The sequence below is a fragment of the Rhinoderma darwinii genome, chromosome 4, assembly GCF_050947455.1.
Source record: "Rhinoderma darwinii isolate aRhiDar2 chromosome 4, aRhiDar2.hap1, whole genome shotgun sequence".
Classification (NCBI taxonomy): Eukaryota; Metazoa; Chordata; class Amphibia; order Anura; family Rhinodermatidae; genus Rhinoderma; species Rhinoderma darwinii.
This window is the reverse complement of record NC_134690.1, coordinates 160555844-160627932: the sequence shown is the minus strand read 5'-3', so window position 1 is coordinate 160627932 and position 72089 is coordinate 160555844. Positions and strand designations below refer to the sequence as shown.

At 42.1% G+C, this 72089-nt stretch overlaps 1 protein-coding gene across 1 annotated transcript; it reads right to left on the bottom strand.

Moving 5' to 3' along the window:
* Positions 1–35087: 35087 nt before the first annotated feature.
* On the bottom strand, positions 35088–49912 carry CLDN1 (claudin 1). The gene is made up of 4 exons (XM_075864073.1): positions 49567–49912; positions 39310–39474; positions 38756–38834; positions 35088–36925 (listed from the first exon to the last, which is right to left on the bottom strand). Exons 1-4 carry the CDS (start codon positions 49787–49789, stop codon positions 36763–36765), a joined length of 630 nt encoding a protein of 209 aa, XP_075720188.1. The 5' UTR covers positions 49790–49912; the 3' UTR covers positions 35088–36762.
* Positions 49913–72089: the final 22177 nt, after the last annotated feature.

Below are 72089 nucleotides of genomic sequence, written 5' to 3'. Positions count from 1 at the left end.
CGGCGCATGCGCCGCTCCCACACAGTCCAATTTGAAATGCGCGCCGTCCGGCGCCATTTTCCTGTGGACCGGAAGTCGCGGCCGGACAGTAAGATTACTACTTCCGGTCGCGGCTTCCGGACTTGTGCACATGGAGCAGCGGCAGCAGACGGAGCGGACGGACCGGAGGGAGCGGCGGCGACTGGAGCAGGTAAGTGATTTCTATGTATGTTCGTGTTTCAGTGTGTGTTTACTAGTGTATGTAAACCTTCTACACTGTGTGTTAGCTCAAAAAATGGCGACACGCAGTGTAGGAGTTTAGACCGTTCAAACCCCTCGTTTCTCCCGGCACTAGCCAGGATAAAGGAGGGGGGGATTCTGAGAGCTCACTAGAGCGAGGGATTTTTTCCCAATTTTGCAGCATAAAGCAATGTGGTTGCTTTACCACATGCAATGCTGCAATTTTGGGAATTGCTCCAACTAGTGACCAGTGCTGGGAAATATTATAAATTGAATCCAATTTATAATATTTCCTGACTCGTGAAAAAAATAAAAAAAATTAGAACAATGTTTAATCACCTACACACTAATTGTTTAACTAAAAAAAAACAAACATGTTTTGCTGGCAACACATTCCTTTAAGTTGACTATAGTGCAAAACCAAATAAAAGCAATAACCTAGGTTGAAAAAAAGGTAATATGTTTATAACACTAAAAGAAGAGAAGACGTATTGCTAACAATATGCACCAAGAGCTGATACAGGGGGCAAAAAAACAGAAAATGGGAACAACAAAAGAGAAGCAACTCCTCAAAGAAAAACAAAGACGGAGCTGAGGCATAGAGACAAAGAGGAGGTGGAAACAGAAGGTAGGAAAAGGTCCTAAAGAGGTAAGGTAAGCTCCAGTGACCAGTTGTTGTATAAGAAGGAAAGGTATGACTGATTAGGATGTGAAGGCAGAACTTTGGGCCCAATCGTGTTCGACTCCCTGAACGAGTTCTAGGGGAGCCATAGGAAGGAAAACTGATAGGACTTATCCTGTCCAGCTGCAATTAGGTCTTACACACACACACACACACACACACACACACACACACACACACACACACACACACACACACACACACACACACACACACACACACACACACACACACACACACACACACACACACACACACACACACACACACACACACACGTATGATGTAGTAAAGTGTGTCTATATAAGTAAGCCTTTCTTAATGGAGGGTATGGATCCAGGAAAAAGGGCCACTTCGGGGCAGTTAAGGACTAAGGACGTGCATAGGGTGTTGAAGAGAGTGATGACATCTTCCCAAGGGGCATTAACGCCCAGACATTACTATCTAATGTGGTTCATTGTACCAAAGGCATTTGCACAACGTCTGCATGTAGGGGAGAACGATGGATATAAACGATGGAGTAGAACAGAAGTCCTATACCAATCTAGCCATGATTTTAAAGTAAATGCATCAGGAGAGTCATCTTTGTCCCATTCATGGACCGAAAAGTTAATAGTGCACTTGTCAATTGTGTCTCCTAGCAACAATCCACAAGCCAAGGTTATACCATGGGTCATTATGAACACATAGAGATTCAAAGGGGGCAACAGATCTAGTAACAGCAGAGAGCGGAGTGAGAAAGCGGCAGAAGCTCTGCAATTGACCATATGCGTAGCAGGTCAATCCTCCAGTCAGATCAGCACACTCATCTCGGCCAGCCATTACAGACCCTGTTCTCTGATAATATGAGCTATTTGGGGAGTGTGGCCCTTGGTAAGGCCCAAAAAGCACAATAGGTGTGAAAGGGCTAGGTATAGTACAAAGGGAAAGAAATGTAATAGTCACATTCAAAATATCCAACTGAGCCCCAAACAGAGGTGTACAAGGAGGTAGCTGGCAACGCCAACTAGGAGGGATCTAGAGTGCTGAGAGAAGGGTTTTTTACTTTTCTTATTAAGATGTCAATATTGTAGTTACAAGTGCTCTTAAGAGGTTATTTAGGCCCATGCACCAGCAGAGGATACACTTCTACACATGTAGACGTAGAGGCCGTTGGAGACTGCTAAGCAATAAAATCATCTACGTAGTTTGGATATGTTGATAGGGGATTCTAAGAATCTGAACATTATTTATGCGCAAACAAAGCATCAAGATTTACAGAAACCACCAGCCAGCAAGAAGCTTTTCATTTTTCCAGGAAAGAAGTGCTTACATGATACAAGGAGAGTAAGAATTACTTACATTAATGGTATCTGAGTGCATCGGAAAAGCTGCTTCTAGTTATAGAGGAGCTGGTTATAAAATACTACTTCCTTTATTTCACTTTGGAATCAATCTGTTTTAAAATTCTTTGAACTATTAGTTTAAATAATTATTTTTTTATGATGCTAATGTTGCAAAATGCAGCTTCCATGTTTTACTTTTGAAAAAAAGGATAAACTATGTGACAATACCTGTGTCAATACCATTATGCTGCAAAGCATTCACATTGTTTTCCTCTAATGTCTCATTTTATTGAAGTTCCTATTTTCATTTTGTTGTAATGTCAGCGGCTGCTTATACAGTCTGCGTTGAGGTGAGTGAAAAATAGTTCCATTAAAGTGAATTCAAAACGAGGGACTGCATAAGAAGAAATACATACAGCGCTCATTTGCAAACACACACTCATATTACACAAAAAGAAAACTTATAATGAATACTGAAGAGACGTGCAAGGAACATACAAAGTAAATAAGAAAGGCGGGCTGTAAGGCTGGATTCACACACAGTGTTTTTCTGCGTTTTTGTGCATTTTTCATAGCATTTTTAATGGCTTTTTTTGCAGTGTTTTTTCAAGCAGTTTCAAGTGCGGCCAGATGTTACATTAAAGTAGTTTTTCCCATAGACTTCCCTATAGGACTGCAAAACTGCCAGAAAAATAGCATGCACAAAATGACACCAAAAGAAAAACCCCACAAGAAACTTCACTAAAAACACCATAAAAAAATGCAGGTATCATTTGAAAACTGCTAGCGTTTTTTGATGCAGTTTAAAACGCAACGTGTAGATGAGATTTCTTGAAATCTCATTTACTTTGATGTTACTGTATTACGCACGGATTTGCAGCTTGAAAAAACGTGTTGCAAATCCGCACGTAATATGCATTGTGTGCATTTCGCCTAAAGGGGATTATCACATATCGCTATACTATGCCACCAATGTGTGATGGGCAAGGGTCCATCTGTTACACATCCCACTGATTACTAGAACAAAATTTCAGTGGTGCTAGAAAAACACGATACCACTCCATCTTCCATTGGAATTGGAGGGAAAACAAGCATAAATAAGAAAATATCATGTCTCAATCATGGCAACAATGAGCTGATTGTCTAAGACCCTCAATAATCAGCCATGTACGGGGAAGCACAATATTTCAAAAACTGTTTTAATTGAAGTAATCTATGAAGTCTGTGTGGCTTTCATTCTGCACACCCCTCTGTAAAGATTCTGCCCCACAATGTATACTGAGCCTGTTATGGGGCCCGCAGAGATAGGTAACTGTCACAGGGCCAACAGGATGGTGTGGACCGTTCTTGTTGTCAACGGATTTGATGCAGGGCTAAACTGGGGAGTGCAGTTTAACCCCTTAATGACCGGGCCATTTTGTGCATTAATGACCAAGGATTATTTTTTGTTTTTTCACTGTTGCATTCTAAGAGTGGTAAGTTTTTTTTTTTATTCCATCGACATAGCCGTATAAGGGCTCATTTTTTGCGGGACGAGTTGTATTTTTCAATTGCATCATTTTTGGGTGCATATAATATATTGATTAACTTTTATTAACTTTATATTAGGAAAGAATTGAAAGTAAACGGCTATTCCAGCATTATTTTTCACGTTATACATTTATGCCGTACACTATGCAGGATAAATAACACGTTAACTTTATCCTATGGGTCAGCATGATTATGGGGATACCAAATATGTAGAGGTTTTATGTTTTCCTACGTTTGCAAAACAAAAACCCTTTTAAAAAAAAACAATTACTTGTTTTTGCATCGCCACATTTCAAGAGCCGTAACTTTTTTTTTCCGTCGATGTAGCAATATGTTTTTTTCTTTTTTTGCGGGACAAGGTGTAGTTTTCATTGGTAGTATTTTGGGGGACATGCGGCTTATTCATTAACTTTTTTTTTTTTAATGGTGGGAATGGGAGAAATAAAGGAATTTTGCCATTGTTTTTGTGTTTTTTTGGACGCCGTTCACCTGGCGGTTTAATTAATGCATTAACTTTATTGTTTGAGTCGTTACGATCGCGGTGATACCACATATGTGTATGTGTCACATTTTTTAAATACTTTTACTAAATAAAACTACTTTTTGGGGAAAAAATTGGTTTTATTTTATTTTTACTCTAATCCTTTTATTTATATTTGTTCATAAACTTTATTTAACTGTTTTACATTTTATTGTTTTTTGTCCCACTAGGGAACTTCACCATGCGATCTGCTGATCGCTTATATAATGCTTTGATATACTTAGTAAAACTGACAGGCAATCTATTAGGCCATGCCTATGGCATGATCTAATAGGCAGTTGCTGAAGGCGGACCTGGGGGCCTTTGTTAGGCCCCCGGCTGCCATAGAAACCCGACGGCGCCCCGTGATTTCTTTGCGGGGGCGTCGGCGTCGATGGGGTGACAGAGGGAGCTCCCTCCCTCTGTCAAACACATTAGGTGCCGCTGTCGCTATTGACGCTTCGATTCCAGCAGTTGCAGCAGGAGCCAGGCTGTGTATAACAGCCATGCTCCTGCCGCTGATCGCGTGGGTACAGTGGCAGTACCCACCCTATCAGAGCGACGGATATATCCGTCACTATGCGGGAACTAAAACCTGCTTTCGACTTATATATCCGTCGCTCGTTGTTAAGGGGTTTGTAATGACAGGGGAGTAGAGAAACAGACAGTGAGCCATAATCTACCCACCACTCAGTCCCTGCCTACTTGCAACAACCCGCCCTAGGTGACGGGGTACAACTGGGCGACGGTCCCTACGCTCAGTAGGTGCACGACAGACAAACAGACAAGGGGACACAAGCAAAGGGAAATGGGGCAGTTGCCCACGGCAACACCATGAGCAACAAGAGGGGTGAACGAGCCGAGTCAAACCAGGAATGTACGAGGTACCAAACGCAGAGCAGGAGAGTAGTCAGTAAGCCGGGGTCAGTATGAAGCAAGGTCAAATAGCTAGGAGCTGCAGGAAGGCCAGGAAACCAAACAGAGAAGAATCACAAGCAAAGGAGGAACAGGAAAGTCAGGTATAAATAGACAGAGGGCGGGAGCTAGCTCCGTCTGGCCAGGCTGCGATAGGCTCTCCCGCTCCTAAGCCTGCCATCCTGAGTGGTGGAAGATGGAGTCAGTCTCAGAGGCATAGAACCAGGTGCAGACTGATTACCCATGGGCGTATACACAGAAGTTGTGCCTGGCAGATCCTTTACAGTACCCCCCCTTTTATGAGGGGCCACCGGACCCTTTCTAAGTGGACCTGGTTTATTGGGGAAACGAAGGTGGAACTTCCTGACCAATACCCCAGCGTGAACATCCCGGGCGGGTACCCAAGTCCTCTCCTCAGGCCCGTATCCTCTCCAATGGACCAGGTACTGGAGGGAGCCTTGGACCATCTTGCTGTCCACAATCTTGGCCACCTCGAATTCCACCCCCTCAGGGGTGAGAACGGGAACGGGAGGTTTCCTCGAGGGAGCCAAGGACGGGGAGCAGCGTTTAAGGAGGGAGGCATGAAACACGTCGTGTATACGAAAAGATGGAGGCAACTCCAGTCGGAAGGAGACAGAATTGAGGACTTCAATGACCTTATACGGCCCTATAAACAAACTTCTTGGACGGGACGTCTTGGGAGCAAACTTCTTGGACGGGACCTTAAGGCGCAAGTTCTTAGACGATAACCACACCAGATCCCCGACCATAAACAAGGGGTTAGCAGAACGTCTTCTATCAGCCTGAGTTTTTTGTATACTCTGGGACGCCTCTAGGTTCTTCTGAACCTGGGCCCAGACTGTGCACAGTTCCCGATGAACGACATCTACCTCGGGATTGTTGGAACTACCAGGTGAAACGGAGGAGAACCGTGGATTAAACCCAAAATTACAGAAAAAGGGGGAGACCCCTGACGAGTTACTGACCCGGTTATTAAGGGAAAATTCGGCGAGGGGAATGAATGAGACCCAATCATATTGACAGTCAGAGATAAAACACCTTAAATATTGTTCTAGAGACTGATTACCCATGGGCGGTTTGGCCATTAGTTTCAGGATGGGCGGGAGCTAGCTCCGTCTGGCCAGGCTGCGATAGGCTCTCCCGCTCCTAAGCCTGCCATCCTGAGTTGTGGAAGATGGAGTCAGTCTCAGAGACATAGAAGCAGGTGCAGACTGATTACCCATGGGCGTATACACAGAAGTTGTGCCTGGCAGATCCTTTACAGGGTTAAGGGATAATTAGGATTTCACCCTTCCTGTATGGAGATTTGTACTTGGCCGTTAGAATCCCCAGGTCGCTACCCCCAGGCTAGTCTCCATTGGCAAAGGATAACATGAACAGGCGAAGAATCAAAAACTGAAGACTAGGTGCAGGGTCTGTACTACCAAAGGTCAGGGCAGGCAGCAGATTGTCACTCACAGTTCAGTTCGCAGAGCCAGAGGACAGGGCAGGCAGCAGACGGTCATCATGGTAATCAAACAAATGGACAGGGCAGGCGGCAGCAAGGTTAAGGTCAAGTTCAGGTACGGTTGGCAACATATAATACAATAGTAACAACAGCAGAGATTACAGAACCTATAGATCAGAACCAGAGCAGAGGGGGAAGGTACCGTATATACCCAGGAAAGCTAGGTGGATTTGGTCTGTACTGGCCCTTTAAGGCAGGAGGGGTCCGCGCTTTAGCACTATAAAGCATCAGAGGACCAGGAAGAGAAGTATATGTGCCGAGCGGCCATGGTAAGCACTGAATATGGCTCTGTGAAGAACGCTTAGTAACATTAGGCATTTAAAGGGAATGTGTTGCTAGAATTTTTTTTATTTTTTTTCAGTTAAACAATTAGTATTTGAGTGATTACACATTGTTTTAATTTTTTTTAATCTTCAAACCTCCTACACTGTGTGCCGCCATTTTATGAGCGACTGCACAGTGTAGGAGGATTAGATAAAGGGCTCAGCAGACAGTATCACACGAACATAATACACACATCACATACACGAACATAATACACACATCACATACACGAACATAAATTACCTGCCGCCGCCGCCTCCGCAGGTCTACGCTCCTATTCCTTGCGCCTGAACATATGGCCGGAAGCCGCGGCTGGAAGTCATCATCTTACTATCCGGCAGCGGCTTCCAGTCCACATGAAAATGGCGCAGGATTTTGCTCTGCGAACGAGCTTCGTTTTGGTCTGTGTGGGTGCGGCGCATGCGCCGTTCCCACACAGACGGCTTATGCTTCTGAGAATGGAACGTCTCCCGTTCGCATTCTCTATGGGGTTGTATGTGCCGTATTCCATCTCTGTATGTTTCGTTAATCGACACATACAGAGATGAAAAAAAAATGTCAGCCCCCATAGAGAAGTAAAAGTTTGAACACAGTAAAAATTAGAACGTGACAACACTAATAAATACAATTTTTGTTTATATTTTATTTAAAGCAATATAATAAAAATAAATAAAAACCATGACACCTTCCCTTTAACGCATTATTTTGTATATAGATATAGATCATTTTGTATTTATATTAGAGGAGTTATCTGGTGAAATACAATTGATGCTCTGATTGGTGGGGGGGTCCGACTCCAGGCACCTGTGCGGATCGGCTTTCCCAGCACTGCATGAATGGAAGTAAGCTCTAATACTGTGCACTGCTACTACAAATATGATGGCATTTCGCAATGCTGAGCTGTGTAGACATTGAAGGGGAAGCAGCGCTCTTCTGAGCGCCGTTGCCCCTTCCAAACAGCTGATTGACGGGGGTGACAAGAGCCGGACACCCACCAATCAGATATTGATGGCCTATTCGAGGGTTAGGCCATCAATTTTTTTTCACTAAACAACCCCTTTAACATTTTAATGAAAGTCAGGAAAAAATAGGAGGATCCCTCCAGCTCACCTTTTTGTAGATATGTAGAGTCACTCACGCACGGATCCCCGTGTCGGCACACGTATAGACATAGGAGAGGACAAAAAATTGGATCCAGCGATGAGTATGTTTGAGTCTGTTAAAATATAGGAATCTTCTTCCAAGTTTTATTAGCGAAGGATAAAAAACAAGTGCGGTGGAACATGAGTAATTTCCGAGTACAAAATAGAGGGATGATACAGCAATATGAGCGGTGCCTACGCGTTTCTGACGCTGACTGCATCCTTAGTCATGGCTGCTTAATGAAAGTCAGATAATGTACATAAAGGCAACAAGTTTGTGAGAAACAATCTACATAGCAAATATATAATCACCAAATATAGAAGCCTAATATTTCCATCAGTTATTTAAAAGAATGAGTAGAAGACCTTGTAGGGCATACGTAGCTATAGGCCATTTAGATGGTCAACACAGCTTTCTATAAAAGACATGTTGGGCAATTGTTCTATATTGCCTTAAGTAAAAGGGGTTTTACACTGGCCGATTATCGTGCAGACGAGCGTTAATAGAACGCTCGTTGCCGATAATTGTTCTGTGTAAACAGGACAGCGATCAGCAGATGAACGAGCAAAAGCTTGATCATCTGCTGATCGTATCGTTTTAAAAAAGTAAAAGATTATCGTTGTCGGCAGCACATCTCCCGCGCTGCCGACATAATAATAATGTATGGGGACGATGTCTCGTTGAGCTGCGCTCGCTGCACCGGCCGGTGTAAAAGGGCCTTAACTCTTAATATAAATTGTGGGCTATACACCTGTTATCAATGAATTCATTGGTCTAAGGTCTAACAGAGTTATCATCTAGTTGAAGAGTTCTTCTAATAATTGATTTCTGGATTTAAACAAAAACCATTGTCGTCATGGCTATGCATGTCACAGTCAGGCCTCGGGACAGGAGGGTGGACCCACTGCATCACTATTTGATTTAGCTAGGGCTAAATCGGGGGATGGAGTCTTAAGCATTTTGCTATGTTCACATAAAACACCCCTCATAGTGATATTGACTTTGTTCAGGGAGTCAGCTTGTCACATCCCAGGAGCAGACTCCAAAAGCAACCACTGACTGCATGCAGCTGGTATTTCCAAAGCAAGGTACCGGAGTCGATAAACAGAAGTGTGGTCATACAAGTCCGAGATTAGGTCTGGAAGAGATCATGCAACACAATAAGACAGGTACAGGTCAGGGCAGGCAGTGATCCAAAGGCGAAGTCAGGAAGCAGTCCGGGTCAAATCCAAAATTCCAAACCACGAACAGTTTCTCAAATGGTCAGAATCCAAAGAACTTTGTTGGTTAGGCAAGTTCTGAGCAGGTTTATATAATAGAGGTATTTAGCTGCAGGCTGAGCACTGACCAGCTGACATAAGCTTGTCTAATTAGAGTGTGCGCCGCTATGGAGAGAATGGGGAAGGTGAGACAGACAGGGACATCAGCTGCATAGGTATGTGCAGGGGCTGGCGTCCCGTTATAGCAGAGCATGTATTTTCTATTTTTAAAAACTTTCAAAGATGTTTTTCTAATTTTATATATTGTTTTTGCCACCACCCCAGGCCCTAAAACCAGTGTCTGTTGGACCTCACTTTCCCAATTTTTATGAGGGTTAAAAGGAAAATTTAAACCACAGAGATATACAGCTTAGCTGGTTTGTTATAGGATTACTGTCTGTACTGTTTTTCTTCTTCATACCATTATATTTTACTACAATAATAACATCAAAGTATCTCAAGAGCTTCTTAGGGGGGTTATTTCCTTACACTTATGTTTTTCTTTTGCGGATAGGGTTGGTCAAGGTCTCACCTCAAGGCTTGCTATATTTTTTCTTCATAGAATAAAATGTAAGGAGTGCCTTTAGTAGAATTAATATCTGGATTTAGCATCTGTTTATTCTGACCTGACTGTAAGCCCCTAAAGATAGATGCAGGGTGATGTTCAGAAACACTGCTGTGTCTAAACCTCTTTCTGCATTCAATTACACCCGTGTGATGGATCTGGGCAATGCTTAAACACAGATGGTTGAAAAAGAAAAGAACGGAAGCAGACCACCCATTCACAGGTTATATAATCACTGAACACAGGGAACAATGTGTTCTATTCACTAAAGAATACAACAAACAACACATCGTATAATGCAGGAGCTTTTCCTTTATTGATTTTTTTATTAGTACAATTAGCTCATATTAGCTGTTGAATGGTATGTCTAGCCAAGGGAATAAGACAGGTGATATATAATGTGGCGAAGTGTAGAGTGAAAACCTTGCTTTTCCAAAAATTAGAAGCTCACTACCGAAACATTGTAGGCCATGCACTCTTTATAAGTGTTACATGGGGAAGAGTTGCAATGACATTTTTTATTGTAGCGTGTGCAGTGTTCCTCAACATGGTGCACACCTATCAGAACTATGAACAGTGCCAGAGTGTGTTTGGTGCTATTCATTGGCAATTTTATGTACTGAAAAGTGGCACAAAACTTCCACAAGGCTAGGGCTTCACGCAGACATAAAAGGGTTGGACATGTTTACATATATAAGAAAAGAGTATCCGGCACTGAGCAGTGCTGGGGATAATGTTAAAATCAGCGCTCTGTAAAGTAATAGTGGCTGGCCGCTGTATTGTGACGGCTCAGTTCCTGAAGAAGGTCGTTAAGACCGAAACGTTGCGCTCTGCCACTGGCATTAAAAATAAAATAAAAATTATCTTTATTTCAATTGGTGTGCCGGATACTCTTTTCTTACTCAGAACCGGGTTGGGCCCCTATCTGTGCAAAACCCTTTCTCCTCCATATCTAGTGCTATCTGAACCTTTACACAACAGGTTTACATATATATTAGTGTTTTACTACGGAATAAAAAACTATAAAATGTTGTAATGTGCTTAATATAGGAATTCTGCACCATTTGTGTAGTTCCAGTAGACATAAAATATAAGGCTGTGATAAAACCACCTGAACCACATGGTCTATCGTCACAGGCAAAAGTATACATAGCCTCAGTGGGAATGCGCCCAGAAGTCCAAGACTTAATCTAGACAACGCTCTTACCCTTACACTTCACCATTTGGGGGTGCCTGAGACCATGGATAATGCGGTCAGGTGATTATATGAGACTGTATTGCCTATGAATTACTATGGACTAGAACTCCCATACATTACTTAAACAGCTGTGGAACGTGATACGCTATACAGATATACAATGCAGATCTTTACCCACAATTGACTTAAGTTTTGAGGCCATAGATAAAATGATTAATGAGCCCCTTATTTCTTTAACCCACCTGCATCCACTTCTTTATGCTTTACATTCTAGCCTCTTCATATACAGTTTACATTCATGTCTCTGCCTGTGTTATGCTTGTCACTTATTACAGACATAGTGATGGCACAAACAAGTAGAATAGTAAAAGCCTATCGCAATTTCTTTATAACTTTTCAGTCATATAATAAATGTATATAATAAATAAATGTGTGATAACATTGCAGAGCTGTTTTTTTTAGAGAAGGTTTTAACAGGTTTACTGATATGAGCACAATATAATTAGTGTTAAATGTATGAAAAATGTACAACCAATGACTAAAAAGAAAAAAAATGAAAGAGACAACCATAAAAATTCAGTCTTAAAATGCCAAGTGGCAATGATAGTGGGCTGGTGCAAACTCCATTGTCATAGTCCTGTACAAAATGGCAAGTGTCTGTTAATATGTTAGTATCCTGGAAATTAAAGGGGTTGTCTCAGCAAAGACCACACATCTTATCTGATTGCCTCAGGTCGGCTTCTGACACCCCCAACAAACAACTGATTTAGCATGGGGAAGCTGTGGTCAGCCAGACATTTTTACTGCAGCGACCGCTGAGGGGGAAATGTAGTATTACATGGCGGCCATTCAGATAAATGTTTTTCCATGTAATACATGTATGGCTCTTACATAGCTGAAACACTCATCTATGATATCCATATGCCCTAATAAGGAATATAAACAGGGGTTGTCTTTATGAGACAACCCCTTAAGTGGTAATGCCAGTGTGATGGATGGTCCATTTGCTTATATTCTCTGTATTAAATTAGATTATGGATTATCGGGCAGGATGCCGGATCATGCATAGATGTAATTTATATTACACCTGCAATGACCTTCTCCCCTCCTATCATCAGTAATATATAAAATCTGTGTGTGCTCTTTATGTGGCCTCAATGAAGAACAGTCTGGCTGATCGCCCAGACATTAAGTTATCACATTCCTTATTATTTGTTTCTATCCTAATATTTACATACATATGTGAATATAACTCCTCCAGACTCCCCATTTAGAAGAACAAGTTATTGTATTCTTGCCAAATAGAACAGATGCAAGTCTGACGTAAGCATCTAATGAAATTAGAATATTACATTTGAAATGTATTGTATGTCTGTGATTGGCTCAATATGACATTGTATGCTAATGTCTGAATCAGAGTTATTGTCATATTGTAAATGATTGGCTGAAATCAAGCCTATTCCCCTTTTGAAATATATTATTGTAATTGTTTTTGGCAATAAACCTCAGAGGAGTATTTTTGTGCATATAAGCAATGTCTGTGTCTCTTACTTCTCTCTGATATATATCTATATAATCTATGCTCTCGATCTGGATAAATTTCCGGAGTGAGTGTCTGTTGGAACACTCGTCTAAATTTCAGTCTAATATATTTTGAGCCATGACTTCCTCAACACCAGGATCAGATGATTTTGATTTTAGATTAAATGGTAATTTATACTATTTCATCGTTGGGATTATTAGTACACAGATTTTATTATATAAAGACCAAAGCTGCTAATATGGTACATCAATAAACAGATATATATACACTGTTTAGCCAAACCATTGAAACAACTGGCCTATTATTGTGCACAAGGGGCCACCAAAACAGCTCTGACCCATTGAGGCATGGCCTCCACAAGACCTCTGAAGATGTCCGTGGTCAAGTCAACTCCTTGAACTATGTCATGTTTAGGTTTCAAAGTAACATCCACACAAATGTCAGGACCCAAGTTTTCCCAGCAGCATATTGCTCCGAGCATTACACTGCCTCGCATTCTTCCCTCACCAGGCTGTCCACATGATGTAAGAAAAATGTGATTTATCAGACAAAGTCTCCTTCAGTGGCGTAGCTATAGGGGTCGCAGCGGTCGCAATTGCGATCGGACCCCGAAGCCATGGGGGCCCACGGCACTCCACACCACATCAATAAAAAGTTACTATAGTAACTCGGGCCGCGGGCCCCTGTTACTATAGTAACTGACTGTACTTACCTTCCTGGTTCCGGATCGCAGCGGAGGTCCTGACGTCACAGCGCTGTGTGCAGCGCATGACGTCACAACACTATGCGCCGCGCACAACATCGAGAGGACAGAACTTCCGCCGCGGCTGAAGAAGAAGGTAAGGTTAGTATCCCTGACTGCTAATGCTGATTGACGGGGTCCGACTCCCGGGAGCTGGTCAATCAGCTGTTTTGAAGGGGCCGCAGCACTCATACGAGAGCTGCTTCCCCTTCATTCCGGTCACACTGTGAATCCGTGTCGGCGATTCACAGTGTGATCGAGTGGTGAAATGAAGGGGAAGCAGCTCTCGTACGAGTGATGCGGCCCCTTCAAAACAGCTGATTGGCTGGCTCCCGGGAGACGGACCCCGACACATCAGCTATTGATGGCCTATCCTGAGGATAGGCCATCAATGTTTAGGGACTCGATAACCCCTTTAAGCCTACGATGTAGCAGACTTGGAGGGCCCATGAGATAGGATCACAGATTGTGTGATGCTGTCTGCTGGGCCCTGTATCTAAGCCAATCACATGGTAGGCTTAGATACATGGCCCATATGTGATCCTGTCTGATGGGCCCTGTATATAAGCCTACCACACTGTAGGTTTAGATACAGGGCCCCAGCACACAGTAATCTTATACTGTATAAGATTACTGTCTGCTGGACTCTGTTTCTAAGCCTACCTTGTGGTAGGCTTAGATACAGGGTCCCATAGACAGTATCACACATGGGCCCTGTATCTAAGCCTAACGCATGTGTTACTAGTCGTTTTTTGTGTGTTTTCTTATAGATTCGGCCGTTGGACTACGTTGGATTCCAGGACTACTTCGATGCCGGCTTTTTTTATTATCAATAAAATAGTTAATGCGGGTTGTGTTTTTTTTTTTTCATTTCAATAAAATATTTTTTTCTATGTCTTAGTGTTTTTTTTCAAACTATATTACTATCGTCTTAGTAATGGTCGCCGGCTGATTGACAGCATCCATTGCTAAGGCGGGGCTTAGTGTTAGCCGGTGCAGAGGCTAACACTAACCGCCATTATTACCTAGGTACCCACCGCCACCAGGGGTGCTGGGAAGAGCCGGGTACGATCCAGTACCTGAACATCTGTAGTGATGGTTGGCCACTGGGGCGGCCGCAGGCTGGTATTATCAGGCAGGGACAGGCCGGAAGCAGTGGCCCTTCCCACCCTGGTAATGCTAGGCTGCTGCTTTACTGTATCTGGCAGGTTATTCAAAATAGGGGGGGGGGACCCCACGTCATTTAAAAAAAATAAAATAAAAAATAATTGGAAAGAACCAGCCAGAAACAACTCAGCAGCAGCAGCAGCAGCCTAGCATTACCAGAGTGGGTATGGGCCACTGTTTTTGGCCTTCCCCAGCCTGATAATACCAGCTTGCGGCCGCCTCTGTGCCTGACCGTCACTACAGATGGTCGGGTACTGGTTCATACCCGGCTCTTCCCAGTACCCCTGGTGGCGGTGGGTACCGGGGTAATAATGTGGGTTAGTGTTAGCCTCTGCACCGGCTAACATTAAGCCCCGCCTTAGTAATGGAGGTTGTCAATCAGCCAGCAGCCATTACTAAGGCGGTGATAATAAAGTTTAAAAAAAATACAAGCACATAGAAAAAATATTTTATTGAAATAAAAAAACACAACCCCCATTAACCATTTTATTGAGACTAAAAAAACACTGACATTGAAGTAGTCCTCGTATCCGAAGTAGTCCAACAACCGAACCTGTAAAAAAACACAAACACACAAAAATAATTAGTAACACATAAAGAAGCAAAACAATTATTATTCTTACCATTCCTGGGTCCAGCGCTGGAGCCGCAATGTCAGCGAGCTGAGTCCTGTATCTAATCCGATCATGTGTGATACTGTCTGCTGGGCCCTATATCTAATCCAATCATGTGTGATACTGTCTGTTGAGCCACTGTATCTAATCATATCATGTGTGATACTGTCTACTGAGCTGTTTATCTAATCCCATCATGTGTGATACTGTCTGCTGGGCCCTATATCTCATCCTATCATGTGTGATACTGTCTGCTGAGCCACTGTATCTAATCCTATCATGTGTCATACTGTCTGCTGAGCCACTGTATCTAATCCTATCATGTGTCATACTGTCTGCTGAGCCACTGTATCTAATCCTATCATGTGTGATACTGTCTGCTGAGCCACTGTATCTAATCCTATCATGTGTGATATTGTCTGCTGAGCCACTGTATCTAATCCAATCATGTGTGATACTGTCTGCTGAGCCACTGTATCCAATCCTATCATGTGTGATACTGTCTGCTGAGCCACTGTATCTAATCCTATCATGTGTGATACTGTCTGCTGAGCCACTGTATCTAATCCTATCATGTGTGATATTGTCTGCTGAGCCACTGTATCTAATCCAATCATGTGTGATACTGTCTGCTGAGCCACTGTATCCAATCCTATCATGTGTGATACTGTCTGCTGAGCCACTGTATCTAATCCTATCCATAGTTGATAGGGTCGTAGTACTATAGATATGCTGTCTCATATACACACACACACATTTGTTTGGATGGACACATATGTATTGTGGCTATTTCCCCTGACATTTTAAGTCCTTAGTGACGCCCCCGGCTGCTAGTGCTGCCTTGTTGGGTCACTTAGGAGACCGTCGGTCATGAGAAGTTTGCGGGGGGGGGGGGGGCAATAAGAACTTTTGCATCGGGGCCCATGAGCCTTTAGCTACGCCCCTGGTCTCCTTCTTCCATTGCTCCATGGTCCAGTTCTGATGTTCACTTGTCAATTGTAGGTCCTTTCGGCAGTAGACAGGGGACAGCATGGGCATTCTGACCGGTGTGAGGCTATGCAATCCCAAACGCAACAAGTTGCAATGAAATGCGTGTTCTGACAACTTTGTTTCATAGCCCACGTTAACTTTTTCTAGCAATTTGTTCTAAGTAGCTCTTCTGTGGTCTCAGACCAGCTAGACTAGCCTCTGCTCCCTTGGGCATCCATTACCCAGTTGCTGGTGTTAACCACTGCATACCAGGAAAACCATGAAAGATCTGCCGTTTTTTAGATGCTTTGACCCAGTCATCTATCCATCACAAATGGCCCTTTGTCAAAGCCGCTCAGTTCCTTACCCATTGCCCATTTTTCCAGCTTCAAACACATCAGCTACAAGAACTGTTTGTTCACTTGCTGCCTAATATATCCCACCGCTTGACAGGCGCCATTGTAAGTAATAGTCAGTGGTTTAAATGTTATTGCTGATCTGTGTATGTCCTTTTATTATAACCTTTATTTATGAATACAAATTTCATAAATTTTAATGTAATGAGAATGCCAGGCATAATCTGACGGCACATCACATCATAGCAGTCATAATAGAGGTTTAGTCATTGTAGTAGGTAATTTCAAGGTGAGGCTCAAGTTGTGGGAAGACCCAAACACACTGCCTCAGGCACATGACATTAGAATTGTTCTGTTCTAACATGTTTCAGTTCTGGTACCAGACACTGAATTTTTAGCATTTGTTACAAAAGCCACAATTATAGTAGGTGTTTATATTCAATCATTTGGGAACCAGGACTACCCATGAAAACAAGCTGTGAGTTCTGTGGCTTCCATTCTATGAAATGTTTTTCTAATTATCATTTGGGGTGACTCCGTGTGAATTCGGTTACTCTAGTCAAAGTAGCAATTTCACTTTCAGGTAAACAGTTATTTTCAGAGGAAAACACAATGGCAATCTAGAATGTAGAAAGACTATTTGTAAACATCAGCCATAGGTGTTTTGTATTTACTATCTGCTTTGTCAAACCTGACACTTGAGACTGTTCCACCTCTCCTGTTGTTATCCAATGCCATCCCTCACTGTCAGTCTCTCCATTGGCTGCCAATCACATAATGGATACAATTCCAAACCCCTATTCCAATATAAATAGCTCTCTCACCCTAGGCTTCCCCCTACATCTTTTTGGTTACCTCCAGATACCAACCCAAAAGCAACCTCCATTCTGTTTATGACCTTCTGCTCCTCTCTTCTCTTCACAGTCAGTTTCAAGACTTCTACGTGTCTCTCCCCTGTTCTGTAATTCCCTCAAATGGCTATTTGATAATCTCAAGCCTTAAAATGCACCCTCAAAATCCCCTCTTTTTAAATATTAACAATCTGTCATTCAGTTTATATTCTAGAACTGTCCCAGCACTGGTATTTCCACTGTCTAAAGATATGCTGCTGTGTTCACAGCTTCCATGACAGCTATGCTGGATTATTTCCAAATGGATACTGGCAAATGCTGATGTATCCCATTGACTTTAAGGGGATAAGCCAGAGATCTGTAGGGATTCGATTTTGTGTTTTTTTTTAATGCAAAAATAGTACTGCAGACTGTGCTACTCTTGCCTTTAAAGGTTATGTAAACGTTTGAAAGTGATTTTTTTTTTAAATAAAAATGTCAGTCAGTGTGTTTGGTGCAAGTTTTAAATTAGTTTTTATTAAAAATTATTTTTACTTTTTGAGATACAGCTGCTTTGTATCCTGTATGCAGAGCAGCTGTATCTTAAGCTGAATCGGACTGACGGGTTCAGTGTCAGCGGGTCCTGTGTGTCTCTGCCAAGCAGGATCCACCTGTTATCCATCACATCTAAGTTCATAACGCTGAACCCGTCAGTCCCACGGACCTGACAGATTCAGGTCTTAGCAAATGATACAGCTGCTCTGTATACAGTATACAAAGCAGCTCTATCTTAAATATTCAAAATAATTTTTAATAAAAACTAATTTGAAAGTTGCACCAAACACACTGACTGACATTTTTATAAAAAAACAAAAAACACTTTTGAAAGTTTACATATCCTTTAAAGCTAACAGAAAGACAGATGGTCACCTCTATGAACCCTATTAACGCAAATGTGAGCAGAGCCTTACTGTATTCTTATGCCCATTTTTAAGTGCCATGGTAGATGATGGAGCTATATTAATACATAAGTGATTATCATCATTATTATTAGTAATAATATATTAGGAAAACGTAGTGCTATGTGTTACTCCAAAGCAATACCTTTGGGCAAGAGCTACTAACAGCTTACTGCGGAGTTATGCAGCTTCTATGTATAGTGCATACATAGAAGCTGCATCACAAAAAGTAAAGATCATTTTTAATAAAAGTCAATTAGAAAAATGGGTTTAAGAACAAAATACATACACTTAATAATAATAATAATAATAATAATAATAATAATAATAATAATAATATAAAAAGGCTTCAATGGTTCACATAGCTTTTAAGCTGATTGATCATATATGATATAAATAAAATAATATTTTTGACTGTTGTGTGTTGTTTTTGTATTGGGTTTAGACTTTGTAAGCTTAAATTTCTGTAGAGAAAGACATCCTGAAAACTGACACACACAATAACTTCAGTGTGGAAGATTGAATGTTTCATCAGACTCCAGTTGAACATAGGTGAGGATTGATGAATGTTACAAAAGTTGGTATATATTCTCTGCTTCTGCTTGATTTGACAGCGAAAAGAACTCTTAAATATAATGGGGGTGATGTATCAATAGCGTTGTTTGTACTTTGCATTTGTTTCAGGTGTGATGCCTCTGAATTTGCAGCATATTCAAGCAGATTTCATTTGACATTGACATTTATTGAAACCTGGACTGGAGAAAAGCCTGTGCTATACGTCTAGTTTTAATACATTTATGCCATTATATCAGACATAAATAAATAACTGACTTACTGAGTTGATAGAAGTTTCACTATATTGTGGCTGCCTTGCCACACCTTATTTTTTACAAAAAATAAAAAATTTTGGCGTTTTGGGAGAAAATTGTATTGCCTATATTTCCTGTTCAAATTGATGAATGGTTCCTAATTTTTGGTGTATTTATTTAAAATCTTTATTTTTTGAAATGAGAAATAATAACATAGAAATGTATACACATCCAGAATGATACAGATTGATATGGAACAATATGCAATGATATATTACAAGTAATACAAGAGAATCATTGTATGTGCTTAGTGTGTATTAACTCGTAATCAAAGAGTGGAAATTAATAAAAATAAAAATGAGAATAGGAATAGAAACGATAAAACAAAAGAGAAATCAGGCTATGTTCACACGGGGTCTTTTGCCGAGTTTTTTGACGCGGAAACCGCGTCGCAAAACTCGGCAGAAACGGCCCGAGAACGCCTCCCATTGATTTCAATGGGAGGCGTCGGCGTCTTTTTCCCGCGAGCAGTAAAACTGCCTCGCGGGAAAAAGAAGCGACATGCCCTATCTTCGGGCGCTTCCGCCTCCGACCTCCCATTGACTTCAATGGGAGGCAGGAGAAAGCGTGTTTTCTGCCCGCGGCGCTCAATGGCCGCGGGCGAAAAACGGCGCGATCATTGCTATTCACACGGAGTATTTTGGGGGAGGAATATCTGCCTCAAAATTCCGTTTGGAGCTTTGAGGCAGATATTCCTCCCCCAAAATACTCCGTGTGAACATAGCCTAAAGGTACTCGATATGATTCAGTAAGTATCACATTGAAAACTATGATCAAGGTTTATAACCCTGTTGAAGTTACATAAGCACATATAGGTACATTTTAAGATAGAGAAGAACATGAATAGTACAACAACTCTATACTTTGGCAGATGTAAGAGACTATTCTAAGAGCATGTGAAGTGTGTCAGCGCCCAGACACTCCATGGGGCCCATAATTGTATCAATTGTTTGTGCATTCTAGACTCCCAACTGGACAATTCTACTAATCTATAAATTTGCCTAACTCTAGTGAGCCACATAGAGACATCTGGTGGTTGTTTATCCAACCATTTAATAGGGATGAGAAGCTTTATTACAATTATAAGGCTATGTTCACACGGAGTATTTTGGGGGAGGAATATCTGCCTCAAAATTCCATTTGGAACTCTGAGGCAGATTTTCCTCTCCCTGCACGCCGTTTTTCGCCCGCGGCCATTGAGCGCCGCGGGCATAAAACAGCGCGAAATACGCTTTCTCTACCTCCCATTGAAGTCAATGGGAGGTCAGAGGCGGAAGCGCCCGAAGATAGGGCATGTCGCTTCTTTTTCCCGCGAGGCAGCTGGTGCATTGTCATGCATGAAGATAATTTTGCTACGGAAGGCACGGTTCTTCTTTTTGTACCACGGAAGAAAGTGGTCAGTCATAAACTCTACGTATTTTGCAGAGGTCATTTTCACACCGTCAGGGACCCTAAAGGGGCCTACCAGCTCTCTCCCCATGATTCCATGACTCCGCCACCTCCTTGCTGACGTCGCAGTCTTGTTGGGACATGGTGGGCCATTGGTGGCCATTCACCAACCATCCACTACTCCATCCATCTGGACCATCCAGGGTTGCACGGCACTCATCAGTAAACAACACGATTTGAAGATTAGTCTTCATGTATTTCTGAGCTCACTGCAACCGTTTCTGCTTGTGAGCATTGTTTAGGGGTGGCCGAATAATAGCTTTATGCACACTTGCAAACCTCTGGAGGATCCTACACCTTGAGGTTTGCGGGACTCCAGAGGCACCAGCGGCTTTAAAGGGAATGTGTTGCCAGAAAAACATGTTTGTTTTTTTTTAATTAAACATTTAGTGTGTAGGTGATTAAACATTGTTCAAATTTTTTTTATTTTTTTCACGAGTCAGGAAATATTATAAATTAATTCTAATTTATAATATTTCCCATTGCTGGTCACTAGATGGAGCTATTCCCGAAATTGCAGCATTGCAAAATTGGGTAAAAAGCCCTCGCTCTAGTGAGCTCTCAGCATCCCCCCCCTCCTTTATCCTGGCTAGTGCCGGGATAAACGAGGGGTTTGAACGGTCTAACCTCCTACACTGTGTGTCGCCATTTTTTGAGCTAACACACAGTGTAGTAGGTTTACATACAGTAGTAAACGTACACAAACACGAACATACATTGAAATCTCTTACCTGCTCCTGCCGCCGCGGCTCCCTCTGGCCCGTCCACTCCGTCTGCTGCCGCTGGTCCAAGTGCACAAGTCCGGAAGCCGCGACCGGAAGTAGTAATATTACTGTCCGGCCGCGACTTCCGGTCCACAGGAAAATGGCGCCGGACGGCGCCAATTTCAAGTTGGACTGTGTGGGAGCGGCGCATGCGCAGTTCCCACACAGACGGCGTACATAGAAGTGGATGGGACGGGACCCGTTTGCAGTCTCTATGGGACTGTGGCTGCCGTATTCCATGTCTGTATGTGTCGTTAATCGACACATACAGAAATGGAACAAAAAATGGCAGCCCCCATAGGGAAGAAAAAGTGTAAAAATAAGAAAAAGTAAAACACAAACACACAAATAAATATAAACGTTTTTAATAAAGCACTAACATCTTTAACATATTAAAAAAAAATTTGTGATGACACTGTTCCTTTAAATACCTGTTTGCTGCTTTGCAATGGCATTTTAGCAGCTTCTCTCCTAATCCTATTAATTAATCTGGCAGAAACCTTCCTCATTATGCCTTTATCTGAACGAACACGTCTGTGCTCTGAATCAGCCACAAATCTTTTCACAGTACGATAATCACTCTTAAGTTTTCTTGAAATATCCAATGTTTTCATACCTTGTCCAAGGTATTGCACTATTTCACGCTTTTCGGCAGCAGAGAGATCCTTTTTCTTTCCCATATTGCTTGAAACCTGTGGCCTGCTTAATAATGTGGAACGTCCTTCTTAAGTAGTTTTCCTTTGATTGGGCACACCTGGAAAACGAATTATCACAGGTGTCTGAGATTGATTACAATGATCCAAAGAGCCCTAGGACACAATACCATCCTTGAGTTTAATTGAAAAACTAATAATTAAATGCTTATGACACTTAAATACAATGTGCATAATAATTTGGAACACGGTGTATTGATAGTGGCCATGGTTGGTACAGTACTACCTTTGCATAGGTCACCTATGAAGATAGAGTTCATTGAGCGCCACTAATTCAAGGGGTCATCAAATTTTGGGTATAGAGTGTAAGGGGTTAAATATGCCGACATTAAGGGTGAGGGAAACTGACACATGAATAATAGGAAATTTCTGGGTAAACAGCCGGCCCTTTATCATTGGGCTTTCTCTATCCACTCTCCCCACCCCTCCCCCACCACCCCATTGGGTAGATAGAACCTGAACTTGGAAGTTTTCCAAAGTAATTTGTTTAACTAAGGTCGAATTTGAGCTGGACAGTAATTCAAGATGTGTCCTGAGTTGTATAGCATGATAATATAGTAGTATATCTGGAAGACCAAAACCTCCTGATGCTTTGAGGAGGGTTAATAGCTTATATGAGATTCTAGGGCGGGACTGGTTCCATAAAAATCTAGAGAACATTCTCCTAGTCTCTGTAAAAAAGGAAGTAGGGATGGAAATAGGAGCAGCCTGCATTAAGTATAAAAATGTAGGTAAAATAAACGATTCTGGTAAGTTCTTTCACAATATCATCGGAATCTACATATCTCGTAGTTGATCAGAAACTGACCTTAGTAATGGGATAAAATTAAGGCGGTAGATAGCGTGTAGATTAGTAGATATCTTGACACCCAGGTAGGTGATGTGTGTTGATGCCCATTTAAATGGGAAGTCTCTCATGAGAGTAGAGACTACATATGGAGTTAAAGTGATGCTCGGGTCCCCACATTTTGAGTGTTTAATCCTAAAATTGGATAAAGCACCAAATTCCTCTAACAATTTCAGTAAGGCAGGGAACGCAGTCTTAGGATTCGAGATAAACAATAACATATCTGCAAAAGCATCTACTTTGTGGTCTTTATTGGCCACCTGCAGTCCCTGGATATTGGGATTTTGCCTAATGGCTTGAATTAAAGTTTCTAGGTTAGTATGAAAAGGGTAGGGGACAGTGGACAACCCTGTCTCGTACCATTAGTTATTTTGAACAGCGATGACAATAGACCATTAGCTGTAACCCTAGCTGAGGGCGAGGCATAGAAAGTAAAGACAGTATCTACCACTGCTGAGGGAAAGCCAAATTTAAGCAATGTGAGGTACATATATTGCCAGTCCACCCTGTCAAAAGCTTTTTCAGCATCTGAACCTAGCAATACAAGGGGTCTTTTGAATGTTTTAGCATAGTTTATGGCATGAAGAACTCCATAAGTGTTATCTCTACCCTCCCTGCCTCGCACAAAGCCAGACTGCTCTGGATCAATCAGTTTGGGCATAACAAGGGCTATTCTATTCGCTAATAGCTTCGCCCATAATTTAACATCCGCATTTAGAAGTGAAATAGGGTGATAGTTCCCACATTGATCTTTACCCTGTTTATGTAGTATTGCTATATGTGCCTCAAGGGCTTGGGAGTGTGGAGCGCAACCTGAGTTTATCGAGTTGAAGTACTCTACCAAAGAGTCAACTAGCACGTCAAAGATTATCTTGTAATAGGAAATCGGAAAGCCATCTGGGCCAGGACATTTGCCATTCGGTATTGTCTGCATGGACCGTCTTAATTTCAGCAGAAGTGACTGGGGCCAGGAGTGGTGTCACATCTTCGTCAGCTAAAATCGGAAGGGATAATGTTTCCAGGAAATTAAGTATGGCCTGGCGTTTACTATCGATAGAAGGGACTGGGTTAGTAGAAGCGAAGTGTAAAGGATCTGCCAGACACAGCTTCTGTGTCGACGCCCGTGGTTAGTCAGTCTGCACCTGCTCCTAAGTCTGATCGAGTGACCACTCCTTCTACCAATCAGGCTGGGAGGCTGAGGAGTGGGAGAACCTATCACAGCCTGGCCTGACGGAGCTAGCTCCTGCCCTCTGTCTATTTATACCGTCACTTCCTGCTCCTCCTTTGCCTGTGATTCTCCTGTTTCCTGGCTCTGCTGCTTCTGCTTGAACTATTTGTCCCTGATTCATATTGACCCTAGCTTACTGACTACTCTCCTGCTCTGCGTTTGGTACCTCGTACACTCCAGGTTTGACTTGGCTCGTTCACTACTCTTGTTGCTCACGGTGTTGCCTCCCTGAAGGTGTTACAGTGCTTCCTGGGGTTTGCTAATTATTACAGGAGATTTGTTGCTAACTTCTCGGTCATCGCTAAGCCTCTTACGGATCTTACTCGCAAAGGTGCTGATCTCCTCCACTGGCCTCCAGAGGCGGTCCAGGTCCTTAAGAAGTGCTTTATCTCGGCCCCAGTGCTGATTCAGCCTAACCAAATGGAGCCATTCATCGTGGAGGTTGACACCTCCGAGGTGGGAGTGGGTGCTGTCTTGTCCCAGGGTACCAGGTCCCTCACCCATCTCCATCCCTGTGCCTACTTCTACAGGTAGTTCTCGCCCACTGAGAGTAACTATGATATTGGCAACCGCGAACTCTTAGCCATTAAATGGGCATTTGAAGAGTGGCACCACTTCTTGGAGGGGGCCAGGCACCAGGTAACGGTCCTTACTGACCACAAGAATCTGGTTTTCCTAGAATCTGCCTGGAGGCTTAACCCGACACAAGCTCGATGGGCGTTATTTTTTACTAGATTCAACTTTTTGGTCACCTATAGGGTTGGGTCTAAAAATATTAAGGCTGATGCACTGTCGCGTAGCTTCATGGCCAGCCCTCCTTCGGAGGAAGATCCTGCTTGTGTTTTGCCCCAGGTATAATAATTTCCTCTGTTGATTTTGACCTAGTCTCCGAAATTGCGGCTGATCAAGGTTCAGCTCCCGGGAACCTTCCTGAGAACAAGCTGTTTGTTCCCCTGCAATTCCGGCTAAGGGTACTCAGGGAAAATCATGACTCTGCACTATCTGGCCATCCAGGCATCCTGGGTACCAAGCATCTCATTGCCAGAAACTATTGGTGGCCTGGGTTGCTTAGAGACATTAAAGCCTACGTCGCCGCTTGTGAAATTTGTGCTAGGTCCAAGACTCCCAGGTCCCGATCAGCGGGCTTACTATGTTCTTTGCCCATTCCTCAGAGACCTTGGACCCATATCTCCATGGATTTTTATCACCGATTTGCCTCCATCTCAAGGCAAGTCGGTGGTGTGGGTTGTAGTAGACCGCTTCAGTAAGATGTGCCATTTTGTGCCCCTCAAGAAACTACCCAATGCTAAGACGTTAGCTACCTTGTTTGTCAAACACATCCTGCGTCTCCATGGGGTTCCTGTCAATATTGTTTCTGACAGAGGGGTACAATTTGTTTCATTGTTTTGGAGAGCCTTCTGTAAAAAGTTGAAGATTGATCTCTCCTTCTCCTCAGCCTTCCATCCTGAAACTAATGGCCAAATGGAGAGGACTAATCTGTCTCTAGAACAATATTTAAGGTGTTTTATCTCTGACTGTCAATGTGATTGGGTCTCCTTCATTTCCCTCGTCGAATTTTCCCTTAATAATCGGGTCAGTAACTCGTCAGGGGTCTCCCCTTTTTTCTGTAATTTTGAGTTTAATCCACGGTTCTCCTCCGTTTCACCTGGTGGTTCCAACAATCCTGAGGTAGATGTCGTTCATCGGGAACTGTGCATAGTCTGGGCCCAGGTTAAGAAGAACCTAGAGGCATCCCAGAGCATACAAAAGACTCAGGCAGATAGAAGACGTTCTGCTAACCCCTTGTTTGTGGTCGGGGATCTGGTGTGGCTGTCTTCAAAAAATTTGCGTCTTAAAGTCCCGTCCAAAAAGTTTGCTCCTCGGTATATAGGGCCGTACAAGGTCATTGAAGTCCTTAACCCTGTCTCCTTCCAACTGGAGTTACCCCCGTATTTTCGAATACACAACGTGTTTCATGCCTCCCTCCTGAAACGCTGCTCCCCGTCCTTGGCTCCCTCGAGGAAACCTCCGGTCCCTGTTTTCACCCCTGAAGGGGTAGAATTCGAGGTGGCCAAGATTGTGGACAGCAGGATGGTCCAAGGCTCTCTCAAGTACCTGCTCCATTGGAGAGGATACGGGCCTGAGGAGAGAACTTGAGTACCCGCCCGGGATGTTCACGCTGGGGTATTGCTCAGGAGGTTCCATCTTCGGTTCCCCAATAAGCCAGGTCCACCTAGAAAGGGTCCAGTGGCCCCTCATAAAAGGGGGGGTACTGTAAAGGATCTGCCAGACATAGCTTCTGTGTTGACGCCCGTGGTTAGTCAGTCTGCACTTGCTCCTAAGTCTGATCGAGTGACCCCCCCCTTCTACCAATCAGGCTGGGAGGCTGAGGAGTGGGAGAGCCTATCACAGCCTGGCCTGACGGAGCTAGCTCCCGCCCTCTGCCTATTTATACCTTCACTTCCCTCTCCTCCTTTGCCTGTGATTCTCCTGTTTCCTGGCTCTGCTGCTTCTGTTTGAACTATTTGTCCCTGCTTCATATTGGCCCTGGCTTACTGACTACTCTCCTGCTCTGCGTTTGGTACCTCGTACACTCCTGGTTTGACTCGGCTCGTTCACTACTCTCCTGCTCTGCGTTTGGTACCTCGTACACTCCTGGTTTGACTCGGCTCGTTCACTACTCTTGCTTCTCACGTCTTGCCGTGGGCAACTGCCCCATTTCCCTTAGCTTCTGTGTACCCTTGTCTGTTTGTCTGTCGTGCACTTATTGAGCGTAGGGACCGTCGCCCAGTTGTACGCCGTCGCCTAGGACGGGCCGTTGCAAGTAGGCAGGGACTGAGTGGCGGGTAGATTAGGGCTCACCTGTCTGTCTCCCTTCCCCGTCATTACACGAAGTTAGTAGTGAAATCACTCGTATTTAAATTATACACAGAACTATAGAATGAGGAGCTTATCCTGTTACAAAATCGCAAGAGATCTCTTATGTAATCTTTCAATTTTAGCTATCTGAGACAAAAGCTCACTTATCTGTTTGGCATGTCGTTTTTTTTACTATATTCTCCTAGGACTATAAACTCTCCCCTCGTATAAGCCTTATGTGCCTCCCATCTAGAGGCCTGAGTAGTGTCTGTAGACTAGACAAATTTGTAACAAAGTAGGACTGCACCTTCCCCTCTATAGATCCCAGCATTGTATGGTTGTCCAAAAGAGTCACATTTAATCTCCAAGTCCACTCTCTAGGAGAATGACCAGTAAGCTTAACCTCAAGATAAACAGGTGCATGATCGGAAATCGTTATGCTACCTATTGAGGGTCGTAGGATTTGTGAGAGACAAGAGTCAAGTGTAAAGAAATAATCTAATCTATAACAAGAACGGTGAGCAGCAGAGAAGGTGAAATCCTTGGTTTCTGGGTGCAGAGTCCGCCACACATCTATTAACTTAGTATGTGCCAATGATGAAAAGATACGCTTCTGAGCTCTGTAGGAAACAGCTGAGCGCTTTGAATTCAGCAGAATTCAGTAAAGGGTTCAAGACTAAATTCAAATCACCCCCTATAAATAATAACCCCCCAGTAAAAGCTGCAATATTCTGTAATACTGTAATACTTATATGATCCATTTTGTTGCGTTAGTATGTGGAGCATAAATGTTACAAATCGTAACTAGTTGGTTACCAAACCTGCCTTTCAGTAATAAATATCTCCCTTCTGAGTCAGCTATCAGGTCTAAATACGTGAACTGAGAGTTCTTATGAAAGCCAATACTGACACCCTTAGATGCCGAGGATGGGCTATCGGCATGATACCAATTGTTATAAAGTGCATGATGTAAGTTGGGGATATGACCAAAGCGAAAGAGAGTCTCTTGTAATAAGAGATTTTCGAATTCGGTTCTAGACAACAGAGAGAAGATGCGACTGCGTTTGGGTGGAGAGTTCCATCCTTTTACATTAAATGTACAAAAATTTTGAATTACTTCAGCCTTATTTGGGGGAGCGTAAATACCTTGAAAGAGCAGTTAATGTGAGTACCACAAAGGTGAAAGTCAAATATAAACTATAACAATGTATAACGAAAACCTGAGACATTACAAGGAGATTGCATACTCAGTGTGAATAGCATATAGATAACAATCTGTAAAGGAGAGAATCCTTTATAAAAATGTAAGCCTGTAAAGAAGGAAGAAGATGAGGAGGAGGAGGAGGGGGAGAGGGAAGAAGAGTGGGAGAGCAGAGAGACTAGTAGCCCTGATCGGAGGAACTACCAGAAACAATAAAAACAAAGAAAAGCATTTTGTACTGGCCAACAATAGCAAATATTACTATTTTTACCATTTTTTTTTTGATCATGTAACAAATATAACCAAGAGACTTTAAGCAAAAAGGATATGAAGATAGACAATCGTAGAAAGATTCCTATTTGATGAATGATCTGGCTTGGTGTTTCCTGGTATTCTGCGACTTCATCTTGGAGGTTGTGGACCAAGCATCATGAGTTGGTAGGTCAGGTAGATCATATGATTCATCCAACGGTAGCCAGGAAGGAATGTCCATATGGTCAATATGAAGTTCACATATCTAAGATTCTCCGGTTGTCTGATCATCATCTTCCTGCCTCCGTGGGTAATGGCCAGGCCAAAAGGATACAGCCAACGATATGGTATTTTGGAATCTCAAAGCTTATCAGTGAGTGGCTTCAAAATTCTGCGCTTTGCAGGGTAGAAGGGGCCAGGTCTTGAAAGATCTGAATGGCCGACCTAATGTTTAATTGAAACTTTATCATAAACAAAATAAGTGTGTTAATACAGAGACTGATGATGACCACCCAATTGTTGATGATACCGTAGTATAGTGATGTTTAAAAGCATGATCAATAGTGTCAATGGCGGTTCTATTGATATATAAGGTACAGCATGAAAAAATAATTATATGCAGTACTAGAAAACGGGATAAAAATAGTTTAGTAAGCCCCCGTATTATACATTATTACGCACAGTCAGGTATAAAACTGGCTTCTTGGGATGTGTACGTTAATGGCTATGCCTCTATATATTAATAATATATTTGTTGAACACCTGCTTTTTATTTTTTATTACAAAATAGGACTAGTTCACCTCCTAGCGTTAAATGTTTATGTAGGCGAATAGTTTTGACATCTCGCTTGATTATCAAAGTGCACATTTTCATGTGTAGGGGACAGAGTTAGAACATTATTTTGATGTCATCAGACAGTTCATGAACTTAGATGTGATCGATAATTGCCGGATCCTGCATGTCAGAGACACTCAGAACCACCGCTCACCGAAGCCATAAGTTCCGCTGACCTGACAGATTCGTCTACGTATACAAGATACATAGAAGCTGTATTTTAAAAAGTTAAACATTTTTTTAAATAAAAAACAATTCAAAAGTTGTTCAAAATTAAATAAAACATTGATTTATTTAAAAAAAAAATTGTCTTCAAAACTGTACATAGCCTTTAAAGATAGAAAGTCTAAAGCTAGAGGTGCTAGGCTGAAGATGTGTCAAATTTTCAATGACATACATACTGTTTGATAGATTTGGCACATTTTGGCGCATGTTAGACTCTTTTCCCTACTTTACACTACCTATTGGGTAGTATACTATAGACCAGCATTCTACGCCACAAACTGGCACACTCAAGTGTTAAATATGGCGCATTTCATGACAAATCCACGGCTATATTCTAAGTATTTGACCCAATGTGGTGAGCATGTCACAAATCAAGTTTTTTTCTGGCGCATCCATTAATAAATTTGGCTAAAAATATATGCGCAAAGAAAATAGGTGCATGAAATGTCAGAAACAAGGCGCACAGACAATAATAAATCTTCCCCAATGTATTTAGGAAACCTCTGTCCTCAACCACTCCACAGATCTCTCCTAAATGGCAGATGAGCAGTTTGGGCTTAATAGCCCTTATTTCTTGTGGTGTCAGTCCGCTTGTGGTGTTTCCAGGCCCAGACTGCTTTGCTTACCTCTAACTACTAGATATCAGGACTATAGATGAGCACATCCTTAAAAGTTCTGTACTCCATAGCTTCTCCAAAATACAAATCACTGTGATTCACTTCAAATCACAAATCTGTAGATTTCATTATACCACCGCTTAACCAGGGCCATCATTTGTTTTTGGATTCAGAGTAGTTTTACGATTATTTCAATGTAAACACTTTCTTATAGCTGAATATATGTGGATATTGCTGTTAGTATTTCTGTCATTAGATCTGTAATAGCTCCTGCAATTAGTCCTAGAATGTTGCAGCTATTACAGAATTAATAATGTTTAATGTAACTTCATATACCCTATAAACCCTTATTTTTCAGGTGATGTATTCATTGGTTATTCCAGGGAAAGACATACTGTTTGTTCAACCTGTGAAACTGCATATGGGCTCTGCAGGCAAAGGGGCCCACTGCAACCGCAACAAATAAAAAAAATAATGGTGTTCTATTGTCTGTTAGTTTGCGCGTTAGAGATTACAGTGATGATTCTTACAATAAGACCATTGAGTTTGTTTTTTTAGAGGTTTATGAAGGATCAAATACACAACTAGTACCCCATGCCCATCAAATTAATAGTTGCAAACCAAGGTGCCCATATACTGTTATTGCACAGTAGTCCTCTGGTGTCTATGTTCACATTTGAGTCATTCCATTGCATTTGTATACTGCATTTAATAGTTCATTGTGGCATATGTCAGAACTCACAGCTGTAATTTATCAGATTGTGTTATATGTAAGGCTAGCTGGCATGGTTAAAATGCTTGGAAGGAGATGGGAAAAGGGCTGATGAATTTACCTATTAGGACAAACTTCAGACAGTTTGGTGCAGGCAGAATCACTAGAGATTACGGAGTAAAGCAGAAACAGCAGGCAATGTTTATACACATTAAGGACTAGTACACATTGGTGTTATTTGTGCCACTCTCTTCTCCACTGTAATCTCTGCCAGATATAAGAAAAAAGCCCCCCCAACAAAAAAAACAAAAACTAGAAAATATAGGGTCCTCTTACACGTCCCGACATGCTCATTGATCGGCGCTGGTTTGCTCCTTTCACAAGGAGCTATGTTTGGGGACGAGTGATCACACTTCCTCATAAATTTCTATCGTGTCAGCAGCACATCTCCGTTTACACAGGGAGATGTGCTGCCAACAACGATAATATTTCTTGCTGCAGAAACAATACAATCAGCCAATGATCATTGCCCTGTTTACACAGAAAACGCTTGTTTACCCGATAATTGGCCCGGGTAAATGGTCCTATAGAATAGGGAGAATAGTATGCATAAAGCCAGCCTGAACATAGCCAAAAGTGAGGTCATTTTATCGCTATCACTCTCTGGTACAGAACTGTATTGGAAAAATGACATTTATTTATTTTGCTGCAGGCATTGTTTGATCTTATAGTTCTTGACAGCTATGGAGATGGGAAACTTGCAGCTCTCGGGTGGATTTTTGTTGTGCATGGTACTTTTTGCATGGGGAGGGATGTGTGTGGGGGGGAGGGGGGATGTTCTTGTGTTTTGTATTACATGTTTGTATATTTTGGAAAATGGACCAATAAAAACTATTTGATTAAAAAAAAAAAAGAAGTTCTTGAAAGCTGAGGATCATTGATTCAATAGAAACATTCCTTATTTTAACACATCATTTTCATTCAACCTATGTGCTATCTAGCAACCCTTGGCCTGAAAACAATGTTGGGTAAGAGGCAATAATATTAAGGCAAAGGTAATGATCATTATACAAAAGTACATATTATGCATTTCTAAGCATAGTGCTAACTTTCCATTGCCTTGTTTTTAATATTCAAACAATCCCTGTCTGTGAGATGGAGAAGGGAAAGGTGAACAAGAAGCTGGACTTTACACTCAATGCACTAATGCTATTAGGGCATGGCCAGACGTGGCGGAATTGCTCTGGAATTCCGCTGCGGACACTCCGCAACGGAAATCCGCAGTGGACCCGTTTCCCAATTGCCTTCCACAGCTTTTTAGTAGGGTTCGTTTGCACATTGCGGACAATTCCGCTGCGGAGCATAGGCTGTGGTGCGGAATTTGTTGTTCGCAGCATACAATGGTTGTTGCGGACGTGTGGCGGACTGGTTGCGGACTCATTGCGGAATTTCTCCATTGACTTCAATGGAGATTCAAAATTCTGCAATGAAGTCCGCAGATGTAATGTAGATGTTATGTGTGCTGCTGAGCGTATTGGTTTTACTAACATGAAATTTCTTCATTCTGGCTGGACCTATGTATTTCTAGGTCTACAGCCAGACTGAGGAAGTCAATGGGGCTCACGTAATTACGGGTGACTACGTGTGTGCACCCATAATTACGGGTGACTACGTGTGTGCACCCGTAATTACGGGAGCGTTGCTAGGCGACGTCAGTAAATAGTCACTGTCCAGGGTGCTGAAAGAGTTAAGCGATCGGCAGTAACTGTTTCTGCACCCTGGACAGTGACTACCGATCACAATATACATCAACCTGTAAAAAAAATAGAAGTTCATACTTACCGATAACTCCCTGCTTCTTCTTCCAGTCCGGCTTCCCAGGATGACGTTTCAGTCTAAGTGACGGCTGCAGCCAATCACAGGCTGCAGCGGTCACATGGACTGCCGCGTCATCCAGGGAGGTCGGGCTGGATGCCGAAAGAGGGACGCGTCACCAAGACAACGGCTGGTAAGTATGAAATTCTTTTACTTTCACTAGGGAAAGTGCTGTCTCTTCTCTCTATCCTGCACTGATAGAGAGAAGGGAAGTATTTTCACCTCAATACGCAACGGCTAGTCCGCATCAATTTAATGCCCATTTTGGGCAGATCCGCAACAGAATCTGCAACGCAGAATCTGTGCGGCATTGATGCTGACAGTTGCGGAAGAAATCCGCCACATCTGGGCATGCCCTTAGGATCCAGGCGGCGCAATGGTGAACAAAAATAATCTCTAGCTCCGACACAGAGAAGTACTGCGGAGGATCCGAGCGACGCAATGGTAAACCCAAATAATCTCCAGCTCAGACACAGAGAAGTGCTGTGGAGGATCCGAGCAGCGCAATGTGGAGGATCCGAGCGGCACAATGGTGAACCTAAATAAACTCCAGCTCAGAGACAGAGAAGTGCTGCGGAGGATCCGAGCGGCGCAATGATGAACCCAAATAATCTCCAGCTCAGACACGGAGAAGTGCTGCAGAGGATCCGAGAGGCGCAATGGCGAACGCAAATAATCTCCAGCTCAGACACAGAGAAGTGCTGTGGAGGATCCGAGCAGCGCAATGTGGAGGATCCGAGTGGCACAATGGTGAACCTAAATAAACTCCAGCTCAGAGACAGAGAAGTGCTGCGGAGGATCCGAGCGGCGCAATGGTGAACTAAAATAATCTCTAGCTCCGACACAGAGAAGTACTGCGGAGGATCCGAGCGACGCAATGGTAAACCCAAATAATCTCCAGCTCAGACACAGAGAAGTGCTGTGGAGGATCCGAGCAGCGCAATGTGGAGGATCCGAGCGGCACAATGGTGAACTTAAATAAACTCCAGCTCAGAGACAGAGAAGTTCTGTGGAGGATCCGAGCAGCGCAATGTGGAGGATCCGAGCGGCGCAATGGTGAACCCAAATAATCTCCAGCTCAGACACAGAGAAGTACTGCGGAGGATCCGAGAGGCGCAATGGCGAACCCAAATAATCTCCAGCTCAGACACAGAGAAGTACTGCGGAGGATTCGAGTGGCCCAATGGTGAACCTAAATAATTTTCAGCTCTGACAGCAGAGGTTAGTTCCACAGATCCCTTATTTTTATGTGACGATCATTGTGCACATGGCTGTCAACCTGCACAGTAGGTTTTCTGCATGGAGGGAAGGAGGCTGTGGAGAGAGAACTCTGCATGCCAGCAGTGCTGATAAGCTTTCTTACATACACAGGCACTCTAATTTTCAAGCTCGACCTGTGCATTCAGGACGGAGCATTAACGCTTTGTAACATTGCAATGCCTGCAACGAATTTGCGTATGATCGTCCTGTAAGAAAAAGAACTACAGCAGGACTTTACTGGGGCATTTATCCCCAAACTATGGTAGGATTTGGGGTTCTGGGGGAAAGTATATCCTTTGAATGATGTAATTTTGAAAAATTATGTAAATTACATATAATTTTATTTGTTCTAGATATTAAGACATGATTTTTATTGATGGAGTACCCCTTTAAAGGAGAACACATGGTTGGGTATTGTTTTTAAGGGGCTGGCCATGCAGCATCTGGAAAAAAACAGAGAGCCAACAGAAGTCGTAGTGAGATAGCCCTATCATTGTATCGCTGTCACTTTGTTCCAGTGTTCAACAGGGATCACAGTAGTTGGATCCCGACCAATCGAACATCTTAGCCATATGTCATCAATATCTGTTCTGAGACAACCCCTTTAAAACAGCAGGAAGCACATTGGCTAGATAGATAGAAACACAAGACATTTCAAATTGATATTGAAGTTATTAACCCATTATATTTCACAATTATATTAAATAAATAAATACATTTTCACTATTGTAAAAAAAAAAAGGAATTTATTAAACAAAAAAAAAATCACAAAACAAACTAAATCAGATTTATTATGTTAAGGTATGCACTGACTCCAAAACCCATTGACGTTTGAAAATTCTAGAGAATACGTATTCCTAATATTCCTAATACCATAAAATTTAAGAAAGAAAATACTTTTGTGTTGTCTGTTGAAAGGTATATGTCATATATATATATATATATATATATATATATATATATATATATATATATATATATATATATATATATATATAACTACCATATTTCTTAAATATAATATACTTTAATGGCATTGAAATGATTAAACTTCTTTGAAGATGGCAGAGAAAAGCCGTTGTTTTTACACCACAAATCCTTTTGTCCCATCAAAATGAATGCCGAGCTGCAGGTCCTTGATGTTCATGTAGTTTTATACACCAATGTTCCTATGTGTTCACCTACTGGTCGGTGACTCAAACATTTTCTAAAAAATTTACATATTGCATTAAAGGGATTGTCTGGTTAAGAAAATCCATTTTTCAAATAGCTTATTAGGGAATTATGGGTTAATAGAGGGGAATCCCCTATTCAGAATCCTCATCCATAAGCCAAAGCAGAGAGTGGCTACAAAGAGCATCTCTTTCACTGAAGCATTACACAGAGAGACCATTGTTTTCAATTACAAATATGTAATGCTTCATATCCCCTGCAGTGGCACTGCAGCAATATTAAACACTTACTATCAAGTTCCCCCACAGCTGATCACTGGAGGTCCCAAAGAAGACAACCCCTTTAAATACTGATAGGGGAAAAAAAATATGGTCTCTATTGCAAAAACTGTAGAGTTTATGGGAAATTTCTTTCCACCACTGACTACTATGATGCTGGGAAATACATTTTGTTTGATTATTTCAAGAGAGGCGAGGGCATATTTACAGTAGGGACAGCCCATTAGACTGCTATGGAGCTCCTGGAGAGAGGGATCCCAGCCAGGTTGACTAGATTTCCTTTCTACAGATCCTACAATATTAGCAAAGGTTGTGGGAAATTAACCTAAGGATCATGGAAAGGAGATGGGGGACATACAAGCATCAAGTCCTCCTGTCCCATGTTGCTAGGGATGTGATAACCAACACCAAAAGGGGCTCCATTTTACTCTTTGCTCTATGGGATACTGTCACCTCTTGCACACCACTGAAGGGAGGGTTCTTCTCAAATCCATGCATATTTTTATTCAAGAAAAACTACTGCATAAAAATATCATGATTTAACACTAGGGAAATGTCTCTTTCTGTTTTGCTGGACCCAGTTCATGAAGTTCACGATATAATGCTGCTGGTTTACATAGTGGTTCATTAAATGCAATAAATAATAACTGAGCTCCATTTAACTATGACAAATGAGCTGTACGTCACATAATTCCTCATTATGCAAAAAATAACCTTTGAGATTCTGATATGTAAAAGTGCTAATCGTATAAATGTGTGCATTGGAAGGAATTAGTGATGTTGTGTATGTAATTAATGTAGAAATGCATTTTAATGGCCATTTAGAAGGATATGAAATTTTATGAACTTTATCATGACTGATGCATACATTTCCATATCTAACCCTATCTCCTCTCTTCTGCTCTAGTGTTGTATAGATCAAATTATAAAGACAAAATTAAGTGAATTTGCTATTTTGTCACGACTTCAATTCCCCACTAATAGTTGCATTTTGACCTTTTAACAACAGCTCAATGAATAAGTTCAGAACTGTTATCGTTTTACTTTCAGGCTGAGATGTTTTGAACCACTTTCATTCCAATTACGAAAATAATGGATTGTGTTGCTGGTAAAATAGGAGGTAATTTTGGCAAGTGGGTATGTTTTTCTGGTGCCAGTGAGAAAGAAGATTGTCAAGTCCCATTGAAATATTCAGTCAGTATCACACTGAATCTGAATTACACATAGTCCTTTCCGTTAGAAGGTGCATTCTTGTTGTAGGCTCTTGGTGGTGGGTAAGAAGTTTCTCTTTTGGGGCAAGAGCAGCACAGAAGGGCACCTCCCAAAATTGCCAGGGCAGCACCAGCCCAACCAATAAATAAAGCTGGACCAAACTCATACCTGGGGAAGAACAGAAAAAAAGAAATAAATGTCTATAGTATTTATACCTACTTTATAACTGTTTAAGCTAGATCTGGATAAAAAATTGTATTATGCCATTTACACTGTGGTTCAACATTTCAATAGATTGCATTGCCTTCTACAGGATCTTGATACAACCCTCTACAGTTTCTTCTTTCTAGTATGCATTAGGCCAGATGTATCAAAACTGTCATGGTTCCTAATTCTCTACAGCAAACAGTCAGAGAAAAGTATAGCTGAACTCTGACTGCTATGGGCAACAGGGCCTCTTTGTTTTTTTTCTGGGATAGTTTTAACCCCTTAAGATCCGAGCCATTTTTTTAGTTTTCATTTTCGTTTTTCGCTTCCCGCCTTCCAAGAGCCATAACGTCTTTATTTTTACGTCAATAGAGCGGTGCGAGGGCTTATATTTTGCGGGAAGAGTTGTAGTTTCTATTTGTAGCATTTAAAGTACCATATAATGTACTCAGAAGCTGAAAACAAATTATTTGCGGGCTGAATTTGGAAAAAAATGTGATTCCTCCATTATTTTTTTGGGTTCCGTTTTTACGTCTTTCACCGTGTGGTAAAACCGACAACTTAACTTTATTCTGTGGCTCAATACGATTATGGTGATATCAAATCTATATAGATTTTTTTATATTTTACTACCTTAAAAATACCAAAAACTTTGTTAAAAAAAAAATAGTTTTGTTTCACCACATTCTGAGAGCCATAACTTTTTTATTTTTCCGTGCATTGAGCGGTGTGAGGGCTTATTTTTTACGGCACAAGCTGTAGTTTTTATTGGCACCATTTGTTGGTACATATGACTTTTTGATCACTTTTTATTGAACATTTTTGGCAGCTAAGGTGACCAAAGGTGACCAAAAAACTGAGATGTAACTAATGTATTGCAGTATATCGTAATTTTTACAGGCATCTGAAGGCAGGGCTTAACAGAGGCAGAGTGAAGGAAGCCCTGGCGGCCTTCATTAGGCCCCTGGGCTGACATAACAACCATCATCACCCCCGATCTTGTTGCGGGGGGGGAGATGAGCTGTCAGAGGGGGCCACCCCCTCTTTTCAACGCCTCAGATGCTGCAGTTGCGATTGACTTCAGCATTTAAGGGGTTAAACAACCAGGAACAGCGCGATTGCTGCTCCCGGCTATTAGTCCCACGTGTCGGCTGTAAAACACAGCCAAATCCCGCAGCACACGGGGCGCGTTCAGCGCGCTCCAAACATCACCCCCGCACCATGACGTACCAGTGTGTCAAGTTGCGTCAAGGGGTTAAAACATAGGGTCAAGTGAGTTACTGGGGGGGTTGGCTCATTACATTGAAAGTTCTAGCCTCATTATCTGGAACAACTTCACACAACTTCAACATCAACCTTTATTGATTCAACTCAAGAGAGTTTTCATTTGTCAAATAATACATGTGGTAATACCCCGGGTCCTGGCCTTAGCTCTCGTTATTGGCAGCTGTAAAAGATCAGATTTCTAGTAAATCCAATCTGAGCTAAGCATTTGGCTTCCTTTTATCACATGATGGATGCACCAAGTTAGGTTTCAATTCATAAAAACATATTTTCACGGTCAACAAGGATAGCCAGAAGCAGTGAACAATGTCATAAAGGCTCTATTTGGAGGATATAATCAATGTTTTCTACTAGTAACATTTGTTAAAAAATAACTGTATTTTAAATAAGTATCCAATCTATGCAATATATAATCTATATAGTGAAAAAAATAAAATTAATAATCTATATAGTGAAAATAAAAAATTGTCGTGCAATATCTTCAAATTATTACAGCTATAAACTTACTTGGTTGGTGTAAGTGTACTATAGAAATCCCTGGCAATTTGATTTCCATACCATGCTGTGGCAATAAGAACACAAAGCCCTAGAAAAAGAGAAGAAATGATTTAGTAGAGGTGAAATAACTAAAAGCTAGCCAGTTTTTTTTTTATTTAGGATTCTTTTTATTTCAATATGTTATTTGGGGAAACTTGGATTAGTAAATGTAGGTCTATGGATGTGTGGAAAGTAAGTAGAGAGCTGTATACATCTAAAAAAAAGAAATGAAGCAACTTTGGAAATAGTCTTGATGACAAAAATCCTACTGTTTTGTGTATACGGTGCCTATGTAAACCTATGTCTAGTTACAAGATTACAGACTACAATCACTGTGTATAGTCTAATCCTGCAGATATGTGCTACTTGCTTCCATTTTCATAACTGCAGAATCTAACAACAAACAGGGTTTTCTGTAGTCTGTATCCATGGAGATAGACTACAGAATACTTTATTTTAGTATTTAACATATACAGTAAGTAGTTAGAGCAAAAAAATATATATCCAAAAATTATCATTCTTACCAGCAATAAGGAAAAGAGCACCACCTACGATCCCGACCTTGGCTTTCTTAACCTCATCATCCTGAAGACAAGTTAGGCATTTCATACCTACTGCAGCAATGCAAGCAGCAAAGAAACCCAGAAGAATACCACAGATCATCAATGCCCGTGTGGCCTGCATAGTGCCTGAATAAAAAAGAAAGCTATGTTAGTACATGACATTCGCCAGTTACATACAGAATGCATGCTACAAGTCTTTTTCATTTTGAGCATCCATTCCCCTAACCCCTGTTGAAATTTATGAAACTTTTGGGTTGGTTTAATGTGGTCCTGGTGCATGCAGGGCTAATATAAAATGAACAAGTTGGTCAATGGTTAATTTGGTGAATTTGATGACTTACTAACTAACCTTCTGCTTTACAGAGTCTGTAGAAATTAAATCCTTGACCCTGCACAGTCAATATTAAATGTTTTTTCCTTTAATTTTTAAAATTAAAAGATCTACACCTTTCTAAGACCGTATTCACACGAACTGGTGTCAAATCATATCGGATGAAAATAAAAAATATTTGCATCCGTGCCGTCCTGTTTTCACGGATCCCTGAAACAATTGAGTCTATTGAGGGATCCGGGAAAACAGGCAAAAATATGACGTCCTAATTTTGTACGGGTCGTTTACATGGTCCATTAGAAAAATGGCCGCGTGAATAGCCCCATAAACATGCATTGATTTAAATGCAGCCATGTGACTGCCGTTAAAAGAACGTCCGTCACATGGTGGATTATGCCTTATATACTTTTCATGTTTCAAATCCAAAATCTCTGCTTACTACTTGTTAACATCCAGCCGATAAAAACCCATACAAACTTTGCTATAATTCTTTCTAGGTAATCCTTTATATAATCGCCAAGCAAACAGAGATCTTGAAAAGGTGTAGATTAGAAGCACAATGTGGGCATAGCTTTTAATTATTCACTGATTAAATTCTTTATAAAAACAGAAAACCTTTTCAACCAGTGAACAACTTGTCTACTTTTCAGGCAACAGAAAGTTAAACAAGCTCTTTAGTGCAAAGGACCTGCAGAAGGGCACTCCAGAGATCAGCTCTTAAAACCTCCAATAAGTATGAGATTGGGGAGAATATCTTTAAAATACATTGCCCTACAGAGGCACACAGAGTGCCTACAACTCAGTAGTACGGAGATGCTGGGACGCCATGTGCCTTCGTACAGGCTCCATTTATATCACTCTGCTATGTGCAAGAGACCAAAGAGTTCTGGGTACTGTTGTTCTGCTCTGTCATAGGAGCAGAACAACGAGAATACCGGAAGCTCAGGATAAGTTGCATGACAGAGACCAACGGCACGCAAAGGAACCCATTGACTTTAATGGGTTCTGTTGGGTCTCCGTCATGGTTTCCGTAAATTTTCCAGAAAGCAGGATGCTGCATTATTTTGTTCAGCAAAAAAAAACAAAAAACTGAATTTGTGATGGAAGCCCCTAAAGTGGCCTCCGACGCAGATGTGAACGGCACCTGGGTGCTTTTTACTCCTCCTGTATTTATATTTCACTATGATATAACAAGCAATATATTGGGCATCTTGCCCTGGGTGTTTGTAAACATGGTAAAGTGAGATGCATAATTCATGATTTTGTTGTACATGTCACATGGTGTCTTGGAGTCTTGTCTAGATTTCACATCCTGCTTTAGTTCCGCATTGGGGTATACAAACATCATATTATACTTCACATCATTAACATGACCACTTTATTAAAAGCCGTTGAAAAGTTTTTTTAGCCCCACAAAAAAGACACACATATATATAGATATATATATATATATATATACATACATACATACACACATATATATATATATATATATATATATATATAGAACAAAGCAAAGCAAAAGCAGCACCGTTTCTTCCAGTACAGGGTGCACAAGTACCTCTTCAGACACACGACCAGTGTCTCACATTAACAACGAAATCCAATACACAGGACAGCACTCCAAGATCAGTGAAAGAAATGGATCTTTAATCACCACATGCAATGTTTCAGCCCAACTCCATGGGGCCTTTCTCAAGCAAGAGAAAGGCCCCATGGAGTTGGGCTGAAACGTTGCATGTGGTGGTTAAAGATCCATTTCTTTCACTGATCTTGGAGTGCTGTCCCGTGTATTGGATTTCGTATATATAGTATATATATATATATATATATATATATGTATATATATACAGTCCAATGGTAGATGAACACAGCACTCCAATGGTTTCCAGAAAATCAGGCCATGTGCTCGTTACCTGGGGGTGAATCAATTCCCCAAGAGAATAGAGAGAAGCGTAGAACACAGCAACGGCACCAGGACTTCAGAGTAGATGAAAGCAAAAAGTGGATTTATTCACCTCAATAAAGCAACGTTTCGGTTCAACAGGAACCTTTCTCAATGTATATATATAAATACCAGCATAGAACGTAGTAACGGCACCAGGACTTCAAGACGGATGAAAAACAGGGTGGATTTATTCACATATCGAGGACTCATGACATTATTGTGGGACACTTCACATCTCTATTTAGGATGTCTTGTAATGTCATGAGTCCTCGTTATTACTCCCAAAGTGACCATAGTCACATTACATGGTCTTTGCATTTGATCACTCTTATAAATTGAGGTCTCATAATGTATGTGGGCTTTGGATAGACGGTCTGCTATGTGGATTTTGGGCATTAGGTTGCAAAACCCATCAGTTTCGATGGAGGATGCATCCATTCCCTATCTATACTGTTGGATTCAGCCCTATCGCTAAAACTATAGGTTTATGCTATTTACATAAATACCTTGACTTTTCTCGAGACTGCGCAGTGAGATTGGAACGCAAGTTCCGTTTCCGCGCATGCGCAGTCACGACCGCTCTGTTTGATGCGTTCCACCGGATTGAACATCCGGTGTGGACGCCATCTTGGAGCATGCGCGGTTGAAGCGCGCGGACTGTACACGCTGGCTATGTGGACACTACTAGTGGACTACTAACTGTAAGTTTATTGACCTTCATTAAATTATAATTGGCCCCTGCCTCCTTCCCAATCATCCTAATTGCCCTTATTGTCGCTTTGTATGGCGTATGTACACTATTGTTATATTTGACACATTGCCTATGTTTGGCGCTTTACAGAGAAAAGATATACACTTTTGCAACATTGTGTTTAGTGTGTTGTGAAACTTTTATTCACATGAATTTTATGGGAATTGTATTTTTATTGGCTTGATTGCTGTATAATGTATGCTCCCCCTATTTATACTTGACACCATTGTTAATTTGTGATGGCTTGAGAAAGGTTCCTGTTGAACCGAAACGTTGCTGTTATTCCTTGAGGTGAATAAATCCACCCTGTTTTTCATCCGTCAGTCCTGGTGCCGTTACTACGTTCTATGTTTGTATTTATCTACAAAGAAGGGGAATTGATTCATCCCCTGGTGACGAGCACATGGCCTGATTTTCTCGATGTGTGGAGTGCTGTGTTTCTTTGCCCTTGGATTGTATATATATATATATATATATATATATATATATATATATATATATATATATGTATATATATATATATTTTATAAGTTGTCACATATCTGCTTGTGTATACTAGTTACATTTTCTCAAAGAGGATTTATAAAACCGTAGTCATTGTTAACCATCAGTGGATATTAAATTTAATAGATTTGTTTCTAATGTATTATGCTTGGCTGACACTGTCTTACTTTCATGACTGACCAATGTTGTTATGTCTCTACGCATCCAGGATTCGGTGACTATATAATAACATCTTTGAAAATCTTCCTGTTTTCAGTTCTCTGCCAAGTTCTAACTTGAAAAGTAGCAACATTTCTAACTTGTAAGCAAGTTTAAACCTGACTCTGTTTTCTTTGTAAGTTCATCCAAAAGATTCTTCTACCTCCTGATGCACGGAAACCCAACCCTAGTGTATTCTTTGTGTATCTATGAAAGATTTTTTCACTGGATTACATTTTCTTAGAGGTGAAGGAAAACATTAACATGAAATTCTTAGCCAAACCCAAACCCCATCTGATTTCTATCTATCAAACTATCTGTCTGTCTATCTGTTTAAAAAAAAAAAAAAAAAAAATTACTGACGTGCGGAAATGCACAAGGTCAGCACATGGATGTATGAGAGTTGGGGACTAGTTCTATGTGCTGGGACATGCTATAATGTACACTTGGTCTGACCTGGAATAGTATAGAAAAAGGCACACCCAAAACTGGGAGTTGTTAGGCTCTGTTCACATCTGCGTTGGGGTGCCGTTCTGACGTTCCGTGAAAGCTTTCCGTCAGAACGTGACACTGAGAAGACACAAACTGACACCGACGGAAACCAGAGGTTTCCGTTTCCATTACCATTGATTTCAAAGGTGACGGATCCGGTGCCCGTGGTTTCCGTTTGTCTCTTTTGTGCACCGGATCCGTCGTTTTGCCGGAAGCAATAGCGTAGTCGACTATGCTATTGAATTCAAACTGACTCCCTCTTCGTAAAGATAAGGGGAAACGCCAGTAAAAATAATTTGTAACAACTCATTAAAAAGGACTTAAGTTAAGACTTCCAAAAAATGTTTTTATGCACATTGAAATATGTTCAGGCCTTTGTCTAGAAGAAGACACAGCAAGTAGTGGATGACAAAGCCAGGGCACCTAATTCTTGTGTCATCGATGCTGTGTTTTGATAGTTTGCATAAGTGCTACTGACACTTATTGCCATTGCACCACCAACACATTAGCACCCATGGTTTCACTTGGTAAGATAGACACTAGGTCCAAGAGAGAAGAAATTTCAGTGGTTTAGAACTGTGAACAGGTGGGGCTGGCAAGCCGCAGGGGTGCATGCCATATGATAAATTTGATTCATCTTGCTAGACATAATACTTTTGTCATCCTTACTTCCCCTCTTGGTTAAGCTTACTTTAGACCAATATTTTGTGCCAAAATTGCGATGCACGTTTGCACATGTTAAGCCATGCCCCTATTCAATAAACCATACCCTTTTCTAGACACTTTTCAAAACTGTCTAGTAAGGAGTAAAAAGCGTCTAAAACAAATAATAAATATGGTGCAAGAATCTGATTTGATACTGTTATGAGTACATGGATGTAATAGGAAAGGAGCAGGGGCGTAACTAGGAAAGACTGGGCCCCATAGCAAACTTTTGACTGGGGCCCCCCCTCCGCTGGGTATCACACAACCCCCCCCTTGAGATAGTGTCTCCCTATAGATTCCACCACACAGCGCCCCCCTAGAGATAGCGCCATCCACAGCCCCCTGTAGATAGCGACATACACAGCCCCCTGTAGATAATGCCTTACAGACCCCATGTAGATAACGTCTTACAGCCCCAAATCCCCCCTGTAGATAACGCCATACAGCCCCCTATAGATAACGCCAAACAGCCCCCCCTGTAGATAATGCCACACAGCCCCCCCAGTAGATAACGTCTTACAGCCCCAAATCCCCCCTGTAGATAACGCCATACAGCCCCCCTATAGATAACGCCATACAGCCCCCCTGTAGATAATGCCACACAGCCGCCCCTGTAGATAACGTCTTACAGCATCAAATCACCATGTAGATAACGCCATACAGACCCCCTGTAGATAACACTATACAGACATCCCGTGTAGATAACGCCATACAGACATCCCCTGTAGATAACGCCATACAGACATCGCCCTGTAGATAATGCCATACAGACACTCCTCTGTAGATAACGCCATACAGACCCCCCTGTAGATAACTCAATACAGACCCACCTGTAGATAACGCCATACAGACACCCCTTGTAGATAATGCCATACAGACCCCCTGTAGATAATGCCATACAGACACCCCTGGAAAATAACGCCATACAGACCCTCTGTAGATAACTCCATACAGACCCCCCTGTAGATAACGCCATACAGACCCCCCTATAGATAACGCTATACAGACCCTCCTGTAGATAACGCCATACAGTCCCCCCTGTAAATAACGCCATACAGACCCCCCTGTAGATAACGCCATACAGACCCCCCTGTAGATAACACCATACAGAACCACCCCCTGCAGATAACACCACACAGACCCCCCCCCCAAAAAAAACAACGGCCTATAGTTTGTCCTACAAAAGACATGCATCCTCTATCCATAGGATAGGGGATACATGTGTGATCGCTGGGACGCCCAGCGATAAGGAGAACGGGGGACCGAAAGTCCCCCAAGTTCTCCATGACAAAGCTCGGACTTCTGGCGTCTGCACAGTTCAATAAAAATGAAAGGAGCGCTGGTCACGCATGCGCACAAGTGGGACCGGTACGCAAGTCATTTCTATGGAGCTGCAGACAGACCCCGGAAGTCCGAGGTTTGTCATGGAGAACTTCGGGGGATTTTTGGTCCCCTGTTCTCCTTATCGCTGGGCGTCCCAGCGATCACACATTTTTTACCCTATCCTGTGGATAGGGGATGCATGTCTTTTGTAGGAACAACCCCTTAAGTGGTGTCGTGCTGTAGCAGCCATAGAAGCTGCTAGTGGAGCCTCCGGCCATGGGAGGGGCCCGTGCCGGCGGGTGGCACGGGCCCCCTCATGCTGCGGGCCCCGTAGCAGCCGCTACGGCTGCTATAGCGGTAGTTACGCCACTGGTAAGGAGGAACATGGCTGAGACTAGGTTCACATCTGTGTTGGATGCTCTATTAGGTGCCTCCATCATAGATCTGGTAAAAAATGCCGGCCAGAATAGCACAGCATAGTCCGCCATTAAAGTCAATAGGTTGCGTTGGGCGCCATCAGTGTACATTATGCGACGGATCCAACGCTTCTTCATTGTTCTCCTTCTATGAAAGAGCAAAACAATAGAAAAAACTAATGCAGATATGAACTCAACTTTAGATGTAGAGACATTGAGTGTTGTATGGAGTGTGTATGCATCTCTGCATGTGATGATGTTTCTATGGTTTTATTCCCAAAACAAAAAGATTTTTAGATTTAGTTTGTGTGTTGGTGACATAGAAAAATTAGATTGTAGGTGGAGACTAAATAGCTGCAACTAGCAGCTTTTTCCTGTCTATTAGATTAAATGTATTAACGACCGTTCATCCCCATATATTAATGATCGTTGCCCCTTGTGAATAGAGCTAAGAGAACCGATCAATTTGCTGTATCATTGAGCAACGCTTGTCTTTCCGGCCAGTATTGGCCATGCAAAAGCACTTTTTGGGACGAGCTAATAAATTTTGTAGCGCGCTGTTACTGTTGGACTGCTAGGCATATATAACGGGGGTACTCTATGAGGAGTTACAGAGAAGCAAGTGGCCCATATCCTGTTTTAGCACAGGGGCTCAGTACTATACGTGTCCGCCCATGCTCTTTGGTTTCAAATAAAATGGTTATTGCTAGTGGAATGTTCTGCTGGGAAGGTAGGGTTTTCTGTTAATTCTTGTCTTTTATGTTTGGGAGGAGATCTACTTTGTAGAAAATATGCAGCTCTCCAGGGTGACTATTGTGACAGGTCTGATCTTGTCTTCAAGTTGTTTCAATCTATGGAAGGAAACGTGTTCAGCATTGTTCAGATCCTCAACTAGACTGAGAAGGATGTGAACCAGCCATCTTTGTTGCGCCAAACTTAGCCTATAAGAAAATCAGTAACCCTTGATGAACTCAACTTTCGTGGGCCACAAACCATATATTCTTCAAAATAAAAGGCACTTGACAATTGCTTCCTAAGAGAGCGCAGTTAAAGTTTAATGGCCTTGTTGATAAAATTATTATACATATGAGAATGTTTTAGGCTGACACTTTTATTGACCAGATTTTTACAATTGCCCAACAGCTTCTGTGGCTGCTGTAATATTTCTTACTTAGCAAGTCTACTAGTAAAAAGAATAAAGAAACATAAGAAAGCTGTGTGGACAAAGACTCTTGTCTAAACAGCTTAGAAAATCCTCAACATGATAACTCATGCCCAGTCACTGCTAAGCGCATTTCAAACAAATGAGTTCACCATTATGAAACATCAATAAAGATGTCTGAGATATGGGCGTTAGTAATATTGTTTCATCTGTGACATTGCTCCTTTACATGTAATCGTGCAATGGGCATGAATAAATAATATTCTCCCTAAAATAAAAAATGATCAGCAAATATAAACCAGTAAGTTTTTGCAGTCTGTCATTGTTAAAATTCTATTCATTTGTTTTTTTTGTTATATGCGTTTCTGTGAATTCTAAGCAACAAGCAATTTGATCACCATAATAGTTCCCAATGGGATTGTCATACAGCTTTCCCAGACTGATGAATCCATAGGTCAGGCTAGTTATGCAGTGATAGAGGAGCAGGGGATGTTTTACTGCATAACTCGGCATTAATAAAATTCAGCAGTTATGGAAAGCTGGGTGACCGCCTATGTGGGAGTTGTAATGGTGGACATATTGTTTATCACCCTGCTTTCCCATAATCAAATATAGCTAAGAAATGACAGAATAAAATGTTTAAAGGGTAACTAATCTTTCAAGAAACTTCTGACGTGTCATAGTGACATGTCAGAAGTTTTGATCAGTGGGGGTCCAAGCACTGGGACCCCACCGATCGCTAAAATGAAGCAGCAGAAGCGATCGGGTGAGCGCTGAGCCATTTTGTTTTTGATCGTTTTTTCTTGGAAAACCGAGCAGTTGGTGTACGGGCACAATAGAAGTCTATGAGCCGCACATGGCTACATCGGCTTTCTGAGAAAAGCCGATCAGAAACAAAGCTGCTCAGTGCTCACCCGAGCACTTCTGCTGCTTAGTTTTAGTGATCGGAGGGGGGTCTTGGACTATGACATGTCAGAAGTTTTTTTTAAATTGTAGTTACCCTTTAACAGTTTGATAAAAGAGAAACACTGTCATGTTGGTGATTTCTATTCATTTTAAATAAAAGGTTTTGGATTAGATGGAAACATTAATTTTGTGTTAAGTTACATTTTTTAATTGATTCCTTTAGATGAAATCTTTAGGAGGATTAGACTAGACTAATAAATTGTATATGTCTGCGATCGGTTCCTATGAGCTAGGCTCATCATTGCCTTTTGTATAATACTATTAAATTAGACCCCTTGTCTTGACTTGCCCTCACTTGTCTTTAAAGTATAGGAACATTCCTGTAGCGCTTGTATTCCTGATCGGCACCAGGATGGATTCTAACTTACATGTCATAAAGTAAACATTGCCTCGAAGATAAGATTTATACAATTCAGGCACAGTCAAATAACATCAAATTAAAAAGTCCTAAATCAGCTATAATTTCAGCTAAACTACAGCTAAAGAGATCAATATGATTTTAGTGGGACAGTGCTATGGTAATAGCCAGCTGTGACTGAATAATAATAAACATCTATAAAACAGCTCAATCTCAAAATGTACTCCTACTCATCAAGTCATCAAAACTAAACATCATGTAGGGAAGATGCACTTATAGTCTTATAGAAAAAGCAACACACAGCCCTTTATCTCTCTAGACAATCTCCATCTCAGTTAAGGTTGGCTTCATATGGAGCTCTGCTGTGTGATCAGATGCCTTGCTAAGAAAGTGTTTCTGAGGACTATGTTAAACGTATCGAGTCCCCAATAAAGTTTGAAACTATAACCATCAATGAAGATGTCAAAGAAGAAGATTTAGATGACAAACAGACAGATCATGCTAACGTCTATGCTCCATCAACATGTGGTTGTTGTTTAGGCACTATGTTATACGCAAGTTAGCATATGTAAACCCATAACATTCTTTACTGTACATGCATGATATGCATAGATGCCGGCTATAACCTGGAGCGTCCTCTTTATTAGCTCACATAATAAATGCTGGGACCGGTTTGGCAGTTATCAATACTGTGGCATTTCATGTGACTCACTTAGTAAAGTACTTCTAAAGTATTAGTACATTTTCCAACTTCATACAATTTATAGATTTAAAATGATACCACATGTGAATTAGGTGGCAATTTTTGAGAAATCTATCTATCTATCTATCTATCTATCTATCTATCTATCTATCTATCTATCTATCTATCTATCTATCTATCTATCTATCTATCTATCTATCTATCTATCATCTATATATATATATATATATATATATATATATATATATATATATATATATATATATATATATATATATATATATATATATGGAGGAAAACCTCATATTATAATACAACACTCATTTAAAGATGCCAGCAAAAGTGAAATACAAAGACTTACTTCCCATCTTCAGCAGAGAATCAAATGATTTGCATTGCATTTGTCCTGTGCTCTGCATGACACAGGACATCCATAGTCCTTCGTAGGTCACTTGCGCTGTGATGATGGCTTCTCCAGTGAAAGAGGACATCTTCCATTGAGGAATAGCTACTGCTACTATAAATCCAATCCACCCTAGACAAGCCAAAGCAAATCCTAACAATTGTAAGCCTGAATTGGCCATCTTCTATTATAAATCTAGTGTTGAGTAAGGAGAATTCTTTTCTCTAAGGTTATTTAAAACTGCAGTGGGCACAGTGGCTACCTAATCTATAACCTATGTAAAAATAGTTGATAAGCAGCTGAAGAGTCAAACACCTAAATGCACAATTTTGTCTTTTGGTCCTATTTAAACTCTCTTCAGAAGTTCTCCTAGTGGAGGACAGTATTAAAACATCAGCATCCGGAGGGTAATCACTCCCATTGCACGATCCTTCTTCCATCACCTCCCACTGCTGCTAATGATATCACATGTTTTTTTCTGAGTTGCCTGGGGATAGTGGCTATGCTCATTTCAGCCCTGAAGTCATTGTTTTGAGTCTAATCCATAATACATATTTGTTAAGCCAGGTGTTTTCCATAGAAAGACAAGAATAGTATAGAAATGTATAAACAGCCAGCACAATAACATGGAAAATAGATGAATCAGACCATCACTACACAGGTTTCTCCTGTATAAATATCAGTTGCTTGAGTAGGATTATTGTTCAGTTGTTTTGAAAAGATGCAACCTATTGTAGAGATTTATAGTAAGTAATTACAGGTTCAACTAGGTAAATTGCTACAAAAATAAATATGTAAAATATGAGAACAAATGTTTGTTTCAGTCATGACCTAAAGTTCACCGTAACTTGGCTGTCACGATCTGTGGGTATGTGGACCCACTGGGCCGTACCGCCGTAGCGGTATAGCAGCTGGCCAAACAGGATACAAAGTCAATGTCTATTGTTCAGATAAAGGTACCTGTGGCAATTCAGACAGTAACGATGGTTTAGCCTCGGATGGAACTCTGGCAGCAGGCAGATAACAGGTGCGGTGAAACAGCTGGTGTAGTAGGCGACACAACATGACTCCAACTCAATATAGCACAGGGACACGGTAGCACGGGAAACAGGATACAGGTAGCAAGAACGGGAACACTGGAACTGGAAAACACTCAAGGAACCATTTGCAAAGACAGACACGAGTGGATACAAACATGCTCAGGCAATGCAGGGAGGGACAGAGCCATTCTTATAGTCCAGGATGATCTGGGAGCAATCAGCTCAATCTCACACATGTGTGAACTCTGACTCCTTAACCCCTTCCCGCCATTTCATACGTGAAACAGATGGAGCTGGCTCAGGAGCTGAGCCAGCGACATCACCGCCGGGTGACAGCTGTATGTTACAGCTGGCACCCTGAGGTATCGGCCAGGACCGGAGCTAGCCTCCGATCTGATTGATTAACCCCTCACATGCTGCATTCAATAGAGATCGCAGCATGTGAGGAGTTTATAGCCACCGGCACCCCAGCAACGTGATCGCTGCGTTGCCGGTGGCTGCAAAGGCAATCGGAGGGCTAATACTTACCTCCCGGTCTGCCAGTACCGGAATCCTCCTATGCCTCGTCGTCGGCAGGGACCAGGAGGCTTCCGGTACCATCTGCAAGATGGCGCCGGCTCAGCTTCCAGCTCAGAAGCTGAGCCGGCGTCATCAGCAGTGGGTGTCCGCTGTATGTTACAGCGGACACCCTGATCTATCGCCAGGAACCGGAGCTAGCTCCGATTTCTGGCATTAACCCCTTCGATGCAGCGATCCATTGTGATCGCTGCATCCTAGAGGTTTGTAGCAAATCGGCAGCCTTGCCATGCGATGGCAAGGCTGGCGACTGCTACTATGGCAACAGGAGCCCTAACAATGGCCTCTTGTCTGCCATTACGTAAGCTGATTAGGCCCCGCCCGGAGGCGGAGCCTGATCGGCTTGCTGTCAGTGAACAACTGACAGTTCTAATACATTGCACTACATAGGTAGTGCAATGTATTAGAACATCAAACAAACAGTTGGACCTTCAAGTCCCCTAGTGGGACTAAAGAAAAGTGTAAAAAAAAGTGTAAAAAAAGTAAAAATAAAAGTTGTAAAAAATACAATAAAAGTTTCAAATAATAACACAAAACACAATCGCCCTTTTTCCCTTATAAAGTCATTTATTATTGAAAAAAATAAATAAAGCCATACATATTTGGTATCGCTGCGACCGTAACGACCTGAACTATAAAAATATTATGTTATTTATTCCGCACAGTGAACGCCGTAAATAAAAAACTGAAAAATACTGACATAATTGCTATTTTTTGGTCACTTAGTCTTCCAAAAATTGAAATAAAAAGTGATCAAAAAGTCGCATGTACCCAAAAATTGTGTCTATAAAAACTATAACTCGTCTCACTAAAAACAAGCCCTCATACAGCTCCGCCGACGAAAAAATTAAAACCGTTATGGCTCTCACAACTTGGCGACAGAAAAAATACATTCTCTTTTTATTGTGCAAAAAGTTGTAAAACATAAAAAGTGCTATAAATTAGGTATCACCGGAATCGGACTGACCCGCAGAATAAAGGTAACATGTAATTTATAACGCATGGTGAACGCTGTATTAAAAGAATTAAAAAACTATGCCAGAATTGCTGTTTTTTGGTCACGTTGCCTCCCAAAAAAAAAGGATAATAAGTGATCAAAAAGTCACATGTACCCCAAAATGGTGCCAATAAAAACTCCAGCTCGTCCCGCAAAAAAAAACAGCCGTCATACCACTACGTCTGTGAAAAAATAAAATTAGTTAAGGCTCCAATAAGCCAGGAAATAAAAATATGCAGTTGTGCCGGCCCGAGGGGAACGTTTCTTCTGTTTCAAGTGGAGAATTATCAAGGCCCCTAAAATTAGGGAACCAGGAAGGGGAGGGCCCAAACATATCTGCTGGAAGCGAGGGTGCCCGTATTATACCAGGACAACACTTTCCCAGCAAAATTCCTGAAACTGCAAAGATCCCGAGTGTGGACCAAAAGGGGAATAAGTAAAGACCATTTATTAGTGCGACACCGGCCTGTGCAGAAAGGATTGTGTCACAGCGTAACACACATCTATGGATCATTTTATTGTTTTTTTTACCCCATTATTATACCACCTGACTATGCCCCTTATATACTCCGCCCGGTTTACATGTACCTCCACATTATAAATGGAAACACCAGTAAGACTCCAAACAAAACTACTACAAGCAAAATCCACGCTCCAAAAGCCAAATGGCGCTACCTCCCTTCTGAACCCTACAGTGTGCCCAAACAGCAGTTTACTTCCACATATATGGCATCGGCATACCCGGGAGAACCCTTTTAACAATTTTTGGGGTGTGTCTCCAGTGGCACAAGCTGGGCGCCACATATTGGCATATCTATGGAAAAAATCCCATTTTCACTCTGCAACATCGAGTGCAAACCAATTTCTGCCAATCACCTGTGGGGTTAATATGCACACTACACCCCTAGGTGAATACCTTGAGGGGTGTAGTTTCCAAAATGGGGTCACTTCTGGGTGGGATCCACTGTTTTGGTCCCACAGGGACTTTGTAAATGCGACATAGCGCTCAGAAACCAATGCAGCAAAATCTGTACTCCAAAAGCCAAATGGCGCTCCTTCCTTTCTGAGCCCTACTCTGTGCCCAAACAGCAGTTTATGACCACATATGTGGTATTTTCAAACACAGGAGAAGTTGCTTTACAAGTGTTGGCGTGCTTTTTTTCATTTATTTGTTGAGAAAATGAAACATTTTCAGCCAAAACTACGTCTTATTGAAGAAAAAGGATTTTTTTTATTTTCACTGCCCAATTCTAATAAAATCTATGAAACATCTGTGGGGTCAAAATGCTCACTACACCCCTAGATGAATTCCTCAAGGGGTGTAGTTTCGTGAATCGAGTCACTTTTGGGGAGTTTCCACTGTACTGGTACCTTAGGAGCTTTGCAAAAGTGACATGTTGTCAAGAAACCAATCCAGCAAAATCTGTGCTCCAAAAGCCAAATGGCGCTCCTTCTGTTCTGATCCTTGCCGTGTGCCCAAACAGCAGTTTATGACCACAAATGGGGTATTGCCGTACTCCAGAGAAGTTGCTTTACAAATGTTGGGGTTCTTTTATTCCTTTATTTGTTGAGAAATTAAAAATGTTGAGCTAAAGCTACGTCTTATTGGAAAAAAAGGATTTTTTTTATCTTCACTTCCCAATTCTAATAAAATCTATGAAACCCCTGTGGGTTCAAAATGCTCACTACACCCCTAGATGGATTCTTCAAGGGGTCTAGTTTCCTAAATGGAGTCACTTTTTTGATGAATTCACTGTTTTGGTCCCTTAGGGGCTTTGCAAATGCGACATGGTCTCCGCAAACCATTCCTGCTAAATTTGAGCTCGGGAGAAATTGCTTTACAAAAGTAGTGGTGCATTTTCTCCTTTTAGTCCTTGTGGAAATTAGAAAAAATTAGCTAAACCTACATTTTCTTTGAAAGAATGTAGATTTTCATTTTCACGGCCTACTTCCAATAATTTCTGCAAAATACCTGCGGGGTCAAAATGTTCACTATACCCTTAGATAATTTCCTCAAGGGGTATAGTTTCCAAAATGGGGTCACTTTTGGGGGATTTCCACTGTTTTGGCACCACAAGAGCCTTTCAGACCCGACATGGTGCCTAAAATATTTTCTAATAAAAAGGAGGCCCCAAAATCCTCTAGGTGTTCCTTTGTTTCTGAGGCCTGTGCTTCAGTCAATAAGTGCACTAGGGCCACATGTGGGGTATTTCTAAAAACTGCAGAATCTGGGAAATAGATATTGAGTTGCGTTTCTCTGGTAAAACTTTCTGTGTTACAAAAAAAATTGATGAAAAATGAATTTATGGAAAAAAAAAAGAAATTTGAAATTGTCACATCTACTTTGCCTTAATTCCTGTGAAACATCTAAAGGGTTAAGAAACTCTCTAAATGCTGTTTTGAATACTTTGAGGGGTGAAGTTTTTAAAATGGGGTGACTTATCGAGGGTTTCTAATATGTAAGGCCCTAAAATCCACTTCACAACTGAACTGGTCCCTGTAAAAATAGCCTTTTGAATTTTTCTTGAAAATGTGAGAAATTGCTGCTTAAAGGAACCGTGTCATCACAATTTTTTTTTAATATGTTAAAGATGTTAGTGCTTTATTAAAAACGTTTATATTTATTTGTGTGTTTGTGTTTTACTTTTTCTTATTTTTACACTTTTTCTTCCCTATGGGGGCTGCCATTTTTTTTTCCATTTCTGTATGTGTCGATTAACGACACATACAGACATGGAATACGGCAGCCACAGTCCCATAGGGACTGCGAACGGGGCCCGTTCCATCCACTAACATGTACGCCGTCTGTGTGGGAACTGCGCATGCGCCGCTCCCACACAGTCCAATTTGAAATGCGCGCCGTCCGGCGCCATTTTCCTGTGGACCGGAAGTCGCGGCCGGACAGTAAGATTACTACTTCCGGTCGCGGCTTCCGGACTTGTGCACTTGGACCAGCGGCAGCAGACGGAGCGGACGGGCCGGAGGGAGCCGCGGCGGCAGGAGCAGGTAAGAGATTTCTATGTATGTTCGTGTTTGTGTACGTTTACTACTGTATGTAAACCTACTACACTGTGTGTTAGCTCAAAAAATGGCGACACACAGTGTAGGAGGTTAGACCGTTCAAACCCCTCGTTTATCCCGGCACTAGCCAGGATAAAGGAGGGGGGGGATGCTGAGAGATCACTAGAGCGAGGGCTTTTTACCCAATTTTGCAATGCTGCAATTTTGGGAATAGCTCCATCTAGTGACCAGCAATGGGAAATATTATAAATTAGAATTAATTTATAATATTTCCTGACTCGTGAAAAAAATAAAAAAAATGTGAACAATGTTTAATCACCTACACACTAAATGTTTAATTAAAAAAAAAAAAACATGTTTTTCTGGCAACACATTCCCTTTAGGGTATGTTCTCACGGCCAAATTTCAGACGTATACGAGGCGTATTTACGTCTCAAATACGTCGGCAAACATCTGCCCATTCATTTGAATGGGTTTGCCGACGTACTGTGCAGACGACCTGTTATTTACGCGTCGTCGTTTGACAGCTGTCAAACGATGACGCGTAAAAATACAGCCTCGTCAAAAGAAGTGCAGGACACTTCTTTGGACGTTTTTGGAGCTGTTTTCTCATAGACTCCAATGAAAACAGCTCCAAAAACGGACGTAAAAAACGCCACGAAAACGGAGCGAAAGCGCCGCGAAAAATGCGAGATGGTAAAAAAACGTCTGAAAAGCAGGGTCTGTTTTCCCTTGAAAACAGCTCTGGATTTTCAGACGTTTTTGTTGACTACGTGTGAACATACCCTTAAAGTTCTAAGCCTTCTGATATCATAGAAAAATAAAAGGATGTTCTAAAAAAAATGCCATTCTAAAGTAGACATATGGGTGATGTTAATTAGCAACAATATTGTGTGGTATTACTATCTGTCTTACAAGCAGATTTTTCGCTAAATTTTGGTGTTTTTCACAATTAAATACTTAATGTATCGAGCAAATTTTGCCAGTAACATAAAGTCCAATGTGTCACGAGAAAACAGTCTCAGAATCGCTTGGATAGGTAAAAGCATTCCGAAGTTATTACCACATAAAGTGAAACATTTCAGATTTGAAAAAATAAGCTGTGTCCTGAAGGCCAAAACAGGCTGTGTCCTTAAGGGGTTAAGGCAGGACTGAGCTCGCGAGCGCACCCTAGTGGTCACTGCAGAACAGGACGGCCACATGTGCAGACATCTCTGGAGAGAAGGGTGTCTACAGGATGGGAGGAGTTCGTTGTCAGCGACCACGGACGTTACAGTACGCCCCCTCCTCTTGGGACCAGAACGAGAGAGAAACTTCTTAATGAGGGTAGGAGCATTGAGATTCTCCTCTGTCTCCCAGGACCTCACTTCTGGACCAAACCCCCTCCAATCTACTAAATAAAAGGTTATTACTTTTTTGGTGTCCAGGATCTCCTTAAGCTCAAATATCTCGGCAGAACCGCTGGGGGAAACTGCAGCGCTATGTGTCTTAGAGTAGCGGTTCAGGACCACAGGTTTCAGGAGAGAAACGTTAAAGGAGTTGGGGATCCGAAGGGTAGCAGGCAGTTGAAGCTTATAAGAGACTGGGTTAATCCGCTGCAGGATCTCAAAGGGTCCGAGGAATCTGGGAGCGAATTTGCATGACTGCACCCTCAGTCGGATATTTCTTGAGTACAACCAAACCTTGGTAGCCAGAAGAAACTAAGGAGGCTCTCTTCTCCTCGTATCTGCCTTTCGCTTCATGCGGTCGACTGCCTGCAGAATAGAGGACCGGGTTTGCTGCCAGATGCGTAAAAAGTCCCGGAATGCAGAGTCAGGTGCAGGCACCTGGGACACAGCAGACACAGGGAGAGGAATACCTGGATGTTGGCGGTAAACTATGAAGAATGGTGTGGAGGCGATGGACTTACTTGTGTGGTTGTTATAGGAGAACTCGGCCCAAGGTAGAAGCTGCACCCAGTCATCATGTTGCCTGGAGATGAAGTGTCGTAAGTAGTTCTCCATGATCTGATTGATCCTCTCAACTTGGCCATTGGACTGGGGGTGGTAGGCTGAGGAAAAGTCCAACTTTATATTGAGGAGTTTACAGAGGGCCCTGCAGAACTTTGAGGTGAACTGAACCCCCTGATCAGACACGATATTCAGAGGTAGGCCGTGCAGGCGAAAGATGTGTAGGATGAAGAGGTTGGCCAGCCGAGAAGCAGAAGGTAGGCCGGTCAGCGGAACAGAATGAGCCATCTTTGAGAATCGGTCTACCACCACCCAGACCGTACTGCATCCAGCAGAGGGGTGCAGATCCGTGACAAAGTCCATTGCAATATGCTGCCAGGGAGCATTGGGCATAGGCAGCGGCTAGAGCAGGCCAGCCGGTTTGGAGTGAGCAACTTTGTTTGCTGCACAAATCGTGCAGGAAGAGACAAAGTCCATGATGTCTTTTGTCAGCGTGGACCACCAGAACTGACGGGCAATTTTGTCTTTGGTTTTACGGACACCGGCATGACCTGCCAGTTTAGAGCTATGTCCCCAGCGGAGGATTCTTCTTCTGTCTGCCAGACGCACAAAAGTCCACCCCGGATTGATGTCTCTAACTTGCAGAGGGTTGACAGAGATGATGTAGGATGGGTCAATGATATTTTGTGAAGGCTCCATGGTGTCCTCTGTCTAAACGACCTGGACAAGGCATCGGCCCCCACATTCTTGTCGGCAAGGCGATAGTGGAGCTCAAACTGGAACCAGGCAAAGAACAGCGACCACCTGGCTTGTTGGGGGTCCAGCCGTTGGGCCGTCTGGAGATTGGTGAGGTTCTTGTGGTCAGTGAAAATCAGGATGGGATGAGCTGCGCCCTCTAATAGGTGTCTCCACTCCTCCAGAGGCAGCTTAATGGCCAGTAACTGCCGATCCCCAATCAAGTAATTACACTCTGCAGAGGAGAAAAGCTTGGAGTAATAGCCACATACCATTGTCTTGCCTTTGGGACCTCTCTGAAGTAGAAGTGCGCCAGCACCAACAGAGGAGGCGTCCACCTCAGGATGATGGAGGTTTGAGTCGGACGTGAAGGCACTCTTCAAGCTATTGAATGTGGCCTCTGCCTCTGGAGTCCACACCTTGGCGTTCATGCCTTTCTTGGTGAGGGTAAAGATGGGAGCGGTCAGTGGGGAGAAGTTTGGGATGAACTGTCGATAAAAGTTGGCAAATCCTAAGAAACGCTGTATGGCCCTTAAGCCTTGCGGACGTGGCCATTCCAGGATGGCCTTTACATTCTCAGGATCCATTTTGAGACCCTGATCCGAGATAATGTAGCCTAGGAAGGGTAGAGACTTTCTCTCGAACACGCACTTCTCCAGCTCAGCATAGAGACGATTCTCGCTTAATCGCAGCATAACTTGATGGACATGTCTCTGATGAGTCACTAGATCTGTGGAAAAAAATCTGAATGTCATCGAGATAGACCACAACACAGACATAGAAAAGATCTCGGAAGACGTCATTGATGAACTCTTGGAAGACCGCGGGAGCGTTACACAGACCGAAGGGCATTACCAGGTATTCATAGTGCCCGTCTCGAGTGTTAAATGCCGTCTTCCATTTGTCACCCCGGCAAATCCAGATTAGGTTGTAAGCCCCATGAAGGTCTAGTTTAGAGAAAATTTTGGCTCCTCGTATGTGATCAAACGTTCTGAAATCAATGGCAACGGATATCTGTTTTTTATCGTGATCTGGTTGAGACCCCGGTATTCGATTTAGAGTCAAAGAGATCCGTCCTCCTTCTTGATGAAGAAGAACCCAGCTCCGGCCGGGGAGGAGGATTTCCGTATGAAACCCCTCTCCTAATTCTCCTTAATATAGGTGGACATAGACTGAGTCACTGACCAGGAGAGAGTTATACCCTTTCACGGGGAAGGGACGTGTCAGGAATCAGTTCAATAGGGCAGTCATACGCCCGGTGTGGGGGCAGCGACTCCACCTCCCTCTTGCTAAAGACATCTGCAAACTGAGAGTAGTGAGAGGGCAATCCTGCCAATGACTGAGACTGGGGAGACTGGGCCGGATGGATCTGACCCAGGCAACGGTTGAGGCACTCAGAACCCCACTGGAGAACCTCTCCAGTATTCCAGTCCAGAAATGGGGCATGTAGTCGGAGCCAGGGCAGACCCAACAGCACCGGGTTGACAGCCCTGGGCAGGACAAAAAATGAGATGAGCTCGGAATGAAGGGCTCCCACTTGGAGCTTCAGTGGTTTGGTCACAGCTACAATAGGGTCTGGCAGAGGCAGTTCATTTACCGAGGCAGCAATCAAAGGCCTCTCCAGAGGGGTTGTCGGCAACTGGAGAAGGTCCCACCGAATGAAGTTAGCTGTGGATACAGAGTCCAGATAGGCAGAGACCCGGTGCATTCTCTCGCCGGATACTATGGTCACGGGGATGGACAACTTGGAAGAAAGTCCCTCCTCACCCAGAGTTGTCTCTCCAACCAACCCTAGGTTCTGGGGCTTTTGGGGTCACATTCGCACAAGATGACCTCCGAGGCCACAATACAGACAGAGTCCCGAGGTGCGTCTGCATTGTCTCTCCTGGATAGAGAGTTTGAGAAGTTCCGTCTTCAAAGACTCCTTGGGTGGAACAGCAGATGAGGACAGCAGGGGTTGCCGAAATGTGAGAGCCGGGCTAGGGAGTCTTCTCTCCCGACGAGCCTCTCATAACCATTCTCGGATTCTTATGTCAATCCGGGCGACCAGAAGAATGAGATCGTAGAGGGTAGATAGCAGATCTCGGGCGGCAAGCTTGTCCTTAATAACGGGGGACAGACCCTGCCAAAATTTTGCCACCAAGGCCTTGTTGTTCCATAGCAACTCTCCCGCTAGGGGGCGAAAGTGAATGGCGTACTCGCCCATGGAAGTGTCTCCCTGGCGAAGGTTCAGCAAGGAGTCGGCTGCAGACGAGATTCATCCAGGTTCCTCAAAAACCATACGAAATGTCCGTAGGAACCCCTGGAAATCACGTGTCTCTGGTCCTTATCGTTCCCAGATGGGGTTCGCCCATGCTAGGGCCCTTCCAGTGAGGAGAGAGTCGATGAAAGCGACCCTTGCGCCATCAGTGGAACTTGCTGAAGTGGATCTGGCACTGGTAGAGAAATCCCCTGCAGGTCCTCGCATCTCCATCATAGTGATGAGGAAGTGGCAGAGAAAATCGGGGGTCAGCACTGCCAGGAGGTGTAGCCGGAAGATCCGTACTGCCAGGTGGTGTAGGAGGAGGAACAGCAGAGGCAATAGAAGCAGGTGCCGGGGGAACTGCAGCTTGCGCATCCAGTCGCTCTGTAATGGAGTTCACCGCCTGGAGGAGTTGGTCCTGTCGTAACAGGCAGACTAGCATATCCGACTGCATGGCTTGTGATGTCGACACGGTCTTGAGTTGACCAGCGGGGTCCATGGCCTGAATGTACTGTCACGATCTATGGGTATGTGGACCCACTGGGCCATACCGCCGTAGCGGTATAGCAGCTGGCCAAACAGGGTACAAAGTCAATGTCTATTGTTCGGATAAAAGTACCTGTGGCAATTCAGACAGTAGCGATGGTTTAGGCTTGGATGGAACTCTGGCAGCAGGCAGACAACAGGTGCGGAGCACAGGAGCTGTGCTCGCTCCATCTTCATCGGATGTCGGCTGTAATATACAGCCGACATCTCACTGCAACTACAGCGATCACTGTCCTCTCCGATCACTGTAGTTTAACCCCTTAAATGCCGCTGTCAATAGCGACAGCGGCATTTAAGTGATTGATACAGAGGGAGGGGGCTCCCTCTGCACCCCATTGCCCCCCCCCCGCGAAAAATCGTGGGGTTCTGATGGTTGCAATGGCAACCAGGAAGCCTAGCAACGGCTTCCTGGTTGCCAGGTACGGGAGCCTATTAGGTCCTGCCCAAGGCAGGACGTAATAGGCTCAACTGTCAGTTGTAAAGTGACAGTTACAATACACTGCACTACATCAGTACATACAGAAGTAGTGCAGTGTATTGTGCAGGGGATCAGAAGATCAGATCTTCCAGTCCCCTAGTATGTGTAAATTAAAAAGTGAAAAAAAGTAAAAAATACGTTTTAGATAAATAAATAAATAAAAGTTTTACGTAATGAAAACAATAATCGCCTTGTTTCCCTGATCAAGCCCTTTATAATTAGAAAAAAAATGAAAAAAAAGGCAAAAACTAGACATAATAGGTATCGCCGCGTTCGTATTGGCCTGACCTAAAAAAATATCATATTATTGATCCCGCACGGTGAACACCGTAAAAAAAATACCATAAAAAACAATGGCAGAATTTCCTTTTTTGGTCACGTTGTTTCCAAAAAAATGGAATAAAAAGTGATCAAAAAGTCGCACGTAGCCAAACATGGTACCAATAAAAACTACAGTGTGTCACGCAAAAAACAAGCCCTCACAAAGCTCCGTCGACAAAAAAATAAAAAAGTTATGGCTCTCAGGACATGGTGACACTAAAACATTTTATTTAGAAAAAAGTGTTTGTTTTTTTTGTAAAAGTAGTAAAACATATAAAAACTATATAAATTTGGTATTGCCATAATCGTATCAAACCGCAGAATAAAGTAAACATGTTGTTTATACTGCACAGAGAACGCCGGTAAAAAATTATAAAAAAAATAGTGAAAGAATTTCTGGTATTTGGTCTCCTCACCTCAGAAAAAATGTAATAAAAACTGATCAAATTATCGCATGTACCCCAAAATGATACTAATAAAAACTACAGCTCGTCCCATGAAAATCAAGCGCTCACACAGCTCTTCCACGGAAAAATAAAAAGTTCTGACTCTTGGAACGCAATAATGCAAAACGACGGCCCAGACTAATTTATATGTGCAGCAGTTCTTCACCTAAAACCCCACGTCATCATTTGCAGCCTGTGCTACATATGGGGCTAGTGAAGAAATCAAAGATTGGGCAATGCTGGAGTGCGGATATTTTGTACAACACCACGGACGCCCTTTAGAAGTGCGACTCCTGCACCCAATAATCCGGCCTGTGCATGAAGGATTGGTTCAAAGCGTACGTCACTATCCAGGGATAATTAATTTTATTATTCATTCTCCCCATTATTACATCATCCTATTATGACCTATTGCACTCCGCCCAGCTTACATATACCCTGATGTACTCCGCACAGCTTACATATACCCTGATGTACTCCGCGCAGTTTACATATACCCTGATACACTCCGCCCAGCAAACATATACCCTGATGAACTCCGCCCAGCTTACATATACCCTGATGTACTCCGCCCAGCTTACATATACCCTGATGTACTCCGCCCAGCTTACATATGCCCTGATGTACTCCGCCCAGCTTACATATGCCCTGATGTACTCCGCCCAGCTTACATATACCCTGATGTACTCCGCACAGCTTACATATATCCTGATACACTCCACCCAGCTTACATATGCCCCCACATTATAAACTGAAACACCAGTAAAACACTAAACAAAACTACTACCAAGCAAAATCTGCGCTCCAAAAGCCAAATGGCGCTCCTTCTGGGCCTGGCAGTGTGCCCAAACAGCAGTTAATGACCACATATGGGGTATTACCGTACTCTGGAGAACCGCTTAACAATTTATGGGGCGTATGTCTCCAGTGGTACAAGCTGGGCCCAACGCATTGGGCACTGAAATAGCATATATGTGGAAAATGTCAATTTTCAATCTGCAACATCCACTGTGCACTAATTTCTGCAAAACCTTTGGGGGTCAAAATGCTCACTACACTTCTAGATGAATTCCTTGAGGGGTGTAGTTTCCTAAATGGGATCACTTCTCGGGAGTTTTCACTGTACTCGTACCTCAGCGCAATGCAACATGGCGTCAAAAACAAATTTTGTAAAATCTCCACTCCAAAAACGAAATTGCACTTTTTCCGTTTAGACCCTTGCCGTATGTCCAAATAGCCGTTTACAACCACATATGGGGTATTTCCGTAATCAGGAGAAATTCTGTAACACATTTTGGGGTGTCTTTTCTCCTGTATTCCTTGTGGAAATGAAACATTCTGAGCTAAAGCTACAGGTTATTGGAAAAAAAAAATATTTAATTTTCACGGACCAATTCTAATAAAATCTATAAAACACCTGAGGGCTCAAAATGCTCACTACACCTCTAATTTAATTCTTTCAGGGGTATAGTCTCCAAATTGGGATCACATCTGGGGAATTTCTACTGTACTGGTACTTCAGGGACTCTGCAAATGCGACATGGCCCCCAGAAACCAATTCAGCAAAATCTGAGCTGCAAAATCCAAATGGCGCTCCGTCCCTTCTGAGCCCTGCCGTGGGTCCAAACAGCAGTTTACTACCACATAATGGGGTATTACCGTAATCAGGAGAAATTGCTTTACAAATGTTGAGGTACTTTTTCTCCTTTATTCCTTATAAAAATTAGAAAATTCTGTGTTTTTTCCAAAAAAAAAGTCTCTTTTCATCTTCACAGACTAATTCCAATAAATTCAGCAAAAAAACATGTGGAGTCAAAATGCTAACTATACCACTAGAAAAATTCCTTGAGGGGTATAGTTTCCAAAATGGGGTCACTTTTGGGGGGATTCCACTGTTTAGGTCCCTCCAGGGCGTTGCAAACGTGACACGGCACTGAAAACCATTCCAGTAAAATCAGAGCAACAAAATCCAAATGGGGGTCCTTCCCTTCTGAGCCCTGCTGTGGGTCCAAACAGCAGTTTATTACCACATATGGGGTATTTCCGTAATCGCGAGAAATTGCTTTACAAATGTTGGGGTGCTTTCTCTCCTTTATTTCTTGCAAAAATTAGAAATCTTTACGTTTTTCCAGAAAAAAAGTAGATTTTCATTTTCACAGACTAACTCCAGAAAATATAGCAAAATACCTGTGGGGTCAAAATGCTAACTATACCCCTAGATAAATTCCCTGAGGGGTGTAGTTTAAAAAATGGGGGTCACTTTTGGGGGTTTCCACTGTTTTGGCACCACAAGACCTCTTCAAACCTGACATGGTGCCTAAAATATATTCTGAAAAAAAGGAGGCCCCAAAATCCAAGAGGTGCTCCTTTGCTTCTGAGGCCTGTGTTTCAGTCCATTAGCGCATTAGGGCCACATGTGGGATATTTCTAAAAACTGCAGAATCTGGGCAATAAATATTGAGTTGCGTTTCTCAGGTAAAACCTTCTGTGGTACAGAAGAAAATGTATTACATATGAATTTTGTAAAAAAAAATTAAATTTTAAAATTTCAGCTCTACTTTCCTTCAATTCCTGTAAAACACCTAAAGGGTTGAAACACTTTCTGAATGCTGTTTTGGATACTTAGAGGGGGGCAGTTTTCAAAATGGGGTGTTTTATGGGGGTTTCTAATATATAGGGCACTCAAAACCACTTCAGAACTGAACTCATCCCTGAAAAAATAGCTTTTTGAAATTTTCTTAAAAATATGAGAAATTGCTGCTAAAGTTCTAAGCCTTGTGAGGTCATAGAAAAATAAAAGGATGTTCAAAAAACGATGCAAACATAAAGTAGACATATGGGGGATGTTAATTAGTAACTATTTTGTGTGGTATTACCATCTGTTTTACAAGCAGATACATTTAAAACTGGAAAAATCATAATTTCTTCATATTTTCTCTAAATGTTGGTGTTTTTCACAAATAAGCAATGAATTTATCGACCAAATTTTTGCACTAAACTAAAGTACAATATGTCACGAGAAAACAATCTCAGAATCAATTGGATAGGTAAAAGTATTCCAGAGTTATTATCACATAAAGTGATACATGTCAGATTTGAAAAAATGGGTCTGGTCCTCAAGGCCAAAATGAGCTGGGTACTCAAGGGGTTAAGAATACCTGCCCCATAACAATTACATAGCAAAACAATTGATATTTACTATATAGGGAAAATTATAATAACTGAAAAGGGAAAGCTCTTTTAGGCCGGGTTCCCACGTAGGGTAAACGCTGCAGAATTTCCGCAACGGAATTCTGTGCGAAAATTCCAGCATAGGAAATTCCAACGCAGCATAAATGTTAATAAAAATTCAATGGGGATGCAAAACCTGCAACAAAAAACAAGTTTTGCAACTTTTGCGGCGTATTTGCAGTGTTTACGCCGCAAAAATCGCAACACTGGAACAAACAAAAAATCATACACACCCAGAACGCCATCCTTCTTCCTGCAGTCCTGCTTCCTGGGATGACGTTGTATCCCATGTGACCGCTGCAGCCAATCACAGGCTGCAGCGTCACGTGGCCTGCAATGTCATCCAGGGAGACCGGAGCAGACGTCAGAGGAGAATTGCCGTCCGAAAAATCGTTGTGGTGCGATTTTTCAGACGAAAAGTCCTCTGGCTTCCAGGTCAATACGCTGCGTGATTTTTACAGAGCGTATCTGTCCCGTGGGAACACGGCCTTAGGCTTTACCACAACTATGGTGCATCCTTAACTGGTTCCCAACCGCTGGCTGTATTTTTCCGGGCAGCGGTCAGTGTCCTTAAAACCCGAGCCATAGACTTTTTACGGCTCGAGTTTTAACTTGCTGCCCGCGCGATCGGGCAGCTGAATGTCGGGTCTCCGGCTATCAGTGACTGCCGGGGACCCTGAGGAGAACATAGGAGCAGCTTTCGCTGCTTCTGTCTTCTCCGATGTCTTTTTACACAGCGCTCAATGAACGCTGTGTATAGGAATAGAGACAGCAGCGGCGCTGTCTCTATTCCTCCCGGTGATCATGTGACTGGTCACATGATCACCGGGTGCCGTTACTGACAGACTGCTGCTGGGTCTTACTAGACCCAGCACAGCCCAGTTAGTGACAATCGTCACAATGAGAGGGCTGATCTCCCCTGTAACTGGGGCTGCTGTACAGCTCCAGTTACAGGGGAAAAGCATGGTGTAAAAGAAAGAAAAAAATTTATATAGAGTTCCCCAAAGGTCTTTTTTGACTTTTGAGAGACAGACCATAGTAATAAAAAAATAGTAAAGCCATGTGCAAAAAAAAATTAAATAATAAATACGCATAAAATACCCACCCCCCAAAAAAACTTCCCCCCCCCCCGCCAATCATTGTTGTAACGCTAGCGCTGACCCAATTACTCTAATATAGACATGTAATATATTAAAATTTACGGTAGACAATGACGATCACAAATAAAAGGTCTATTTTAGGGTAAAACTATGTTATTACCAAAAAAAAAATAGCTGAAACCTGCATTGTCTACGGAAAAAACGTCGCAAAAATCACGTCGTTAGCCCAACAAAATAAAAAAGTTATAGCCATTTAACTAACACGTGCTAAAAATGGCTGAACGGTGTCTGGTCCTGAAGGCGCAGAATAGCCCAGTCCTGAACTGGTTAATAGTTGCAAGGTTGCCGATGACTGTGATTTGCATAGGGAAAAAATTAGGTCACATTGCGGTAATCCCACGTTTTTAAACGAGTCAGCCAACTAAATGTTGCTGTGTAGCCATAGCCTTATCCACATACTTGTCCAAGAAATTTTGTCTTGAGTATTGATTGTCATCTGCAGACTGATGTGACCTGCTGCTGCTTTCCTTCTCGACATTTTTGCTATTATTTATCTGGGTGACATGCTTATGTTTTCATGCATCGTTGGACGAACACCAGATAAATATGAAGATAGATATTAACCTGCTACAGACCAATAACCAATTCGCTAAAGCTGAAAAATTTGTATTTTATAAAGTCTATGTGGAGTTCCTCGGTTTCATCCTTTCCACCCAGGGCATGCAGATGGATAAAGCGAAGGTTTTACTTGTTTTCAAATGCCAAATCCATTTAGTCAGAAGAAGGTTCAAAGGTGTTTGGGTTTCGCTAAATTCTACAATAAGTTTATCTGCAATTTCACCGCTATTAATCAGCCACTGACTGCTTTGACCAGCTCCAAAGACTCCTTTTCTTGATCCCAACCTGCTCAAGCAGCTTTTGATGATTTCAAATACAGGTTTACTTCTGCTCCAGTGTTCATCCACCCAGATCCTTCTCTACCATTCATTATCAAGGTTGATGCCTCCAAACTAGCTGCGGGAGAGTGGGACCAGAGTGCCTTATCCATACCATAGCCACCGTCTCGAATAAACTTTTTCCACCTGAGAGAAATTATGATGTCTCTGATAGGGAACTGAAATTTGAAGAATGGCAGCAGTTGTGGAAAGGAGTGTCTCACCCCTTTATAATCTACACAGACTACTAGAATTAAGAATACTTCAAAACTGCTAAGCGGTTAAAACCTTGATAAGGCTAAGTGAGTTATCTTCTTTTGCAGATTCTAATTTCATTTTACGTACCGTCCAGGATAAACAAAATGGTAAGATTAATGCCTTCGTTTACACTTCACTGACCGAGGCTTTCATCATGCTCATGTTCCAAACTCGCATAAGAAGAACTTTCTTGCTACCGCTCCCAATCTGATAACCCTTCTTTAGGGTTCTTCCTAACAGACCACTGCTGAAATAGGCAATCAAGATTGCTATTAATCCAAAGATGGTCTTAGTTTCATCCAAAAATGAATCTTTGTTCCTTCAATTCTGAGACATTCTGTAATTACTTAAATGCATGACCTATTACTGGCCATGGTGAAATCAAGAAGACCACTTAACTAGTCTGCAGAACTTTTTGTTGGCCTCATTTAGTCTCTGAGTATAGATCATTCATCAGGTTCTGTTGAGTTTGTGGTCAGAACAAATCTTCTGTTCCCATACCAGACCGGTTGGTCTTCTGCAAACTCTACCAGTTCCCTTGAAACCCTGGAGCTCAATTTCTATGGATTTTATCTCAGATCTGCCAGTTGTTCAAGAATACTCTGTGATTTTTATGGTTGTTGACCAGTACACTAAGATGGCTCATTTCATCCCCCTAAAGAATGTCCCATCAGCTGCTTTATTAATTAAACTCACTCCTATATCAATCAATCTCCGTTCTTTGCTAATTACTGTTTCCATCTCATGATAATCACTAGCCTTCCACAAGTGATCTCTGTATCAGCTGTCCAAGAATAGTTGCATTTTTTTCAGGATAATATCGTTAGTCTCCAGCAGGTCCTTAAACAGGCCCAGGAGCATCACAAATTCCATGCAGACCAAAGAGGGCAAGATTCTTATGAATTTTAAGGTGTTGTTTTCAGATTTAAAAAAATGCAGATCCACACTGCAGGCGCTAAAATATATATATATATATATATATATATATATATATATATACATACACGGTATATAACTTCAATATTTTTTATATAGTTTTGTTATTTTAAATTGCATTATTGCTATATTATTTATACTTAACCCCTAGGCGCACCTCGATGCAACTGTACGTCCTGGTGGCCAGTGTCTTAGCGCACCAGGAAGTACAGTTACTGCGCGGTTCACGGTGCACACTGTCGGTGACAGTGTGCATCGGGAAATGGGAGGTCAGCTGTCCTTGACAGATGACACTCCACTGTGGCCAATCAGCGGCTCATTGCCGCTGATTTTGTCAATTAACCCCTTAAATGCGGTGATTGATTGCAATCGCCACATTTTAGGGGTTTCTAGCACATCGGCAGACCCCACAATGAAATCGCTAGGTTTGCCGATGGTTGGCATGGCAACAGGAGGCCAAACATTGGCCTCCGTGTCTGCCATGTATGAAAACATGGAACCAGCCTCTTGATAGTCTTCCTGTCAGAGTGACAGGAAGTCACTGTGTCGTTCCCGATGCACACTGTCGAAAATTAAAAAGCAAACAAATGTTTATTACCACATGTGGGGTATTGCCGTACTCGGGAGAGATTGTTTTACAAATGTTGGGGTGCTTTTTCTCTTTTATCCCTTGTGAAAATGTAAATTTCCCCTCTACTTTGCTTTATTTCCTGTGAAACGCCTAAAGGGTTAAGAAACTTTCTGATTAATCCAAGATTCTCATTTTTCTTAACAAGGTCTTGGTGGTCTATGTGTCTGATGACCTCCTTTGAAAAGGGGACAATGTCAGCTGAAGACTGGCACAAGCTGCATTTCTTCTGCTCGCTGGCCAGCATGTCAGTCCGTCCGCAAGCATGGCGTCATCATGACAACACTGCTGCTCTCCTGTGCTTGTAATTTGGACCCGGTGCGTGTGACGTCAGAAGATCAAATTCTTTAAAGGGGAACTACTCCTGAAATTCTTTGCTTGTTCATCAGCCCTAGTGGTGAATTTCCTGGCATTTGTTTCTGTTTTTTCCTGTGATTTTCCTGACTATGAACAGGCTTTCGCCTTGACTCTGCTATCCGTTATCTATTAACCGACCTCTGGCCTGAACCTGACCTTATCTTCTGATACCAATTACAGAAACCTGATGCTCGGGTTAAGGGTGAAGTATAGGGGATTCCTTATACCCTACACCCCAGGTTAGCCTGCGGAACTATGTAACAGTCTTAGTCATTCATTGTCCCTACCTGCTGCCAAACTTCTCCTACAATGGAGCGCAACTTTTTCTCTGGCAAATCTGCATAGTGTCGTTGAAGTCTGTTCCCACTATACAGTGCTACTTTGCGTCACTGACCCTAGTGACCTAAGTTCTAACAACACTAGCCGGGAGTGGCATCCAGATACACATGTGGGTTTATAGTCTAATATCGAGCATTACAATGATAGATTAACCTGTAGATTACAGTAAAAAACATGTAAGGACTATAGAAATTATTGATTGTGTGATACTATTAGTATTTGTGACAAAGAAGAATGCTCCTAAGAGCAGTACCTGAACTCTGCGCCCAGTAACTTGGTTTAAGAAGTAAACAGCTGCTGCCTGTACTGGTGACTTCCAATGTTCCACAGCAGGAAGAAATACAAGCACTACTGAAAAGGTTGGTAGCACAACAACTTTGACGTATGTAGAAGGACCTACTGTAGGACGTGTTCCATTAATCTGAGACAAATTACAATACAAACCATATGAATCAGGACTTCAAAACCCCATCCACATGTAATGAATGAAATCCATGCAGAATAATTTTAATTCATCCTTCCACATGTAATACATGCAGGAAAACTCTGGAGATAAACCATTAGAAAACTGCTGCATTTGAACTCATCCTTAAAGGGGTTGTATACATAAAATCTAAAGGTGGCCTTAGACATAAGATAACTGTGTAGAGAAACCTCCTGATTGACTCCTCCATTAAAATGCATACTTAAATCGGCTGTGCTTGTATGTGTATTTTGGAGAGAAATAAGTAGCAGCCAGACGGCTAATTTGCTGTATATACCCCAGGGAACAAAAAAATTGTACATGCTAAAATTCAACATACTCAATCCCTCTTTTTCTCAATGACAGAAGCTTATTTCCTAGAGGAACAAAAGATTAGGCAGAATACAACCTGACAGAAAACACTGGAGGACCATTGGGCAAGTGATACAAGGGTGTATGCGTCAAACGTAAAGAAAAAACAAAGCGTGAACACAGCCTTATATTTATTTACCCTTTTGGATCCACTCCTAGTTTTTGCCAAAAAAGAAACATCAACATAACCTGACCTGTGTATACATATTGCCATTCTTGCCTACCAAATTGCTTCAAAGGATTTCCACATTGCTTCTCTAAAAGAGTGTTACAGGGAGTGTTTCCAAGGAGTGCTCAAACTTTGTTATACTCTAAAACTCTCCTGCTGAGAGCGACAACAAAGCAGCGGGTGTGATGAGGGAGCCCACAAAGAGCCTGCAGCTATAGCCATTTTAATCGCTGTAACGACAAACCTGATTACAGTGAATTCTACAGTATGGAATAGATTCGTTCCCACAGACACTCGATGTGCTCACACTTTAAAACACTCTTTTAGATTTGTGTGAAACCCTTTCAAGGTGGGCATAAAACACGAGATAACTGTAACCTAGCTGACACTAATCCGTTCTAATAGGCAGAGGCCACAATCGAAGTCTTTAGTAATTTAGCTAGGCCGAAACCGGATTTATATACAGCGAAATACACTTACACAGGGTTCTACACTTTTTTCATTTCGTTTTCATTAAATCATATGGCCTAGAAAGTGAATGTTTTTTTTTTTTTTAATATACTTTGTACTTAATTTGAATAAATGGCTGACAGAGATGAGCCCTTGTTGTGAATTACTTCTAGAAAAGGTATTATCAATGCTTTGTTTAAAAATAATTCAGTACAAATGTACTGTATAATGTACAGGACCCCCTAATGTAATGTGATTTAAAGTGTAGCTAAACTTTTGACAAACTTCTGACATGTCATAGTGAGCGCTCAGCCGCTTCGTGTCTGTTCGACTTTTTCCGGAAATAAATGTATCGATAGAAAGTCTATGAGCCCGTACTCCGATACATCGGCTTTCCGGAAAAAGTCGAACAGACACGAAGCGGCTGAGCGCTCACACGAGCGCTTCAGCTGCTTTGTTCTAGCGATTGGTGGGGGTCTCAGTGCTCGGACCCTCACCAATCCGAACTTCTGACACGTCGCTTTGACATCTCAGAAGTTTGTCAAATGTTTAGCTACACTTTAATAAATAGTTAATCAACATAAGAAGTCAAAACAGTGAAACGACAAATAAAGACAAATCACGTCTGATGTATGCTACTTCCTCCAGCCATCACATGACTGAAACAAATTCTAGTTCCAGCTGAAAGTGTGAGCCACTTCCTGTCTATATGGAGAAGCAAGCATGAAGCGTACTCAATAAGTGTATTTTATGTCATGAAACTAACAAAGCAATGCAGGCGAGTCTGAACACGCATGTTACGTCAACAAACATGGGAATGGTATATAAAAAAAGACTTTCTGTGTCAAAGCTGCTATAGTTCTACATGGAAACAAATGTAACACTAATGTAT

What these genes read in the sequence shown, in the direction of transcription:
- CLDN1 (XM_075864073.1), bottom strand. Translation starts at nt 49,789, where the DNA reads ATGGCCAATTCAGGCTTACAATTGTTAGGATTTGCTTTGGCTTGTCTA. An exon ending in TTCTCTGCTGAAGATGGGAA is followed by an intron (nt 39,475 to 49,566) that starts GTAAGTCTTTGT and finishes TTTTTTATTCAG; the next exon opens with GCACTATGCAGGCCACACGG. An exon ending in TGCTCTTTTCCTTATTGCTG is followed by an intron (nt 38,835 to 39,309) that starts GTAAGAATGATA and finishes CTCTTTTTCTAG; the next exon opens with GGCTTTGTGTTCTTATTGCC.